The sequence below is a fragment of the Palaemon carinicauda genome, chromosome 45 (genome assembly GCF_036898095.1).
Source record: "Palaemon carinicauda isolate YSFRI2023 chromosome 45, ASM3689809v2, whole genome shotgun sequence".
Taxonomy (NCBI): Eukaryota; Metazoa; Arthropoda; class Malacostraca; order Decapoda; family Palaemonidae; genus Palaemon; species Palaemon carinicauda.
The window spans coordinates 18,761,552-18,833,640 of NC_090769.1; the positions used below are offsets into that span (position 1 = coordinate 18,761,552).

Below are 72,089 nucleotides of genomic sequence, written 5' to 3' on the forward strand. Positions count from 1 at the left end.
TATGATTAGAGTGGGGATGATTGTATTCATGAAATGCTCTCAGTCCCATCAAGCGGGTTTGGCATACACTTGAGCCACTCTAATCATAGTGGTACCATCCCTTTGTGGTAGGGTAGGGAGTGGACATTTGGTAAGCAGCTTTCACAGGTGTCATTGGTGGAGAAATTAATTCCAGGAAAGGCTAACGGTGTCTTCTTTGGAATTTCAGACAGTCTTAATTTTTTCTCTCCCTTAAACTATATTTTTTTCCATTGTTTTTTTTTTTCATTGTTATTATGACCCCTTCCCTCCCCCTGAAAAATAATTAATGAGTAAACTTAATATTCCCCGTACCCCTGGATCAAATGGCGAACCCCAGACACCGTTGACGACTTCTGCTTGTTTAAATAGGGAAAGCTCTGTTGACAACCTCGGCAATAAAAAGGATTCCTCCAACAATACTTTTTTGACCAGTGTTGTTAAAGACAATTTATCGGCACTGGTGGAAAATGATGCTTGTAATAACCGTAATACTTTACTCTCTGGTTCTGGCTCATTACCAGATCCAACAAAAAATCTGAAAATTCTCCACTTAAAAAACATACCAATTGGTTGTAGCTATGACATAATTCATGAAGCCTTCTGTAGATTTGGAGCAATCAAAGAAATTTTAATGGAGCTTAATGGTAGTAAAGGTTTTTGGGAAGCTTGGGTATCATTTTCAAGTTTTGAGATTGCTTTAGAAGCAAATAAAAATTTAGAGAGCATAAAAATTGACAATTGTTTGATTTCTGGGGCTTTATGTGATAAAGCACCAAGACACCTAGAGGTATATAAACCAGAAGAATGGATGGAAAAAGAAATAGAGCATAGACTTCCAGAAGTAAGAACCCCCAAGCCCCCAACATGGATAATTGCATCTGGAAAGATAGATAATTATAACTATTATAAGATGAGTAAATTTATACAAAAAAAAGTTGGTTTAATTAAAAGTAAGGATATTAGTAGATACGGTAAGCAATCTGTTTTGATTAATGCAAAATCAGATACTCAAGCTCACATGCTTTGTGGTATGAAGATTGCAGAAATTGATCCTATTAAGGATATTAAACCACATATGAGCTTCAGCTATGGTAAAGGAGTAGTTTTTGATAAAGATCTATATGAATTCTCAGAACCAGAAATTCTGGACATGTGCCCTGCTAATGTTTGGAAAGTAAGTAAGATTCCTCAAACAAGCATGGTAGTTTTAACATTTGAAACCCCTGTTATACCAGATCATATAATTATTGAGAATGAAAGAGTACGTGTTCGAGAATATAAACCTAGGCCTTTACAATGCTTTAATTGTTTCAAGTACGGTCACCCTTCCCGGTACTGCAATAATACGAAGATCTGTATTAACTGTTCTTTGTTAGAACATGGCCAATGCAACAGAGATACAACCTGTGCAAACTGTAAAGATAATCATAAACCAAATGATAAAAGATGTAGAGAATACAAGAATGAAGAAGCTGCAATCTTGAAAGCAAATGCTGAACATATAAGTGTAGGTTATGCAAAGCATTTACTCAATCGGCAACTTAATTTTGCTCCCGCGGTTAAGATGCCAACAAAAGATTATAATCCACTACCCCTTACTACCACAGGGGGACCAGTGGCAGCACCTGGCCCGTCAGGTGCATCTCCCTTAGTGGTAGTAGCCCAGCCATCTGGGTCAAGTGCTCAGGCTATAAAAGCCAGAGCACAAACCTCCAAAGAGGTCAATATGGTGTCCAACACACCAAAAGTATTGTCACCGATAGGAGCATCTCCCCTAGAGGTAGTAGCCCAGCCTTCTGGGTTAAGTGCTCGAACTGTTGAAGTTCTAGCACAATCCTCCAAGGAAGCCAATGTGGCTTCCACCACCTTAAATGTATTGTCTCAGGCAGAATCTCTACCTGATTTGATGGAGATTGGAAAACAAGATCTTCCAAAGAGGAAAAGGTCCCCATCATCCTCACCTTCATCTAAGTCAGGTAAGTGCCCTACTGCTCATGATCCTAAGGTTGACTCTTATAAAGATCCTAGAAAGAAAGAAAAGAAGAGTGGTGGCCTAGTACAGTAAAGCCTTCCATCTCCAGGCCTTACATGGCTTCATCTGAAAAGTCCCAAAAGACAAATGAGACAAAGAAAAATAATAACAAAAGATAATGTTTATCATCCAGTGGAATTGCAGAGGTCTAAGTACTAGCATTGAGCAAATAAAAACTTTAACCAGGGACTCAGACACGAAGGTAATTTGCCTACAGGAAACCAAGATCAGTGACAAACCATTTAATCCTGGACTCAATTATCATTTTTGTAGATCCCCTCCTTTGCAAGCTGCAAGAGCTCAAGGTGGTACAGGTTTTATTATTCACAAATCTGTAAAATTTGAAACAATCCCACTCAATACACCTCTACAGGCATGTGCAGTTAGAACTCATATCGGGAAAAAAATTACTTTATGCTCGCTATATATTGAACCATCCTTAGAACTTTTCCTCTTAGATCATGCTGGTAATCCAAGAAGGCTTAGACTTTCTGACCTCCAAGACTTGATCAATCAGCTTCCTGCCCCTTTTATTTTAATGGGTGATTTTAATGCAAAGCATACTTTATGGGGTGGAAATGTGTGCGATAGATGGGGTAATCTTGTTGAAGAATTAATCGACAACAATGATGTAATACTAATGAATGATGGTTCTCCAACTAGGTATGATGTATTCCACAACTCTACATCAGCCATTGATTTGTCAATCTGTTCCTCATCCATTCGATTGGACTACCTTTGGTCAGTAAATGAACACCTACATGGCAGTGACCATTGGCCAATAATGTTAAATTATGTCCATAATCTTCCTTCTCAGTGTCCACCAAAATGGAAGATAGATGAGGCAGACTGGGCAGCTTATGAAAACTGTTCACACACTGATAAAGAATATGATGAATTTACATCTCCAGTGCATGCCTATCAACATCTTGAAAATATTATTGATGATAATGCTAGCAAGTTTATACCTAAAACATGCGGTTTACCTCATCGCTCTGTAGTTCCTTGGTGGAGTAAAGAATGTGCCAACGCAAGAAAAGTGACCCGAACTTGCTTCAGAAGATACTTGAGGACAAACTATTTAGCAGATAGAATAGCATATCTCAGAGCCTGTGCCAAACAAAAAAGAATTTTTAAAACAGCAAAGAGAGCATCTTGGAAGAAATATATATCTAATATTAATACCAAAACTCCTTCAAAGGAAATATGGGACAAGATTAGAAAACTTCAAGGTAAATTCGTCCCTAAGCCTCTACCAATATTAAGGGAAAATAATAGATATATATCTGACCCCAAAGATGTAGCAGAGGTTCTTGCTAAGCACTTTGCTCATGTATCAAGTGCTGACAACTATTCCCCAGCATTTCAACAAATTAGAGCATCAACATCTGTTGTTCCTCCTGCTTCTTCAAATACTGAAGCTTTTAACCTGGCTTTTAGTATGGAGGAGATGCAAAATGCTATCTCCAGCTCTTCTTTAACTGCCCCAGGTGAGGATGGCATCCGGTATGAAATGATATCACATCTTCCAGTGGATACCAAGGAATTTTTATTAGAAACCTTTAATGGTCTATGGGCTTCCCATACATCTCCTGATTCCTGGCATACTTCAATTGTAATTCCAGGCCACAAGTCTGGTAAAGACCCAGAACTGCCATCTAGTTATAGGCCCATATCCTTGACCAGTTGCATATGCAAACTATTTGAGAGAATGATCAACAACAGACTTGTGTGGTATCTAGAATCAAAAAATCTTTTATCTAACAGACAGTTTGGTTTCAGGAAGAACCGAAGTACTCTGGACCCTTTGCTGATGTTATCAAGGGAAATTTCAAATGCTTTTTCTAACCAAAACCAGGTGGTGGGTGTCTTTTTTGACCTCGAAAAGGCATATGACACCACCTGGAGGGGTGGTATTTTAAAGCAATTGGCCTCGTGGGGTATAGGAGGACATATGTTCTCTTTTATTGAAGAATTTTTATCAAACCGCTCCATTAAAGTGAGAGTAGGGTCAGAACTATCTTCATCCTACATGCAAGAAGAAGGTGTCCCCCAAGGCAGCGTATTGAGTGTGACCTTGTTTGCTGTTGCAATTAATAGTCTCATTAGTCACATACCTCCTGGCATACAAGGATCACTATTTGTCGATGACTTTGCAATTTATTGTAGTGGATCATCTGCACTACAAGCATGCCAAAATCTTCAAATTGCAATAAATGCTGCTTCCGCATGGGCAAATTCTCGCGGATTCATGTTTTCTCCTCAGAAGACCAAAGCCATTCGCTTTACTCGTACTCGTAAAAGGGAAGAGATCCCCACCCTTTTCTTAAATGATTGTATTTTGCCATGTGAGGATAGTGTCAAGTTTCTTGGAGTCATTTTCGACAAGAAAATGACATTTGGTCCCCATATAAATGACCTATCTATCAGGGTTAAGAAGTCACTGAACATTCTGAAAGTGATATCACAATTTGATTGGGGTGCTGATAGAACAACTTTGCTTAGAATTTATACATCTTTGTGTCTGAGCAAGTTAGACTATGCATGCCAAATATATGGGTCAGCTACAAAGACTTTACTTGGAAAACTTGATATTGTTCACAATGCTGGGCTTCGCATCTGCACAGGTGCTTACAGAACATCTCCCATTGACAGTCTTTATGTTGATTCTGGCATACCTCCCCTTTCCATTCGCAGAGAGGAGTTGAGTTTGAGGTTTTTAGCTAGGTCCCTTGCTGTGAGAAACAATCCTAACTGTAAATATGTTAGGGCGCCTTTAGATCGGGCTCCTAACAGATCTAGAGTGCCTAAGCCTTTGGAAGTACAGCTGAAAAACGATGCTAGAGAAGTAGGCTTGTTAACAGCACAGATAGCAGAGGTAGGATATCCCAAGTCTCCTCCTTGGTGTAATCCACCTGTTAAAGTATGTTTTACGGCAGGAGGGAAAAATACCTTACCTAGTAGGGTAATGAAAAGTGAGTTTTTAAATCATGCTGCTCAACATCATGGGAAACATGTTTTTACAGATGGCTCCAAATTGGCTGCAGGAGTTGGAAGTGCAGCTGTGGTGGGGGATATTGTTATTAGAAGGAAACTCCCATCCTCTTGTTCAATTTTTACTGCTGAGCTGTACGCAATTATTCTCGCAGTCCAACATATTTTTAAAAATGGCAACCAAAATAGTTTTTATACAATTTTTACGGATTCCAATAGTGTTTTACTCTCATTAAAACAAATTATGCCAGGCCATCATCTAGTACAAGAGGTGCAGGACTGGTTAGTACTTCTGCAGTCTAGGAAGAGTATCAGTGTTCACTTCTGTTGGGTCCCTGCCCATGTTGGGGTGGATGGGAATGAACAAGTAGATAAGGCAGCAAAGGAAGCTTCAGGGCTAAGTAATCCATCCCCCTTGAGTATTCCTTACAAAGATCTTAAAAGTGAGATTCATCTTTACTGTAAAAATAAGTGGCAAGCTCGATGGTCTGAACTGACCACCAATACAAAATTGAAACAAATCCACCCATTGGTGGATAAATGGTCATCTTGTAATTCTACAAGTAGAAGGGATACCATTATTTTAACTAGGCTGCGTATTGGCCATACACATGCAACGCACAATTATTTAATGAAGAGTGGGGAAGGGAGACAGGCCCCTCTTTGTAATACCTGTCAAGTGACAATGGATGTTAAACACATTTTAGTCGATTGTCCTGTTTTTAATCTTCAGAGGAGGACACATTTACTCCAGGACAAACCTTTAAGAGATATACTGGGGGAAAACTGTAATACCCTGACCTTGAGAAAATTTGTACAAAGTATTGGGTTATATTATGAGCTATAATTGATTTTATTAATTTATTTATTTATTTTACCCTTTTAATCCCTATTTATTTCACATCTAGATTTTATTGTATGAAAGTGTTACGATTTGTATTAAAGGTTAAAATGATACTAAATGGTGTGATTGTACAGATATGATTGAATGATTTTCATTATATAGCGCTGAATGGCCTTTGATGCCCCAGTGCTTGGCTTAATGCCTAAATCCTATATTCAATTCAATTCAACAGCCTCGTAAGGCTCCCAAACAGGCACCGGCAGCTAAGAAAGTGGTGTCTAAGCCCCAGCCCTTTCCAGCCAAGGTCAAGAGGGGCGGTAAGTCCTCCAGGGGAGGCAAGACTTCTAGGGGTGGCGGCCGCGGCCGCAAGCCCTAGGGGTGGCAGTCCCCAATGCGTATCCACCTGTGGGGGGATGCCTTCAGCGTTGCGTCCGCAGGTGGCAACATCTCGGGGTTGGTGCTTGGACGGTCTCAGTGATCGGCCAAGGTTATCGCGTCCCGTTCACGTCATCTCAATCTCCCCTGACAGCGAATCCAGTGTCGTTGAGCTCCTATGCCATGGGATCGGCAAAGGGGCTGGCCCTTCAGGCCGAAGTCGAGACCATGTTCGAGAAGGGTGCTCTCCAGGAGGTCGTGGACGGCTCTCCAGGCTTCTTCAGTCGACTCTTTCTTGTAAAGAAGGCTACTGGAGGCTGGAGACCCGTCATCGATCTCTCGGCTCTGAACAGGTTTGTCAAACAAACCCGGTTCAGCATGGAGACAGCAGACACGGTCAGACTTGCGGTGAGACCACAAGACTTCATGTGTACACTGGATCTAAAGGATGCGTACTTCCAGATCCCAATCCATCCGTCTTCCAGGAAGTACCTGAGATTCTGCCTAGACAACAAGATCTACCAGTTCAAGGTGCTGTGTTTCGGTCTCTCCACAGCTCCTCAGGTGTTCACCAGAGTGTTCACCCTGATTTCGACTTGGGCGCACAGGAACGGCATTCGTCTCCTTCGTTACCTAGACGATTGGCTGATCCTAGCAGACTCGGAGTCGACCCTTCTTCGACACCGAGACAGGCTTCTAGATCTTTGACAGGATCTGGGGATCGTGGTAAACCTCGAGAAGTCCTCTCTGCAGCCGTCCCAACGACTGGTTTATCTAGGCATGCTAATAGACACCAATCTCCACAAAGCCTTTCCATCAGACGACCGGATAGCAAGGCTGAGGAGGGTGGCGGAACCTTTCCTCAGGCGAAAAGAACTCCCCGCCCAATCGTGGTTGCGTCTCTTGGGCCACCTATCCTCCCTGGCCCGTCTGGTTCCAAACAGCCGCCTCAGGATGAGATCCCTTCAATGGCGGCTCAAGTCCCGGTGGAATCAAGGATCCGATTCCCCGGACACTCTGATCCCAATGGGGTCTCTGGAACAGACGGACTTGCGGTGGTGGCTGGCCGACGAGAACCTGCGAAAGGGAGTGAGTCTTCTCGTCCTCCCCCCGGAATTGACTCTGTTTTCGGACGCGTCAAAAGAAGGGTGGGGGGCGCACGTTCTGAACCAGAGGGCCTCAGGCCTTTGGTCAGAATCAGAAAAGTGCCTACACATCAACCTGCTAGAATTGAAGGCCGTCTTTCTGGCCCTTCAACAGTTCCAACGGTTCCTGGCGGGTCACTCCGTGGTGGTGATGAGCGACAACACCACGGTAGTGGCTTATATCAACAAACAGGGAGGCACTTTTTCGCAACAGCTATCCCATCTTGCAGTAGAGACTCTGAGGTGGACCGAAACCCACTCGATAACACTATCAGCTCGCTTCATTCCTGGCAAGAGGAATGTGTTCGCCGACAGTCTGAGCAGGGCTGCGCAGATAGTGAGTACCGAGTGGTCTTTGGATCCTCAGATAGCCAACAAAGTCCTGACTTTGTGGGGTTCCCCGACGGTGGAATTGTTCGCGACAGCCTTGAACTTCAAGCTGCCCCTGTACTGCTCACCAGTCCCGGACCCCAAGGCACTCTGGCAAGCTGCTTTCCAGCAACGGTGGGACAACATCGACGTGTACGCCTTCCCACCATTCTGTCTGATGAGAAGGGTGCTCAACAGGACCAGACTATCGGTCAACTGTTCCATGACTCTAGTAGCTCCGCTATGGCATCACGCGTAATGGTTTCCGGACCTTCTGCAACTCCTGACGGAACTCCCAAGGGAGCTTCCTCCACGACACGAGCTTCTCAGACAACCCCACTCCGGTGTCCCTCACAGGGCCGTAGCCTCGCTTCGGCTTCACGCCTGGAGACTATCCAGCGTCTCCTCGCGGAGAGAGGCTTTTCGCAACAGGTTGCGGAGAGAATGTCTGGGCACCTGCGAAGGTCCTCTGAGGGAGTCTACCAAGCGAAGTGGAGAGTCTTTTGTGGTTGGTGTCGTGGAAGGGGTATCTCTCCACTCGATGCCACTATTCCAGCAATAGCGGACTTCCTTGTGTATCTGCGAGAAGAAATGCGCCTTTCTGTCTCGGCAGTGAAAGGCTATCGCTCAGCCTTAAGCTTGGCCTTCAGATTGAAGGGCGTGGATATTTCTTCATCGCTAGAACTCTCTTTACTCATACGTAGCTATGAGCTTACCTGCCCCCAGTCGGAAGTGAGACCCCCTCCTTGGAACGTGGTTCGAGTCCTTAGGTCTCTCAAGAGACCTCCCTTCGAGCCATTACGCCAGGCCTCCGATCGCCACCTGTCTTGGAAGACGGCTTTCCTACTCGCCTTGGCCTCGGCCAAGCGAGTTAGTGAACTTCATGGTCTCTCGTACGACATCGCCCATTCAAGGGGATGGGGGGAGGTAACGTTCAGGTTCGTCCCTGAGTTTGTGGCCAAGACTCAGAATCCTGGAGTGCCGGATCCTCGGTTCGACTCTTTCAGGATCGCGAGTCTCCGTTCTGTAACAAACGACCCAGACCAGCTGCTACTATGCCCAGTGAGGTGTCTGAGGTACTACTTGAAGAGAACGGCTGCAGTCCGTCCTCATGTGCGAGCTTTGTTTGTGAGCACAGGCAGGACAAAGAGGAGGGTCACCAGGAACACCATCTCTGCTTGGATTCGAAGGGTTATCCACCATGCCCTGAATCCTGACCCTCCTCCGTCACGTCGCCCTCGGGCCCACGATGTCAGGGGTATTGCTACATCCCTGGCCTTCAAGAAAAACTAATCTGTGACGCAGGTACTTCAAGCTGGGGTCGGGAAGCGTCAAACGACCTTCACAGCCCACTACCTGCAAGACGTGACCCACAGGAGCCTCGATACGTTCTCTATCGGCCCTGTGGTGGCTGCACAACAGCTGGTCTAACCTCAGGCTCCTTTTTGGACAAGTAGCAGTAGGTTGAGGGCGTTGTTACCCGGTCTTAGTCTGTGTGAATGAAAGAGTATGTCTGACCCTTACTTCTTTCTTCATTCTCCCCTCTCTTGGGGAAGCAGCATCCTGGTCCTCGCATAGCTGACCTCGACCTCTGCAGGTAACCCATGCTTCTTTGTGCTCCTAGTATTAAGCTTAATACTGTTACGTCTCCCATACCCTGACGAGGTGGTATGGGGAACGTCCTATCCTAGAATTCCTATCTGAAGGTCTCAAGGTCAACTTCATAGGACGAGTCACACTCTCCTCCTCGCACTACTTATGTAGGCCACTCGTTCCTAGCGATGCTAGGAACCTGTGAGGTACAGGGGCTCCCTCTCTCTAGTGCTGCTCACTAAGGGATCGAGCCCCCGGGCAAGCCGAAGTCAGTAAGGCTGGGGACTTTCCACCCTTCCTAAGGGGTAAGTCACCCTTTGTAAATAGCGTGGTTTGTATTTCGGTTACGGAACAAATGACAAATTCGAAGATAATTTGTATTTTTCCTAACCATACAAACCTTAGCTATTTACACATATGTGCCCGCCATCCCTGACCCCCAAGTCAAGTCCTACCTCTAAGTGAAGTGAAGCAAGTCACCGGTGTGTGGAGGGGGGAGGGGTAGCAAGCTACCCTTCCCCACCTCCCGCTAACTAGCGCGGGGGTAATTAACCCTCGTTAAAAACTATTGGCTCGTCATTTCAGCTGCGCTAAAAGTAAAACCCTTTGTAAATAGCTAAGGTTTGTATGGTTAGGAAAAATACAAATTATCTTCGAATTTGTCATATCTATGATTTTTCATGCTAATTGTAAAGAAACCATTCAGTAATAGATTTATTGAGCTTTAAGATAAGTATGTGTAGTTCGTAAAAGTAAAATTGCTCCTGAACATTTAATTGATATTAAGTATTGTTTTATATGCATCACACACTAAACATGATCACTTCAAAATTTGGGAATATATATATTTTAGCAATGTATCTCAGACACTTGAGACAAGTGGTTAATCACCGTAGATAACTCCTGGGAATATGATGACCTCATCAGGTGACAATTTTCCCAGGACTTAATAAATAAAAAGGGTGGTTAGCTCTCAAACAACAGTATTCTTGGTTATATCTGATTATTTGACTCGGGCCAGAATGACAACCTCGGTACTCTTCTTATGTAAGTAGCCTTTAAATTTCCTTTGTTGGCATATTAAGTTTTCATATAAAGCTACAGATCTTCATAGTTTAATTGATTTTATCTTAAAGGATGGGACTTATTTAGAAAGTAACTCAAGATGTGGTTTTGGCAAATTGCTATCAACCCTATTTAATCTCTTTTCACCACTGGCTTTTTAAATCGTCTTACAGGTTCAAGTTCAGAATTTAATCTGAAGGTTCTATAAAATACACATTCCTACAAACATACAGGACAGTACAGACAGTTCTCAGCTTACAAACATTCTCAGAGATACAAACAAATGTAACTGTAATCATAAATCTTGGATATTGTATCAGAAGTTCATAATGAAAAGAATATATAAATTAATGCAGTCTGCAAGACAATATTTGCAATATGAAATGGGACTATTTGTTGACTTTTGCAGCTGAAAATCTTAGGCATGTGAGTTAATTGAAACCTACCCTAGTCTAAAAAGGGATTTTGACGAAGGAAAAATCTATTTTTGGGGAGAGGCCTGTGACGCCCGGTGAAAAGGGTCCTTCTTTAACCTACCCTAGTCTAAAAAGGGATTTTGACGAAGGAAAAATCTATTTTTGGGGAGAGGCCTGTGACGCCCGGTGAAAAGGGTCCTTCTTTAACCTACCCTAGTCTAAAAAGGGATTTTGACGAAGGAAAAATCTATTTTTGGGGAGAGGCCTGTGACGCCCGGTGAAAAGGGTCCTTCTTTAACCTACCCTAGTCTAAAAAGGGATTTTGACGAAGGAAAAATCTATTTTTGGGGAGAGGCCTGTGACGCCCGGTGAAAAGGGTCCTTCTTTAACCTACCCTAGTCTAAAAAGGGATTTTGACGAAGGAAAAATCTATTTTTGGGGAGAGGCCTGTGACGCCCGGTGAAAAGGGTCCTTCTTTAACCTACCCTAGTCTAAAAAGGGATTTTGACGAAGGAAAAATCTATTTTTGGGGAGAGGCCTGTGACGCCCGGTGAAAAGGGTCCTTCTTTAACCTACCCTAGTCTAAAAAGGGATTTTGACGAAGGAAAAATCTATTTTTGGGGAGAGGCCTGTGACGCCCGGTGAAAAGGGTCCTTCTTTAACCTACCCTAGTCTAAAAAGGGATTTTGACGAAGGAAAAATCTATTTTTGGGGAGAGGCCTGTGACGCCCGGTGAAAAGGGTCCTTCTTTAACCTACCCTAGTCTAAAAAGGGATTTTGACGAAGGAAAAATCTATTTTTGGGGAGAGGCCTGTGACGCCCGGTGAAAAGGGTCCTTCTTTAACCTACCCTAGTCTAAAATTAGACTTGCAAACAACTTCTTGGAACCTATTACATTTGTATGTTGAGGAATTTCTGTATACTGAAATGTACAAATGCTCTATAAAATTCACTGATTGTTTCTGTATGTTGTACTTAAAAATGTCACATTTAAAATTTTAGTTCCCTAACTTGGATTGTTACTTTCTGTACTGCCAATGAAACCTTAAAAAAGAAATGGTTTCAGGAAGACCAATCAACATAATTCAAGAACATGATCTTTACTGTATGTAAATTGAAATTTTTCCTTCGAAATGTCTTTCCATTCAACACAGTATTTACTTTAATTGGCATAAATCTTTCAAGTTTTGACTAAATTAAGGAGAGTTTTGAAATATTATCTTGACTGCCTTTGCAGATTTTACTTTTAAATACTGTTGAATTATTGTATAGACCAGACCACTAGATTTATTCTTATGTATATTCCCCTAGAGTTCCAAGATTAATCCTTATATTCTAAATAGATACCTCACATAAAAACTCACTTTCTACAAAGAAATTAGACCCTGTGTTGTAAATTTAATATGGCACCTCAAGATCGCGTAGGCCTGGAACTATGCTAGTCGATTTTCTGCTGTTTGGGGCGAGATCTGATGATTTGCCCTAAAAGATTGCCCATTTACTTTCAAGAAGCCTAAGTTGACAAGCATGCAGACCGTTCACCTGTACTCCGGGCTTACCCTTGTGGATATCTCCCCCCTAAGCATTCTGTACATGCAGAGAAGAGGATGGAGCAGCTCAAGTTTCCCATTAACCTGTTTTAGCCGTAAATGAGGGGATTTTGAGGGCGAGCCCATGAAAATTATCTTTGACCTGAAGATGCGAGCATAACACTAACTTACCATATGAGTTAGAAGGTGCTACTGGTACCTTTCTCCCATTAGGTTATGTTTTATTTTAGATCACTGGCTGGCTTTAAACATTCAGACATATGTGCGTGTGGAACTGATTGATTTACTTGTTAGTTGAGATTAAGGAGCCATTTTGAAGATGTTTAAGTACATTAAGGTATATCCCTCAGAGTTAGTTTGAAATTATTACCTACTCTAGATATGTCATTGAAGGAGGTAAGTTAAATAAAGATGATGCTTATATAGCAAGGTGGGCTCCTTTTTTTAACATATCAAAGTGTAAAGATCCTCATTCTTAATTAAGCCCGTAGGCAGAGTTTAGAGTAAATTAACAACATATACTCCGCTACTCTATTTCCCGCTCTTTGCCAAGTTGTCTATAATTTAATTAACTGTCCACCACCTCGATAGGGTGTACTATTTTGGACCAAAAGTAGCATCTGAGCATTGTAGTGGTGCTGGTACTGACAAATCCAGTACTTAGAATTAATTATCTGGACGGAGAATCTGTGTCTGGTGTATTCAAACTATGATATCCGGAACATTTTTTTCTGATGTGCTGAGTCATGGCACTCGTATCCCTCATGGAAGATTTTCAATGTAAGGAGGCTTTCCCCAGAATTAATTTCTCACCCTTCAAATTTTCAACAATGACATACAGTAATTGTATGTGTGGTAGTATTATCATACAGATATACAGTAGGTGATAAGCAGTGTATGAAAGATTACAATAACACATGTACTATAAAAGGGGTTGGGCTATGATTTTTACTGCTAGTACTATATTATTATGGATTTATTGAGCCTTTCTGCTCATGGTGTGCACATGACTTGTGTCATCTAATACCATTTATGCATGAACTACTGTATTAGGTTTTAAAGTTATGTCTATATTTTCTCCAGGTCTCTTGGCGATTTTACCTATTAGTTCAGCTAAAACCGTCAATATAGCTGGAGGACAGGATGCTGTAAAAGGTATGTAGATAATGATTCAAATGTTAATACAAAGTAGTTTCTTAAAGTACAGTAACTGATGGCTGGAAAACACTCATTTTAAATTAAGCTATTGTACAGTGCTAGAAATATTATAAACATACTGTAATCCCTTTAGTTATGCTTAACCCTTTCACCCCAAAAGGACGTACTGGTACGTTTCACGAAACCCATCCCTTTACCCCCATGGACGTACCGGTACGTCCTTGCAAAAAATTGCTATTTATATATATATATTTTTTTTGTGCATATTTTTGATAATCTTTTCAGAAACTTCAGGCATTTTCCAAGAGAATGAGACCAACCTGACCTCTCTATGACAAAAATTAAGGCTGTTAGAGCAATTTAAATAAATTATATTGCAAATTGAAAAAAAAAAAAACCCTGGGGGTAAAGGGTTGGAAAGTTCCAAATACCCTGGGGGTAAAAAGGTTAATAGACCTAAAGGGCTTGTGAATACAGTCAAAGTGTAGGTATATAAGGAAACTATGCTACTGGGCTAGCCTAGGTTATACTTAGTGCAGGAAGAAAGGCCCAAAAGGGGAGGGCAATTGGTTTTAAATAGATTCCCCCCACTCGCACCACATCACATAACACAGGCCTGTCTCTCTGCTCTTTTTTTGCCTTTTCTTCCAAAAAGAACCTGTTCATGTTATAGATTACAGCCTCAGCTTGGCTATGAAGGTGGCCATATGGCGAGCTTGAAGTAAGGGAACAGTCCATCGCAAGAGTGTGTTAGTATCAGTGTGTGTAGCACCAATGTCTGCCATAGCATGGGAGGACCCTTGCTCATATGACATGTATAGGATGGGAAGGAAACTTGTATGGAAAACAAACCTTGAATTTTACCTCAGTGGTGGTGTAAAACAAAAGTTAAAATAGTTTTGGATACAATTTCAGCAATACACTCATTTATATACAGTACATTATATATGTAATATAGTGTGTGTGTGTATGTATGTGTGTTACAAGGAGTTACAAGGATTTTGGATGTCTCAAAGACTTTTTAGTCCATCTTTGGAGACTGGTAGAACGATTTACCGGTACTTCAAGCGCTTAAATATTTCTTATGATCTTGTCTAACTTATTCTTGAACATGTTTACTGTGTTACTGTTTACTACATCCACTGGAAGTCTAATCCAAGTATTTGCTATTTTGCATGTAAAAAAATTGCCACATTGAGTGGCGCTGTATCTTTTCAATTCCAGTTTGTATCTGTTACCTCTGGACTGATTTATGCTAAGCGTGAATAGATTGTTGTAATCAACATGTTATTCCTTTAATAATTTGAATGCCTCTATTAACTCTCCCCTTAGTCATCGAGTTTATTGATCAAATAAGTTCAATTGTTAATCCTTCGTCTGTATTCAAATTGCCTTAGTGTTGGAACTAGTTTGGTGGCCCTAGCTTGTACTGCTTCCAATAGGAATACTTGTGAGTGAGCGAGTTGTCGCATCTTCTTGTCAAGCGGTTCGAAAAGGTGGAAAATGAGGCCCCGCCCACAAAATTCAGGAGAAAACAGACTTTATTCGAACTATTCGACGAATGTGTTCGACAACCACCAACCACATACCCCGTTCACACGTTAGAGCATCACTTCAAAAACTTGCCTGTTCGATGAACCATTCGACTGAGTAAACCTGCCTTTAAGGAGGTGAAGTGGGTTTGGAGAAAGACAGCAAGCTGGTGATCTGTGGAGAAGTGACATAAATGAGGGGTCCATTCAAAACCAGGTGCCCTTACTTATCGGCCCCCTCTTGCTGCATAAGTACAGGTTACCCCAAAATCTTGGCATGGCAGGGTATGGCCTATGTAAACCTACACTGAAGTTTATACAAATGCATAGAATCCAAAGAAATTATAATCTTTTTTATATACAATTGTGTCTAGAGAACTACTGAGAATCTAATTGATGGTATGCACTAGGTTTTTTGTAGTCTCATTGCCTCCCTTCAGTGAGGATACGGGCAAGTATACTGCCCCGTAATTTGAAAGTGGGGACTCTGCAGATATGGGAAATGTGGATGCAGTGCTTTTGCCATTGCTGAACAGCATGTTAATGTAATGCAATTACAGTGCAATTCATATTTTAGCTACTTTTGGAAAATGGGGCTATTGTTCAATGGATTTGAATTACCTCAGCATTCCTGTTTCCAAGATTGTTGAACTAGAAATATGTTTAGATTGTAACTCTGAGAAGTATTTAATAGTACTGTATTATCATTTTTAAAAGCTAATCCGCAAATTTGATTTTTGTAATATATTACAGGTCAGTATCCTTGGCTTGTTAGCATTGAGGCAACCAACTTTGTTGAATCTTGGCCTTTATGTGCTGGTATTTTGATAACTGATGAATGGGTCCTCACAGCTGCTCACTGTTTGGACTCCGAAAAGCCAGAATGGCTGTGGGTAAGTGAATCTTGCTATGATTTTTGCCACAATTTTTTCACTCCTATCCATATTTAACATTCCAAAATCTTTCAAAACTTTTTATAACTAATCAGATCCTTTTCTATTATTTCTCTATTGTGTCTTATGACAGATTATGGTAAGCACATTGTTCCTACATGGATACAAACCCTCGTCCTATCATAAGAGTATTATTTCAGTGAAGGTGGAAACTACTGTTTAAAGGTGTTGGTAGTTACAGGCGGGTAGCGGGTAAGTTTGGCCCCCTTCTATCTCACTGAGTAGCCACTTTGACTTTAATCATCTAGGCTCACTGATGTACAACTTGGCTAATAACTCTTTTTTTCAGTGTGATTTGTTGTTATTGACTATGGAAAAACCACTTGGAGGCATGCGGTCCTGCCTTTTTGTTAATAGCCATAGGTGTGGAATGTTCATGAGTAGGAGCTTGGTGGATCCCATTTTATTGTGACCTTCTTTCAGAGGCACGGCTGTAAAGACTCGTCACCCTGCAAGAAATTTAAATCCTGGTCATCATCACAGTGGCTTGATTATGGCAAGAGAAGGAAAAAGAAGTCTTTAGATGCTTCTTCGAAGTTTGCCTTGAAGTCTGAGAGCTCCACTAAACCTCTCTCCTTTGTCTGGTACTCAGGCTTCCAAATCCTGTTACTACTCCGGTATACTTATTTCATCTGTCTGCGATCACTCACAGTACATTACCGTACAGTGATACCTCGGTACTCGACCATAATCCGTTCGAGATCCGTGTTCGACCTCCGATTTGTTCGAGTACCGAATTTTTTTTCCCCATAAGAAATAATGGTATATATTCTATTCCGTTCCCAAGCACTCGAACAGGCCCAAAATATTAATAAAACGTGTACCTAAACAACAATAATTATCTAAATGTGTATGAAATTGGTCAGAAAATCCTATAAAACAATTTTAAACCATTTACTGTACTAAAATAAAACAATTTTAAACCATTTTCTGTACTGTAGTGAACATACCTTTGAGCAGCGGTTCGATGGCATACAGGGATGGATGTGGAGAGGATGGAAGGGGGAGGTTACTGCTTGGAAGGAGAGTCCCCTTCCATGATGTGGCGGGGTAGTTCTCCTTCAGGAGTTGTTTCTCTCTCCAATGAAAGGGTGGGCAGATCTATTTCAGGGGTTTCTTCTCTTCTTTGTCTCTTCTTTGGAGGAGAAACAGGCTTTGATGTAGCAGCTTTCTTTTCTTTTGTGAAAAACTGGTCTATTGTTAATTGTTTCTTCCTCCTCTGCAGTATTCTTCGAAAATGATACATGACACTATCATTAAACATATGCACTGCCCGGTTTGCTACTGCAATTTCTGGGTGGTATTTTTCAGCAAAAGCCTGCACATCTGCCCACTTGGAACAAATTTCATTGATGAGAGAACTTGGAACATCCTCCCTTACCTCATCCTCTTCTGAAGATTCCTGCTCCACAATCAGATCCTGCTGCTGTTGTTGTTGCAGGTGCAACAATTCCTCCACAGTCAACTCGGTAGAATGGCTTTCTACAAGCTCATCAATATCATCCTTGTCGACCTCAAGCCCCAAACTCCTGCCCATGACAACAATTTCCTCAACGACATCAGTGTCATCAGAAATTACAGGGGTAGCAGTGCTTGGACCCGCCTCTGGTTGGAAACCTTCAAACTCCCTCTCTGTGACACATGATGGCCACAGCTTACGCCAGGCAGAGTTCAATGTCCTATAGGTCACACCTCGCCAAGCTTGGTCAATCATGTTAACAGAGTTGAGGATGCTGAAGTGTTCCTTCCAGAATTCCTTTAGGGTCAACTTCGTGTCACTGGTCACTTCAAAACACTTTCTGAAAAGGGCCTTGGTATAGAGTTTTTTGAAGTTTGAAATGACCTGTTGGTCCATGGGCTGGAGTATGGGAGTAGTATTGGGGGGCAAGAATTTGATTTTGATAAAGCTGTATTCTTCTTTCAAGTCATCCTCGAGACCTGGAGGATGTGCAGGAGCATTGTCCATAACCAGAAGACATTTCATTGGCAAGCTCTTTTCAATGAGGTAAGCCTTAACCTGGGGGGCAAACACTTCGTTTATCCACTCGGTAAAGAATTGTCTTGTGACCCAAGATTTAGTGTTCGAGCGCCACATAACTGGTAGTGCACTTTTACAAATATTATTTCGTTTGAACACCCGGGGGTTGTCCGAGTGGTACACTAACAAGGGTTTGATCTTGCAATCGCCACTTGCATTTGCACACAGCAACAATGTTAGCCTATCTTTCATTGGCTTGTGACCTGGCATCTTCGTCTCGTCCTTGGTAATGTACGTATTGGCTGGCATTTTCTTCCAAAATAACCCAGTCTCATCACAATTAAAGACTTGTTGTGCGATCAAATTTTGTTCATTTATGTACCGATCGAATTCCCCCACGTATTTATCGGCTGCAATTTGATCCGAACTAGCTGCCTCCCCATGCCTAGTAACACGATGAATACCTGTTCTATTACGAAACTTTTCAAACCAACCCCTGCTCGCTTTAAATGTAAATGAATCACTTTCACTGGTACTCGGACTTTTCTTCACTAATTCTTCATAGATATGCAACGCTTTTTCACAAATGAACGCTTCACTAACACTTTCCCCGGCCAACTGTTTTTCTTTAATAAATATTAAAAGCAACTTTTCCATCTCCTCAATCACTTGTGGCCTTTGCTTAGTTACCGCCGTAACTCCCGTTGCAACATTCGCCTTCTTAATCATTTCTTTATGCTTTAAAAACGTAGAAATGGTCGACTTCGCCATTCCGTATTCTACCGCTAAATCGGACACTCGTACACCATTCTCATATTTCGCTATAATTTCCTTCTTCAACTCGATCGTTGTTCGCACTGTTTTCCTCTTCTCCTTCCCCTTAACACTCATTACTTTCTTGGGACTCATTATGAAAGCTAAAAAAGCAATTAAAAGCACTGAAAATCACTAAATCACAACGAATGCTGATCGCGCGTTGTCTGAGTGACGCTCTCGAGAGAACTGATGCTTCCCGAACAAGCGAGAGTGGCCGAGATGGCGCGATCATCACAAAGCCCATGCGGTCGTCACGTGTTCGGCTGGTCGAGTACCGAATTTTTGGTCGAGCACCGCAGCAAAAATTTCTCGAAAATTTTGGTCGAACTCCGAATTGTTCGAGTATAGAGTCGTTCGACTACCGAGGTATCACTGTACATTCTTTTAAGCGTGTGCACTCTTCAACTCAAGACTAGGCATCAGATAATAAACAAGATTTTCCTCAGGAAGGCACTCAAAGGAACACACACTTCTATTCCAGCGCAAAAGCGATCAACTCTCAACTCTCGTCCTTATAGACGCGCAATAAATTGTACATGCACTCCTTTTGGTAGGAACTTGAAAGTTCTATGCATTTGCTTTCTCCTAATAGCACGAGCGAGTGCTCTCCTAGGAACACAAGCTCTCCTTTGCACTCCATGTACTCCATGTTAGGGGTCGATAGATCTGTTAGAGGACATATCGTAGATCACACACGTACGCAGTTGCCTTCAGAAGCTTCCTCGGCTGTTGGATGTTGCCCTTCTAGATGTGCACATTCACCTCTGTGTGCTCAGGCCTCAGACTAAGGTTATTCTCCTAGGGTTAAGTGCTTCTCTAGACGCACACCATCAGCAGTGCGTTCAAAATATAGACTAGGAAAATCTTCAGTTTGCGAGCACACCACTTATAGCACTCGCTCAACGAACCTGGCATATACAAACTCCCCAGACAGTGTACGATCTGTGGATCGCAGGCACTCCTCTTCATATGCACCCTGTGAGCAAACATGCTCTCCAAGTTGTAGGGATGTATCTCTTGATCAGAATCCCTCTTCCAGAACAGTTAACAAGCACACCTCTGCTCATATGCTTCATACAATAGAGCTACAATTGCTTTTTAGAACATACTCATCTGTGAGCAATGGCCTGACCAAACACACACCCTGGTAGTACCAAGCTGTCGTCTGCCAAGGAGTTTTTACATGGAAAGGAATGCTCTGCAATGCAACCTTATGCAACAGTGAGCACTTACCCTATAGGTAGAACATTTTATACAGAAAAAAAGAGGACTCATTGCCAAGAGCACATACTTTTCATGGCTTGTGATCCTTGAGGGAAGATCCCAAGACTTTGAGGCAACGGATTAGACTAACTGTGAAGTTCCCACATGATGGGTCATCATCAAGCATACACACACATCTTCATAAGGAGTCTCCATTATGTTCTTCATCGCCCGACATATCTTCAGCCCAGGCGCATAGAGAACTTGGATACCGAAATGAGCAAGTGGTCTCCCAGAAGAAGGTCCCTGTCTAAATGGAGGCTCCTAGATGGAACAGAGAGAAGAAGCTTAGATTCCCCACAATTTCGTAAGATTCAGCAGTGAAAGGTTACTGTTCAGCCTTGAGCCAAATCTTCTGGATGCAGTTCCTTGACTTCTTTGTCATGGGAACTTTGATTACTGATTTGGAGTTTTGAACAATCCTGCCATTTGAGAAAGCTCAGACCACCAGTTTGGGACATCACTAAAATCATCATCTCTTTGAAATTAGCTCCATATAAGCTCCATAGGTGGTACTCTATGGGAATCTTCCCCTAGACAGTTTTCTTGCTAGCCCTGGCCTTAGCTAAATGGGTTAGCGAAATCCACTGACTGTCATACTTTTTTTTCATACCGAGGGCTGGAAGAAAGTGTCTCTGCCCCACCCCTACCCCCACCGAGTTCATAGTGAAGACTTGAAAGTTAAAATTCTTCCATTCATGACCCTATGTTTGAGATCTTTTGTATTTTTTTTCCTCTGGGAAGTAACTAAAGAGTTTTAGACTAGTTGCTTCTTTGTCTTTTGAGGGCACTAAAACACTATCTGTAGCATGCATAACCTTTAGACCACAGCTTCAAAGCTGTTAATCAGTAAAAGGAGGTGTAAGTGTAAAGTCTCAAAGAATACCATCTTTATCTGGTATCAAAACATAAGAACACTAGAGCATCATGCAGCTAGTGACCTAATAGAACTGTCCCAAGCTCACACTCATGAAATAAGGGGAATAGGAGCTTCTTCAGCCTTCAAAAGAATCTTGTCAGTAGGGTAAGTTTTGGAGGCAGGAGTCTGGAATCACCAGACAACCTTTGTGGCCCATTACCTATGGAATTATACCCACTAGTCTTTCTCATCACATTCTCCCTGGGACCTGTGTTAGATGCTCAATAAGTAGTGTAGCATTCTAAGCTCCTCATAGGACAAGAAGCATCATGTCTAAATTAACTGTTGTGACATCATTCTCTGTTAAGAGTGAGAATGTCAGGCTTTTACCTTTTTTATTCTCCATCCTTGGGGTGCAGAACTTGCCATTTTATGTTGTTGTAATGGACACTGATGCAAATAAATTACCATACTGAGCATTATTCAATTTTGTTTAGAAATAGAAGGCAGGTCTCCTATCCCCCTAACAAGGGGAGGATGGATACCTATGTAAAACTATTACAGTAATTTGTTAGCTTTACATTTTGACAATATACGTTATCTCATTGTGGATAAAGGTTCCTAAATTGACAGTCGGCCTAACAGCAGAAGCCTAATCTATCACCTTTGAGTATACACTTTTAGGACAATAGGTGTGGATGGAAGTTGGTAGGCTACTCCTGCACCTTTTTAGGTACGAGTGTATCGACATACCAGGATTTTATACCAGCCAGTTTGGTTATATGAACTCCCTTCCTCCTAAGGATAAGTCTCCTATTAAATGACGAATGTTTGTATCAGTGTAGGAACAAGTCATAAATTTATATAATTTGTATTTTTCCTGACTAAACAAAACTAAGTCTTTTAACTCGACTAGTTTCCACATCTACCCGTAAATTTAACTCGCCTATTAGATAATATCCTGAGTAACTAATAAGTACAGTGATGTATTTACAGGTGGTGACAGGAGAACATGACAGAAAGGTTGAAGAAGGCACAGAACAGCGTATAACAGTTTCGTCTTTTGTGAAACATCCAGACTATACATAGTGAGTGAAACTACTTTTTATGTTCCCAACCATTTGTTTTTCATGCATATTTAGATATTTGTTTGTAAATATACAACTAAATGTGTGTCTATATGAATTGATAAAAACAAACTGGTTTGGGCCAACTGACTACGTCAAGATTTTCAGCTTTGTAATGTGGCTTGGCTGAACTGTTTGAGGATAATGGTGAAGTGCAGTACCCAGTCTATGTTTAGAATGTGTTTATGGTTTTATACAGTACAGTACCCATATCTGTATTGAAGATTTGTGGTCCTATAATTTTCATCAGTTTTCTGATATTTACAATAGGTCATTGTTGCTAACCCCATATTCAAGGATTGTTTGTAAATTTCTCTAGCATCTTGGTGAAATAAATTTAAACTTATTTACCCCCTAAATTTCCTGTATGGTCTTATTATTAGCTTTATATCATCTCCTCCTCCTCTGCCTATGAAGCAAAGGGCCTCGGTTAGATTTCGCCAGTCTTCTATCTTGCGCTTTTAAATCAATACTTCTCCATTCATCATCTACTTCTCACTTCATAGTCCTCAACCATGTTGGCTGGAGTCTTCCAACTCCTCTAGTGCCCTGTGGAGCCCAGTTTGACATACAGTACTGTTAAACGTAACTAAGAATGTTATCTATTCATAGCCATACTATAATTTGATATCAAAAGTTTGACATGGAACTTGGTACAATATTTTATATTCTTAGTAGAAATTCGGTATGAAACTGTTTCATAACTCTATGAATTACCCTATGTTCACTTATTTACTTTCTTATTCCACAGCTGGCTGACACCATATCAAAATGATGTGGCACTTATTCACTTGGGTACTCGTGCAGTTCTTGACACCTACACACACTTGGCACCTATTCCGGATAAAAGCATAGATGACATTGGAGGTAAGTTCTATTTAGAACTTTGTTGTATATCACTAAACTTTTTGCTACCCCACTTGTTTAGTTTATCTTGACCTATATTTATTATTTTTTCTTAAGTTGTATTAATACGGTAATCTAAATTTTGAGAGCTTGAGAAATTATAGCTCACATTTTCCCTCTACATTTTTAAACACTAGATTTTTGTCCCTAAGTGTAGGCCTACATTTATTCTAGTTCCTAAGAATATTTATATGTCTTAAATTTCTATTCGGGGAACATTTAAAGCAAGGTAATCTGAATTTTCTAGTGTTGAAGCTCATGGTAATTTCTTTGCAAGTATCTTTTATGCTACCTAATAGGAAGGAAAGCATTACCATTTGAAGAGTTGAGAAAAATTTTCTCAGATTGGCTGCAATCAATTAAAAACTCTTATGCGTCGCAGAATTCTTGCTAATCGTGTGTTGCCTTCATGTGAGTCTTAGTGCATGGTGGAAATTAAATCCTAACAAAACTCCAAGTACGATTTTAAGTTGGTCGAGGACAGTGGCTCCTCAACATCCAGATCTCTGCTTTAAAAATGTTTCTTTAACTTTGTGTGAGACTTTTAAAATTTAATGTATGATTCTTTATAGCAATAGACACTGAACTACATTAATTTGGTTAATTGTAGAGATTTTTGCTACTGAACCATGGTTGTTTTCCCTCGTGTAACTTTTCAGAAAAATACTCTTGCCATTCTAGGAATGTGTGAAGTTGCTGGATGGGGTAGCAAAGTAGATGGTGGTGAAGGAGCAAACATCCTCCAGTGGGCTCCTGTTCCACTCCTAGAAAATAAAATATGCGAAGAAGCGTATTCCTCGGTACCAGATCCGAATGCTTTGTGTGCTGGGGAAATTACAGGAGGTGTTGGCACCTGTGCTGTAAGTTTTTTACTTTGTTCAAAGTTGGAGCAAATGCTTTTTTGTTGACCAGGCGGACATGAATCTTTTTATAGTTTATTTATGACATATTTGTTTTTGATGTTAATAGTTTATATATGACATGTCTGTTTTGACGTTGTTACTTATTTTAGAATGATTGTTAATTTGTTCTCTTCATTTATTTATTTCCTTATTTCCTTTCCTCACTGGGCTATTTTTCCCTGTTGGAGCCCCTGGGCTTATAGCATCTTGCTTTTCCAACTAGGGTTGTAGCTTGGATAGTAATAATAATAATAATATCATTTTAATAATTACACTGAAAATATATGGGAAATTTTTTTTTTGTAATCAGCTTTTCAAAAGTTAATACAGTACTGTATTATATTAATATCAATTCATTTAGCCATGCTGTTGTCTTAGTAGTTGCATATAAGAACTTGAAGAATTATTAACCAATGTATCTGCTAGCTTCTGTGCAAAGATACGAAATGTTAGCTTTATTTTTTCAGATAACTTAATTCTACATCTTCTTAATACTTGATCCCAGATTTCATTAACAGGCACAAATTCAAAACATTCAAATGAAGTGAGAAATTTTTTGAAAGAATTAAGAGTGTAATGCCTATTTTATGCTCGTTCTTGCATAAACCTTAGAGTTATTGAAGATTCAAAAGTTTTAATACCGGGAAGAAAGGGGCTTTAGATAATTTACATTAATATGTACACTACTTTTTACTCGAGGAGTTCTTTAGAAGCAAGATATACTGCACTGCACAGCAGTAGCTCCGGTTACGGGTAACCTTGAATTCAGTACCAAGAGCATACAAATTTGAATTGGGGTTACAAGCATTGCATAGACCTGCAAGCAAAAATTTTGCTGTGTATGGGTATTTTTCGTGGACAAATACAGTACTAACAAGACAAGTGCATGATGCAGAGAAATCGGGCACAGTGCCCATATGCCACCTATGCAGTGTTCACATGATTTTTACAGCATTTTGTTTTGCATTAGCTTTCATCCCCTCCTTTCTTAGATCCTAGCTCTTCCACTCTCCAAGCAGCACTCTTACTGTATGGTGACAGTCTTTTAATCTGTTCTTTGTTGAGTTGTGATCACTATTGTTCATCATAAAGCCGTTTTGTGCTGCGTTGTAAAGTTAGCAGTACAGTATCGTAACGATGGTCCCCAAGATATTTAAGAAAGACACTAAAAAGGAGATGATTACCGTGGAAGTGAAAAAAAAGATTTTTCAATATTTAACTTAGCCGGTGATTATAATAGCTGCAACTCTGTTGCTCGACAGAAAACTCTAAGGTAAAACTCGCAAGCGATCGCTACACAGGTTGCGGGTGTGCCCAACAGCGCCATCTGTCGTCCAGATACCCAGTACTCAATGTAAACAAAGACTCAATTTTCTCTCTGTCGTGCTACCGACAAGACGTACTTACTCGCTGTTGCTAAACTGGATTTGTTTTCACAACTAATTGGTGAAGTACACTATTCTAGTTTTGAGCTTTCGCTGTGCAGGCTTTCTCTTCACAAATCCTTGAACTCTTTTTGATTACGGATTCTTTGTTGATGACTTTTTGATAGTTTTTGAATTCCCCTTTGACCAATTCAAAATGGCTGACCCTTCACAAGTCCCAAAATTTAGGAAGTGCAATACTAGGGACTGTTCAAGGCGTCTTCCGAAGGCCTCTATCGACCCTCACACTGTTTGTTCCAATTGTCGGGATAAAATCTGTCAATTGGAAGATCGATGTGAGGAGTGCGTTGGGCTTTCGGAATTCGATTTTATCGAATTCCAAAAGTATACACGTAGGCTAGAGAGAGATAGAGTTAGGAGAAGTTCCTCTCGTTCTATTGACATTTCCTCTCCTCATGCCCCACAACCTATTCCTTCCCCTGTAGTGGTTGCTCCTAATCCCCCTTCTGGCACTCAGGAACCTTCGATGGCTGATATGATGCGTGCCATCCAAGCTCTGGGTGAGAGAGTTGAGTCCCTGGCTAGTGACCGTAATCAGCTCATGGCGGATGTGAAGGAGCTGAAGTTTAAAAGTGCAGTGGGAAGTGTTAAAGTGAGTGATAGTGTTGTGGATAGTGTTGCGCTTGAGGGTTCGTCTGTTCGTGCCTGTCGTCCTCCTAGTCCGGGACCTCTTGCAAGCTCCCAAGTCCAGGGGAGAAGCAATGTCGTATGACAAATGGGTTCGAGAGGCTTTAATCAGCGAACAGACGTTCCCTCCGTGGTTTCGGGCGTATCTACCCAAGATCGCCCCTGCCTAACAAAGACGAGAGAGCCCATTTATACCTCGTCTTCGGAAGGTGTTTCTCGCAAGAAACCATGGACCAAGGTCTCACGACCGTTAAAGCGCGAGTCGGTCCCTTCCGCACAAGTCCAACGGCCCAGCTGTAGCCACTGGGTCAGTTCGGACTCGCTGCAGTCATCCGATGACTGCTCACCTCCTAAGAGAGGCAAAGCGGTACCGCTTCAGACAGTTACACCGTCTGTCGCCGCACCTGCTCCTGTAGACCCTAAGTGGTCTTTACTGGAAGACATGCAGTCTCAACTAACGTCGCTTATGCAGGACTTTCGTGCGGAGAAGGTTGCTGCCGCACCAGCTAGTGCAGCTCCTTGCCTACAACCACCCACACGATCGGTTGTGCGTCCTGGGGACGCTGAGGTAACCTTCTCACGCACTCCAGTTGAGAGAGTTCCGCCACCCATGCGTTCCAGTGTGATCTGCCAGCCGCATGTTGACGTTCAGCGACGCACGGAGGTATCCGTTGACGTTCGTGAGGTTCAACAACCGTCAGAGTTGTTTTGTTTTGACGCGGTGCGTCAACCTCCGCAACCCAGTGTGGTTGCCACTGCTCACCCACATCAGTCTAGACAGTCTGGAGTAGACGCTGTGCGTCCCCGCGCTGCTATGGTTGTTGCCAGCTCACAGACTGGGCAGCAGTTCCATGACGTTGCGTCCGGCTCAGTCACGCATGCACCCGTGCGACCGGACTCAGCTAACCAGCCGTTACCCACTCCGTTGCCGCTCCCTCATCAGTTCTCGGATGAGGGACTTTCTGATGATGATGGTGCTGCACACGTAGATGAACCGCATTCAGAACTGGACGAGCCTAAGTCTACGCAACCCTCTTTGGACTTTAGGAAAGTTTTGGCCCTGTTCAAAGAGATGTTTCCGGACCAGTTTGTGTCTGTGGCTCCGCGTTCTCCTCCGTCAGAGTTTGTGTTAGGCATGCCGTCAACCACTCCTGCCTTTACTAGACTCGTCCTCGCACGCTCGTCCAAGAGAGCTTTGCGGGTGATAGGAGAATGGCTGCAGTCCAAAAAGAGTTTAGGGAAGACAGCTTTTACGTTTCCCCCTGCTAGACTCTCTTCTAGATCGAGCGTCTGGTATGCCACGGGAGAAGTTCTCGGCTTGGGAGTTCCTGCCTCTGCCCAGGGCGACTTCTCAAGTCTTGTAGACTCTCCCCGCCGCCTAGCCATGAGACGCTCGAAAATATGTTGGTCATCTTCGGACCTGGACCACCTTTTGAAAGGTATCTTTAGAGCCTTCGAGGTTTTTAACTTCCTAGACTGGTGTCTAGGAGCTCTAAGCAGAAAGATCTCTCCGATGGAGAAGGAGACTTCCTTGCTCATTATGTCCTGCATGGACAAGGCCGTACGTGATGGGTCTAATGAGCTTGCTGCATCTTTTGTGTCCGGAGTCCTTAAGAAGCGTGAAAACCTATGCTCATTCCTTTCAGCTGGAGTTACACCATGCCAGAGATCCGAACTTCTGTTTGCTCCTCTTTCCAAGTGTCTTTTTCCAGAGGACCTGATTAAGGAAATTGCCGCTTCTTTGATACAGAAGGATACTCACGATCTTGTTGCGTCCTCTGCTTGCAAAGCCACCCCTTTGCCTACCTTGTCAGCTAGACCAAGGATGGACACTCCACGTTCCGTTTTATCCCGCCCTTTCGTGGCAGAGCCTCCAGCAGAGGAGGTGCTCGTGCCGAAGGGAGACGTGGAAAGAAGAAAGGAACCAAGTCCTTTAAGGGCAGAGTCTGACTGCCAGCTTCTTCAGACAGCTGTGGGAGCCAGACTCAAGAACTTCTGGCAGACCTGGGAAAAGAGAGGCGCAGATGCACAATCTGTGAAGTTGCTCAGAGAGGGGTACAAGATCCCGTTTATACGAAAACCCCCTCTAGCAACGTCTCCCATCGATCTCTCTCCCAGGTACAGAGAGGAAGACAAGAGACGAGCATTGAAACAGGAAGTGTCTCTCTTACTAGAGAAGGGAGCGGTAGTCAAAGTCCTGGACCATCAAACCCCGGGATTCCACAACCGTCTCTTCTTGGTGTCAAAGAAGACAGGAGGGTGGAGGCCGGTGCTAGACGTCAGTGCGCTGAATGTCTTTGTCACAAAGCAGACGTTCTCCATGGAGACCACAAAGTCGGTTCTAGCAGCGGTCAGAAGGGAAGACTGGATGGTCTCGTTAGACCTAAGGGACGCCTACTTCCACGTCCCCATCCACCCGGACTCCCAACCTTTTCTGAGATTCGTTTTCGAAAAGGTTGTCTACCAGTTTCAAGCCCTGTGCTTTGGCCTAAGCACAGCTCCTCTTGTGTTTACGAGGCTGATGAGGAATGTAGCCAAATTCCTTCATTTAGCGGACATCCGAGCCTCCTTCTATTTGGACGACTGGCTTCTCAGAGCTTCTTCCAGTCGTCGCTGTCTGAAGGATCTAAAGTGGACTCTAGATCTGACCAAGGAATTGGGTCTCCTTGTCAATATGGAAAAGTCTCAAGTGGTCCCATCCCAAACTATTGTGTATTTAGGGATGGAGATTCACAGTCTAGCTTTTCGGGCTTTTCCGTCGGCCCCCAGAACAAGCCAAGCCCAGTTATGCATCCAGAACATGCTGAAGAAGGAACGATGTTCAGTCAGGAAGTGGATGAGTCTGATAGGGACGCTATCATCCCTGAAACAGTTCGTGTCATTAGGAAGACTACACCTCCGTCCTCTTCAATATCACCTAGCATTTCACTGGAAAAAGGACAAGACGCTAGAAGCGGTCTCGATCCCCATTTCCGAGAAGATGAAGTCTTGCCTGACATGGTGGAAGGAGAGTATCAGCCTCAGAGAGGGTCTGCCCCTGGCTGTTCAGACTCCCAACCACGTTCTCTTCTCGGACGCATCGGACGTAGGCTGGGGTGCAACATTAGACGGTCGGGAATGCTCGGGAAAATGGAACTCGAGTCAAAGGACAATGCATATCAACTGCAAGGAGCTACTGGCAGTACATCTGGCCTTGAAAAGCTTCAGGTCTCTCCTTCAAGGCAAAGTGGTGGAGGTGAACTCGGACAACACCACTGCTTTGGCGTACATCTCCAAGCAAGGAGGGACCCACTCACTGACGTTGTACGAGATAGCAAGGGACCTCCTCACCTGGTCAAAAGGTCTAAACATATCACTAGTAACGAGGTTCATCCAAGGCAACTTGAATGTCATGGCAGATTGTCTCAGTCGGAAGGGACAAATAATTCCAACAGAATGGACCCTCCACAAGGATGTATGCAAGAGACTTTGGGCCACCTGGGGCCAACCAACCATAGATCTCTTTGCAACCTCGATGACCAAGAGGCTCCCAATATATTGCTCACCAATCCCGGACCCAGCAGCAGTTCATATAGATGCCTTTCTCCTAGATTGGTCACATCTAGATCTATATGCATTCCCTCCGTTCAAGATTGTCAACAAGGTACTGCAGAAGTTCGCCTCTCACGAAGGGACAAGGTTGACGCTAGTTGCTCCCCTCTGGCCCGCGAGAGAATGGTTCACCGAGGTACTTCGATGGCTAGTAGACGTTCCCAGAACTCTTCCTCTAAGGGTGGACCTTCTACGTCAGCCACACGTAAAGAAGGTACACCAAGGCCTCCACGCTCTTCGTCTGACTGCCTTCAGACTATCGAAAGACTCTCGAGAGCTAGAGGCTTTTCGAAGGAGGCAGCCAGAGTGATTGGTAGAGCAAGGAGAACATCCACCCTTAGAGTCTACCAATCGAAGTGGGAAGTCTTCCGAAACTGGTGCAAGTCAGTATCTGTATCCTCGACCAGTACCTCTGTAACTCAAATAGCTGACTTCCTCTTATACCTGAGGAAAGAACGATCTCTTTCAGCTCCCACTATCAAGGGTTACAGAAGCATGTTGGCATCAGTCTTCCGTCACAGAGGCTTAGATCTTTCCAACAATAAAGATCTACAGGACCTCCTTAAGTCTTTTGAGACCACGAAGGAGCGTCGTTTGGTTACACCTGGTTGGAATTTAGACGTGGTACTAAGATTCCTCATGTCAGACAGGTTTGAGCCGCTACAATCAGCCTCCCTGAAAGATCTCACCTTAAAGACTTTTCCTGGTATGCTTAGCCACAGCTAAAAGAGTCAGTAAGATTCATGCCTTCAGCAAGAACATCGGATTTTCATCTGAAACGGCTACATGTTCTCTACAACTTGGTTTTCTAGCCAAAAACGAGGTGCCTTCTCGACCTTGGCCAAAATCGTTCGATATTCCAAGCTTATCGAATATGGTTGGAAATGAACTAGAAAGAGTCTTATGCCCTGTGAGAGCTCTTAAGTTCTATTTAAAACGAACTAAACCTTCACGAGGCCCGTCTGAAGCTTTATGGTGTTCAGTTAAGAAACCATCTTTGCCTATGTCAAAGAATGCTTTATCCTATTTTATCAGACTGTTAATACGAGAAGCTCATTCCCATCTGAGTGAGGAAGACCAAGCTTTGCTGAAGGTAAGGACACACGAAGTTAGAGCTGTCGCAACTTCCGTGGCCTTTAAACAAAATAGATCTCTGCGAAGTATAATGGATGCAACCTATTGGAGAAGCAAGTCAGTGTTCGCGTCTTTTTATCTTAAGGATGTCCAGTCTCTTTACGAGGACTGCTACACTCTGGGACCATTCGTAGCAGCGAGTGCAGTAGTGGGTGAGGGCTCAACCACTACAATTCCCTAATTCCATAACCTTTTTAATCTTTCTCTTGAAATGTTTTTATTGTTGTTTTTGGGTTGTCCGGAAGGCTAAGAAGCCTTTCGCATCCTGGTTGATTTGGCGGGTGGTCAAAGTCATTTCTTGAGAAGCGCCTAGATTAGGGGTTTTGATGAGGTCCTGTGGTATGGGTTGCAACCCTTGATACTTCAGATCCTAGGGGTCGATCAGCATCCTAAGAGGATCGCGAGGCTCCGTAAGGAAGACGTACTTAAAAAGGCAGAGTAATTGTTCAAGTCGACTTCCTTACCAGGTACCTATTTATTTTGTTTTTGTTATTTTTGATAACTTCTAAAATGAAATAAAAACTCTTAGCTCATAATAATGTAAACATATATTGCTGGTCTCTACCCACCCCCCGGGTGTGAATCAGCTATTATAATCACCGGCTAAGTTAAATATTGAAAAATGTTATTTTGATAATAAAATAAATTTTTGAATATACTTACCCGGTGATTATAAATTAAAGGACCCTCCCTTCCTCCCCAATAGAGACGCAGTGGAACGAGGAGAAAATTGAGTCTTTGTTTACATTGAGTACTGGGTATCTGGACGACAGATGGCGCTGTTGGGCACACCCGCAACCTGTGTAGCGATCGCTGGCGAGTTTTACCTTAGAGTTTTCTGTCGAGCAACAGAGTTGCAGCTATTATAATCACCGGGTAAGTATATTCAAAAATTTATTTTATTATCAAAATAACATATTTAGAAGCATGAACTAGGTATAGATGTGGCGAAAATATGTACAGTACAGTAATCATACATCTGTGATTTGTACAATCTGAAGGAAAAAAAAAAGATATCAAATCCGTTTGTTGCAAAAAAAAAGCAGCGGACATTGACGAAACAATGGCCACATGTTCTTCGTAATGTTGATCGCTTGCTACTTGTCTGGATTAATGGGCAGCAGTTAGCAGGAGGTACAATTTCTGAAAACATTATTTGTGAAAGAACAGAGGTATTGTATGCTGACATTATGAAAAAGTTGAAAGTTGCCATGTATATCAGTAAAGAAATAAAGAGTAACATTTAAGGGTGTGGTTGAGAATTTCAAGAGAAGAACTGGCATCCATAGTGCTGTGTGACATAATGAGGCTGTGAGCTCAGACATCAAGGCAGCAGAGGCATTCATTACCGAATTTAAAAGGCTCATGGATTCTGATCCATTCTTACCACAACAAGACTTTAATTCTAACAACATCTGTCTTTTTTTGGGAAGATGCCTAGGAGGATATTCATTACATTATTATTATTATTATTATTATTACCATCCAAGCTACAACCCTAATTGGAAAAGCAAGATGCTATAAGCCCAGGGGCTCCAACAGGGAAAAATAGCCCAGTGAGGAAAGGAAAAAAGGAAATAAATAAATGAAGAGAACAAATTAACAATAAATCATTCTAAAATAAGTAACAACGTCAAAACAGACATGTCATATATAAACTATTAACAACATCAAAAACAAATATGTCATAAATAAACTATAAAAAGACTCGTGTCCGCCTGGTCAATAAAAAAGCATTTGCTCCAACTTTGAACTTTTGAAGGCAATTTCCAGTCATAAGAACATTAAAGATTTGAACGTTGCTGTTCTGTGCTAATGTCAGCAAGGATTGTAAAATTTAACCGCTCTTGGTGTATCTCTCAGGGAATCCTTGAGCCACAGAAGTGCAAGATGCAGAATCGACTAAATGCCGTGTGGAGGTCAAACACAAAGGCTTGTATGACATGCATTATTGTTTGTGAAAGGTTTTCGGTCCAGAAGTCAAAATGTCTTTTGGAGAAGAACCTTCTACTCCAAGTCTTGTTACTTATGGACAGTGCTCCTACCCATCCTCCAGGCCATGCAAGAGACCTAATGAAGGAGCTCAAATTCCTCAAAATAGTTTCTGCTGCCAAACACCTCAGCAATACTTCAACTCATGGATCAGCATGTGATCTCAAATTTTAAGAGGCTTTGTATGAAAGCAATGTTCCAGTGATGCTTTGAAGTCACCTAAGGGACTTTTTTAAAGAGCATTTCCTTTTTATCAATTGCCTTAAAATGATTGACAAAGCTCCCTTGATTCTGCTTGGAAGAAACTGAATGCATTTCTGAATGGGATTTTGAGGGATTTGAACCCTTGCAGGAGGCAGTAGTCAATAAGACAGTGTCCTTAGGAAAGACAATGTGGTTGGAGGTGAACAAGAACTACATCAGTAATCTTCTTGAGGGACATAATGAGCAGATAACTACTAAGGCACTGATGGAGGGTCAGCAACAAGAAGTTGTGGAGGATATTTCATATGAGAAGGATGAGGGACAGACGGATAAATTCTCGCTTCAAGTGAAGTAAGGGAGATGTTAAAAGTACAGTATGGGAAATTCTGCAAAATTTTGTAGAAGCATGTCAGCTTCATAAGCTTTGGCAGGGCAAGCAGTGAATCTATTTACTAAAAATGGGATATTGTTATGGTTAGCAGGCTATGGTGGGGTTATAGCACACTTACTTGCTATCGGGTTAACGACCCTGATGTCTAACCAACAACTAACTGGTCCAGGGGCAATAAGATAACTACTCATAACCCCTGGTTTGATTCTGGGCAATTGGACCCAGCAAGCAATATGTACTTAAGGTAAGATTTCTTTTTATGAGCATTGAATTACTGTACTAGATCATTGAGGACCCTGATGAGATTATGAAAAGTTAATACAGTACTGGATAAGCAAATTATAAAAATTTTTCTTTTGTAAAGAAAACTTATAAAAAATCAAGTATTCCTTCTAATCATCTGTGAGTCATTGACATTAGGCGAATGAAAAAAGTCAATGTTGAAAGTAATACATGCGTATGCATCTACAAATACAATGACAATATTTACTGTATATAAAAAAGAAAAAAAATGTTAACCCATTTTTTTATATCACAAATGCTTTTGTAGAAAAAGCACCTGGAATCCACATTTACTCACTCGGTGGTGCATACCACTTCGTTGTTCTACAATAAAAATAGACAATAGACAATACATTAGTTCTGAATCTGGAAGATATGAAGCAAACCCTAAGCACGGGTTATCATCATATACAGAAAAGAATATGCTGCATTTACTTTTTGCATGAGCACAGTTTTGTCTATACAGTATCTCTAAGAAATGGAAAACCATGTTTTATCTTTGTTTCCTAATAATGAATCATAGAGTGGACAACAACTTTTCCACAAACATGACACAAATAAAGTGGCTTTTTAGTCATATGCATTATAGTATAATTTGCCTCTGCAAGGGAGCAGTCTTTTGGTTAGTGGCTTTTGCAGACTACAGTATCATTCTAACACTTTGACTCCTTTGATTCCATTATGGATGTCCAAGTTTCTGATCGCAATGCCTCAAAAGTAACATATAACAGGTTGTGCTTCCTTATTGTTTTCTCCATTACACATCGACTGTAGTTGCTGTTTCTGGTTCCTAATTGATAGTGTTCAAAACACTAAAAAAGATTAGCCAGTTCATCAACTAGTGTCAAATGGCTCCTTACAGGGTGTAGGGCATTGCACAAGCCTGAAATGAATCATAATAAACTAGTGCCGATATGATAAATTTTTAGTCGTGGCTGAAAGTAGGACTACCTGTGCAGACATAAATATTTTTCAAGGAAGTATAAAAGAGGTTTGTTACATTTTCATCCTAAATAAATGCTGTATCAAGTGGGTTTTTATTTTCTCCACTTTGACCCAGAAAATCTTACGTATATGACAAAAGAAAAGGACTAAAAGGAAAAAGAATTCTGAAAGCAATAACAGCGATTGCTAGAAAATAGTTTTTCCCATTGTTATTCGGGACTATGTGTGCTGTGGTTTAACTAAGCTTCTAACACTAGCATAAGACTAATCAATAGTAAGCCACAATTTTTAATTTTTTTTAATGAATATTTGACCCCCCCCTTTTTTTTGGACAATGTCAGGAACGTCTCTTGACTGACAATACTACGGACATCCATCAGTCGCCAAAGTTAAATTAATACTGTACTGCATTTCAAATCTGACTAAGTCCTGCAGTTTAATTATGTAAAAATGTTTGAAAATTCTTGGATTTCGGTATTTTAGTATTAAATATGTACTCAGGAAAATGAGTTTATTGCATTTATTACATACATTTTTTTTTATAGTACAGTACTGTATAGTATATCGATTATAGATATTTTTATTTTTTTTGTATCCCTAGAATTGCCATTTTACTTGTAAACATCACAATACAGTATAGTATGTTTGAATTTATATGTGGTAAGATACTATATAGCACTTTTTTTAAGTGCATCTCTGTCTTGTCTTTTAGTGTTGTATAATTACAGGCTTCTTTCACTATTGATATTTAATTCCACCTCACACTTGGAACCGAGTAATGTAATTTATTCTTGAAATACCTGTTGGTGAAAAAGTGTGACAATTTTAATGATGAGACTGTGATTTGTGTGGCGTTTAATCATGTTAATGCAATCATAATATTTTTCAGAGGTTCTCAGTAGGTAAAATCAGGTGCTTCCTTGTGATTGGTCACTTCAATCCATTACTTTTACACATAGTTGCCCACCTTCCAACCCTTATATTCCTTTGTAATTGTTTCTGATATTCAGTGATTAAATGGGCCAATGATGAACCATACACCAGTTATTAGTAGTTATTCTGAGCTTCCAAAATGCAGTGTTAAAATTGACCAGATGCTCAAACAAACTATGAAAATGTTACTGTTTTGCAATTTTTTAATTGCATCTTTTTGACTAACAATTTTATTTAATGATAATTTTTTTCTATATTTAGTATAATTTATTAATTTAATTATTCTTGTCCTTTTAGTTCTATAATTTCTGTACCTTCTCTTTATAATCTAGTGTACTGTAACCTTTATCATATACAAACAGATTTTAATCACAATTGTTATGGTAGAGTATTTTGCGTCGTGTATTTCATAAATGAAAACGATTCCATGTTATGAAAGTTTTACATATGGTTTGCTAAATACTTAAGATCTCTTCATTCAATTGACAGGGTGATAATGGTGGAGGCCTATTGTGTTGGTCTGAAAAAGCTGGAGGAAAAGTCATCGGAGGCGTAATGTCGTGGCGAGAAGGATGTGCTTTACCAAGAAAACCTGCATGCTATATGAATGTAGCTAAATATATAGACTGGATTATGTCTGTGATCAATCCTTAATTCCAGTTTTTAAAGATTCTGGAATATAAATGTATTTTGATAGTTAGTCTTTGAAGATACGGCCCAAATTCCATAAATTGAATACTGGTTTACTAGAAAAAGAAATATACATACAGGATCAGTTTAATTTTTGGCAGAGGAATAAAAAAATGGAGGTATTTATAAAGTTCTTTCCAATTAACTAATGGTGAAGGTCCGTATTATTCTAAAAATTTTCTCTATAAACCTTACTTTTACTGTATTTGTTTATTTGTAGCAGGAGTATACTAACCACTAACTACATAATAAATACTTTGCTCACAAACGATCATGAGTTTGCATTTTCTTTTAGTCTGTGATATCAATTTTTTCGTTCTATGCTCGACACAAACGCCCATTAATATGCTGCCAAGTACCGTATTTGATGGCCTATAAGACGCACGGACATATAAGACGCAACCTCATTTCAGAAGGTCATATTTAGTTTTAAGTATTTAAGCATATATTGTTAAAACAGCCTAGCCCGTGCTTAAGACAACGTCAAGATAAGACCAGGTCAAAAATTAAAGTCAAATTTGAATGAATTTTGGTTATACTGTATATACAGTATTAGATGATTGGTGAATTACAAAAACTTCAGTACATAGGCTATCTTTTGTTGTATACTTAAAAATTCAAAATAGATTAAATAAAGACATTTTTATATCATGCATTTGCTAGCACACATGAAACGGAGACCACTGCTTTTTTTTACGTTCCATCACCGATTGTAACGAACAAGCGAATGCATGTACACATCTGTGTATAAGTTAGCTTTTGCGGCAACAGATATCTTGCCAAGTATTGATTATGTAATAATAATGTTATTAACTTCACTTTACTTACTATATCCTTAATGATTCTAAATAAATAAAATAAGAGCAATTTTATATTGTTTTTCTTGAAAAACGCTGCTTAAAACAGAAGTTTGATTTGTTTACGTTTCATCGCCGATCATAACAAACTAACAAATGCATTTACACATGCAAATGATCACTAACAATACTAGGAGCTTTTAGTAAAGATGTTTTTACAAATATTTAACTTGCCATATCCCTAAAAATTTCTTCACATCGCGTAAGAGGAACACCATTTTATTTGCGTTTAATCAACAATAACAAAATACCGTTAATGACAGTATGATGTGACTGATGGTGCTTGATTGGAGAAAGTTAGAATAATTTGAATCATGGTGGATTTTTAATGAGAAATAAATATGCTAATCTAAATTTGATTACTACCCTTATCAACGACACCATTAAAATTATCGAAGGTTATGGAAAGAGAAAGTTGATAGATTGCTGAGAGCGCAACCATAACTCTGTTTACGTTTTGTCACTGATGTTTATAAACAAAAGTCACAGCATTCCAGTTTAAATTGCTTTCATTTTAACCCTTTTACCCCCAGGCTCTTTGGAAATTTCCAACCCTTAACCCCCAAGGGGTTATTTTTTTCCCAGCACATTTTGCAGTATATTTTTTTCTAAATTGCTCTAACAGGCTTAATTTTTGTCATTGAGAGGTCAGGTTGGTCTCATTCTCTTGGAAAATGCCTGAATTTTCTAAAAAAAATTATAGCATTTTTTTTGCAAGGACGTACCGGTACATCCATGGGGGTAAAGGGATGGGTTTTGTAAAACGTACCAGTACGTCCTTTGGGGGTAAAAGGGTTAATGAATTCATTTTTAAAGTATCGATAACAATACAATAATACCAGCAATAAAGATAAAATAAGGATGCATGGAGTTTAGGACAGGTAAAAGTACTGAGCGTAAGCTGGGTTAGATTAGCTTAGGCCTACGGTAAGTCTCAAACTTTACCTACGATGTACAAGGTGCAGGGCAAATTTTTGGGGCCAAAATTTTGGGAAAAAAGTGCGTCCTATAGGCTGCCAAATATGGTATTTACATATCTAAACTCTATTATTAAGTAGTAGTTTGAAGTCTAAGATTTTTCTCTTCACTTATGGCTAGCCGGTAGGGAGTTAAAAGTAGGAGACTAAAAGGAATCCACGGGGAAAAACAAAAATAACCACCAGACCAATAAGATACTTTAATTAACCTTCATATTAGCATTTACAGCCTGCCTTGTAAGTGACACATCTCTTTGGGGGCCAATAAATTAAAGTTGTTGAAGAATTTATGAGAAATTTCACAGTACAGTACATGGATTTTCATGATTGTTAACTAACTTTAACTTTTAAATACAGTAGAGTGTTTATTTATTCAGGAGAACATTGACAGAGACAAGGGACAGTGGTAATGCCCTACAGAGTGACCATATATACATATTAGTGTCCATGCCCCCTTTCCACCCAAGCTATGACCATGGAGGGCCAGGCAATGGCTGCTGATGATTTGGCAGGTAGGCCTATACGCTCTACAAAACTCCCCATCGTTAGCCCACAATGATGGTGAGGTTGCAGACACTACAGGAAACTATAGAGCTTTAAGTGGGTCTTAAACCCCAGTCCAGCAGATTGATCAGCCTGAACGTTTCCAATGGGCTACCACAAGCCTTATGTTCTTTGCCGAGGTAACAATAACATGAAACACCCACAAATTCCATAGGTATTTGTGCAACAATGTGTGAATCAGACCTAAGCCTAATGTAGGAGTTTCTCACTGTTTAAGGCATACAAGTCCGCTATACTGGTGCATATGAAAGATGCTACTGTAACAAATAAGACATGAAACTTTTTATGGCTAATATTGAACTTCCGGTGTTAGGCGTATCATTAAAAATGTTGAAGGAGTGCGATAGATCCTAGTTGCAATGACTTACAAATCGTGGCTCCCAGAGATCCCTTGCAAGTAAAAGAAGTAAAAGGAGAAGTGTATTTTCAACATTAGAATGACATTATTTATCAAGTAGTGTTTTACTGCCAGCAAAGACATACAGTATCTCCCCCAGCATAATTTATAACATTGTAAACCTGACACCAGGCCCATCTAGTGGGACAATAATGCACCTACCTGTATCTTTTTCTGCTCCAGAGCTACCAAAAAGGGAGGCAGGAGCCATGTCTGCATTCAAGTCCTACTCCTGGCTGAACCATTGGTTAGGGGCAGTATCCTACTTTGCAAGGTCAGAAAACGACGCAGTAATTGTGAAGTTTGCCAGGCATATGACTCAGGGATTTTCTAAATCTGAGGAATGCTAATCTCAGATAATCCCCCCCCCCCATTAGAAATAGCAATGGAGAAATGTGAGAAGACTAGCCAGACATCCTTCCTAAGAAGAGATGCAGCATCCAGACTCTCTTCTCCCTTTCAGCAAATGCCAAGACCATTCCCCTATAAGCAAACTCCTCAGTGCTGTCTGTTACCAGAGTTTGATAACATTCAGCATTACAAAAGACAGCTGGAACATTCGACCTCCTTAAGCCGCAGAGGGCATCCCTCCACCCATAGGAACCGAGGATGCCGAGGCACCTATTAGGGACGGCAGATCCCACGACTTACTACCTGTAGAGGGATCTGCAACGTTTGGACAAGGTGGCAGTTCTTTGGGGCAGATCCCTGGGCCATAGAAGTTCTTTGCCCTCCACTAAACCCAGATTCCGATGACCCCATCGTTGTATTTGATGGGGTCTCGGAAAGATCTCCTTCTAGATGATGGCTTAGTCTCCCAAGTTTCTTCAGCAACCTCTTCCTATTGGAGAAAGGGACAGGAGGTTGGAGACCTGTCATAGACCTTTCCCGCTTGAACCAGCGTCTTCTCCAAACTTGGTTCAGGCCAGAGTATTTCCATCTACAGACAGGGTCCAGCAATTAAAACTGATCGCAACCCCTTTTCTCGAGAAAGAGTTCCCTCCAGCTCAGTCACCTACCCTCCCTAGAGAAACTGGTACCCTTTGGGAGGATATATTTCAACTTGGTACAATGGGCACTAAAAAGCCAGTGGTTGCAATTATCTGATCCCCATCAGCTCTCTTGAAGATCCCTCAAGATGTGAAAACAGATCTCTCATGGAGACTAAAAGAGTAGAACCTTTTAGCCAGGTCATCCCTTCAGGTTTTAACTCCAGACTTCCTACTTTTTTAGATACTTCTTGCCAAGGATGGGGAGCCCTTCTAAAGGAGAATCAAGTCTTGGGAACATGGTCACTGGAAGACAAGTCGTTACCCATACGCAACCTGGAATTAAGGCAGCGTACCTAGTGTTACGCCACTTTACAGACTATCGACTCGGTAGAGTTAATGATCAACAACACAACCATAGTGACTTGTATCAAGAAGCAGGGGGTTTTGGTTTTTTGGTTTCCCACTTCCTCTGGCAGTTGGAAGTAGGGATGTAATACTTAGGCACAAGTGAACACCGTTCATCTCTGTTTGATTCATCCAAGGGAATAAGAATGGAATAGCAGACTAGGAATGATAGCTGATTAAGTGGTCTTTGAATCCTCTAATAGCAAAGAGTCTGTCAGGTTCTGAACAAAATCAGGATGTCACAGAACCTGAAAGTAATGCTAGTTGCGGTAAGTTGGCCACAAGTGGACTGATACCCGGACCTTCTAGAATCTAGATCTTGTAGGAGTTTCAAGAGAACTTCCAGATTGGCCAAACCTTCTGTGTCAGCCTTGTGTAGAAATTTTTTATGAAGCAGCTCACTGCCTGTCTCTTCATGGCTGGAGGTTATCTAGCACCACTTCTGAAAGCCAGACTTTTCGAGACCAACTGCGGAACAACTTTCAAGATACCTCCGTAATTTTTCAGCAGCAGTCTATCATGCAGTGGTCACTTTTCTGAGATTGGTGTCATAGAAGGAACATTGCTTTGTTCAAAGCCACTATATCACTGATTGCAGACTTTTCAGTTTTTCTAGGGAAGGAGAAACTTTTCTATCACAGCATTAAAGGTTATTGCTGTCTTGAGCCAGGTCTTTAGACTGAAGGGAATTGACCCCTCCTCCTCGTGGGAACTCTTGGCTTTGATCAGAAGTTGTGAACAATCTTGCTTACTTCAGGAACTCAAACACTCACCCGGGAGTGTATTAAAGTTTCATTTATACCAGAATTCATAGCTAAGACTTAAAATCCATCAATTAGTGATAACCGATTTGACTCCTTGAAGATTTCAGCAATCAAGAAGGTAATTGATGCTGTGGACTGTTTGTTACTTTGTCCTGTAAGGGCAGTCCACTTTTATCTAAAGAAGACTACTCGTTTTTGTCTTAAAATCCTAAAATTGTTTATAAGAAGATGGGAATAACCAAGAACACCATTTCTTTCTAGTTACGAGAAACTATTATGACAGCATAAAAATCTTTGGGAGAAGCATCAACTGGACCCCCTCCTAAGGCTCGTGATATGTGTTCCGCAAAAAACACTTGTTGACACAGGTGCTTAGTACTGGTGTCTGGAAAAGGCAGACCACCTTCACTGCCCATTACTTAAAAGATTGTACTTACAGATATTTGGACATTCTCTTCAGATCCAGTGGTAGCTGCTCAACAGATAGTTTGATACCTATGCCCTTGCAAGATACTTATCAATATGTCCCATCATCAGTTATTTTCATCATGATTGTGGTACGAGAGAAAAATTAATGGTGTTTTCCTTCCCCCCTTTGCATCTTCTCTTCCTTGGGAATATTTGTGCTGGTGACCACTTATGAAGGTAAGAATACCACTGATACTGTATATATTTATAATTATAAAAATTGTTCTTGCAAAAACTCAAACTTTTCAAGTTGTGGCTCTAACACTTGCCTCAAGTTCATTTGAGGCTTACATAATCACCTTGCCTCTCATCAGAGTTGGTCATGATAGTAAATTTTTCCTTTTGGGTCAAGGGTCAGTCAGATACTAACATTGTCATTTTGAGACTTCCTTCCACGTAAGGAAGACTCCCACATAAACAAAAGGGTTTGTATTGTCATATGAAGAAATTAAAATTTTCTTAAAGTAATGTATTTTTTTCAATATTAAACTTACCCGATGATCATATAGCTGCATCCCTGCTGCCCGACAGAAAAAACCTACGGGCGGAATACGCCAGCGATCGCTATACAGGTGGGGGTGTACATCAACAGCGCCATCTGTCAAGTAGGTACTCAAGTACTCGATGTCAACAAAGAACCAATTTTCCCTCTGTCGTGCCACTGGCAAGACCTACTAAATACGCCGTCCCTAACTGGATTTGTTTTCACAACGATTTGGTGAAGTACACTATTCCAGTTTTGAGCTTTCGCTATGCAGGGGTTTTATCTTCATTTCAAAACTTGAACTCGTTTTGGATAGATTTAATTTTGGTGACGAAGAGAGTATGGACTCTCTTTCACTTTTAAATGGCCGACCCTTCCCTTAGACGGAAGTGTGTTTAGGTTTTTGGTAATTTTGCTTAACAAGTTATATTTTATATCTCTCCACCTTTATAGGCCTCTTCGATTAACTTTCCATTTATAAACTTATAAAAATTAATTTTTATGTTTGTTTATATGCGACCTTTCCTAATAGTAGGCGGTCCTTACTTGGAACCGAAGTTAATTAACATTGAGCCCGTCATATCGTATTTAACCTTTTAAGAATTTAATACTTTTTTAATTTTAATGTTTTATGAAAGAATTTCTTTGATAGTCTCGTACTGTTTTCAAAGTTGAACTAACGTTTAGTTTTTTAGTCTCCGCAGTTGTTGACGTTCAGAACGTTCAACATGCGCTCTATCGTTACGATAGAGAGAGAGTGTATCACGGTTTCACGTTGCAGTAAGAGTAAACCGATTCTAGCGTTTCGTTCATTCTTTCTTAGCTTAAATGGTTTAAATTCTAAATAAAGGAACTTTTTATTTGGGAAACCTTTCAGTTTTTTCCTTTAGCAAATAACATGTTTTAACGATATATAATTGGGCTCTTCTCTCAGGTACTAAGTCAAGAAAGAAGATAGAGAGAGATAGAGACGGAGGGAGAGAGAGGAGAATTAACGTTTCGTTCAAGCGGGTAACGTTGTTCTCGTTTTTTACTCTTCTCCCTAGTCGCTGTAGGGGAAGAAGGTAAAACGTTTCTAGAGTTTTATTCTTGTTCCCAGGCTTTATGCGGTGAGAGATTGTAAACGTAGTTTATTTGATCTAGTGTTTAGTCTCTTTTCCAGCCACTGAATTCGTTTTTTACTCTTCTCCCTAGTCGCTGTAGGGGAAGAAGGTAAAACGTTTCTAGAGTTTTATTCTTGTTCCCAGGCTTTATGCGGTGAGAGATTGTAAACGTAGTTTATTTGATCTAGTGTTTAGTCTCTTTTCCAGCCACTGAATTCTTTATCTTTATTTATGTTTTTCTGTTGCATTGTAAAACTGTTTTCGCAATTACTACCTTTTAATGAAGGATAGGATTGCGTGTTTCAGGTAGAAATCAGTTAAAGTTTCGATTTCAGTGAAATAAGTGCAAACAGAAAATCAAAAGTGATAAAGTGATATGCGCAAAGTGTTACAGTGTTGCGTCCGAGGGTTCGTCTGTTCGTGCCAGTTGTTCACCTAGTCCGGGACCTCTTACAAGCTCCCAAGCCCAGGGGAGAAGTAATGTCGAACGACTTATGGGTTCCACAGGCCTTGATCGACGAACAGACGTTTTTCCCTCTGTGGTTTCGGGCGTATCTACACACGTTGCCGACGTGAGATCGCCCCACCCACACAAAGACGAGAGAGCCCATTTATTCCTCGTCTGCGGAAGAGGTTTCTCGTAGAAACCATGGACCAAATCTTGCAGTTTTTAAGTGCAAGTCGGTCCCTTCCGCGCAAGTCCAACGGCCTAGGTGTAGCCACTGGGTCAGTTCGGACTCGCTGCAGTCATCCGACGACTGCACGCCTCCCAAGAGAGGCAAGGTGGTACCGCAACAGGCAGTAACTCCGTCTGTTGCCGCACCAGCTGTTTTAGACCCTCAGTCACAACGGACAGTAGCTCCGTTTGTTGCCGTTTTTTGTAGACCCTAAGTGGTCTTTACTGCAGTCTATGCAGACTCAGTTAGCTGCGGTTATGCAGGAGTTTCGTGCGGAGAAGGTTTACACTGCTCTCGTTAGCCTACAACCTGCCACGGTTGTGCGCCCAGCTCACGCTGAGGCTGCCTGCTCCCACACTCCGGCTGCAGAGAGCTCCACCTCCGATGCGCAATCGACCCTGCCAGACGCATGTTAACGTTAGCCGACGTGCGGCTCCCTCCGTTAACATGCGTGAGCTACCGCATCAGCAGTGGGAAGGTGGAGTCAAGCTGCCGTGTTTTGACGCGATGCTTTAGTTTCCGCAACCCACGGCAGTCCCCACCACGCACCACCACTCCGCTTTGGTTGTTGCCTGCTCCCACACTCCGACTGCGGAGAAGGTTGACGATGCACCCGTTTGCCTACAACCTGCCACGGTTGTGCGCCCAGCATGGCTGCCTGCTCCCACCCTCTTGTTGTGAGAGCTCCTCCACCCATGCGCAGTCGACCCTGCCAGACGCATGCTGACTCCCACAGACACACGGAGCACTCCGTTGCCGTGCGTGAGCTACCACAAGCTGCCGTGTTTTGACACGGTGTGTCAGCCTCCGCAACCCACTGTGGTTACCGCCACTCGCCCGCAGCAGACTAGTCAGTCAGGAGTTGAGGCTTCCCCACACAGCTTTGGTTGTTGCCAGCTCACAGACTGTCAGTTGCCTTCTGGTCTGCTACTAATGCACCAGTGCTGTATGTCCTCACGCACCTGTTGTGGTTGACAGTTCAGTTTTTGACAGTTCACAGACTGTCAAGCAGTTACATAACGTTGCCTTCTGGTCTGCTGCTTATGCACCAGTGAGACCCTCACTGAGATAACCTAGCTTTTCTCGGACATGGTTCCTGTAGATGAGAAAGTGCTGTTCTCCCTCCTTCTGATATTCCTTTGAGGACTCTGTCATTTGGAGAGGAGCCTTAAGCTGCTTAGCCTCCTATGGACTTTAATTAAAGCATAACAATGCTTCCAGGGATGGTAAATGGTTCCGCTTCAGTCGCTAACCCCGTCTGTTGCCACACCTGCTCCCATAGACCCTAATGGGCTTTGTTGCAAGACATGCAGTCCAAGCTTGTGTCCTTGATAGAGGATTTTTTACGGAGAAGAACCTTCTAGCCAACAACCTTCCTACCGGTTGGTTGTACGCCCTGTTGACGCTGAGGTATCCTACTCACGTCCGCCAGTTGAGATGGTTCCTCCACCGGTGCGACCTAGTGTGGGTTGCCAGTCGCACGTTGACGTTAAGCGACTCTCGGAGGTGGTTGTGGACGTTCAGTGTGTCACTAGGAAGACGTTCAACAACCAGCAGAGGTGACTTGTTGTGACGCAATGCGGCAACCTCAGCAACCCGGTAGGGGGTTGACTGCACAACCCAGACAGTCTAGACAGTTTCGGGTTGACGCTGTACTTCCTCGCGTCCCCATGGTTGACAGTTCACAGACTGTGCAGCAGTACCATGATCATGTGTCCGGCTCCGTCACGCATCCACCAGTGCGACCGGATTCAGCGAGTCAGACGTTGCCCACTCCGTTGCCGTTTCCTCATCAGTTTCGGATGAGGAACCCTCTGATGAGGACATTGCTGAACAAGACTATCAACCCCCAGCCCTGCTATCCATCCAGAAGATGCTGAAGAAGGAACACTGCCCTGTCAGGCTGTGGATGAGTCTAGTTAGGACACTGTCATCCGGGGTTCAATTTGTGTCACTTGGAAGACTACACCTCCGTCCTCTTCTGTATCATCTAGCTTTTCACTGGAAAAGGACAAGACGCTAGAAGCGGTCTCGATCCCGGTTTCCGGAAAGATAAAGTCTGGTCTGACTTGGTGAAAGGACTTTATCAACCTTTGAAAGGGTCTTCCCCTGACTGTTCAGACTCCCAACCACGTTCTCTTCTCGGACGCATCGGACGTAGGCTGGGGTGCGACATTAGGCGGTAGGGAATGCTCGGGATTATGGAACTCGAGTCAAAGGACAATACATTTCAACTGCAAGAAGCTTCTGGCAGTACGTCTGACCTGGAAAAGCTTCAGGTCTCTCCTTCAAGGCAAAGTGGTGGAGGTGAACACGGTCAACACCCTGCTTTGACGTACATCTCCAAGCAAGGAGGGACCTACTCTCTGACATGGTACGAGTTCGCAAGAGACCTCCTCTCCTGTTCAACAGGTCTAGACTTTTCACTAGTAACGAGGTTCATCCAAGGCAACTTGAATGTCATAGCAGTTTGTCTCAGTAGGAAGGGACAAATAATTCCAACATATTGGACCCTCCACAAGGATGTATGCAAGAGACTTTGGGCCACCTGGGGCCAGCCAACCATAGATCTCTTCGCAACCTCGATGACCAAGAGGCTCCCAATACTTTGCTCACCTATCCCGGACCCAGCAGTAGTTCATATAGATGCCTTTCTACTAGATTGGTCTCATCTAGATCTATATGCATTCCCTCCGTTCTAGATTGTCAACAAGGTACTGCAGAAGTTCGCCTCTCACGAAGGGACAAAGTTGACGCTAGTTGCTTCCCCCTGGCCCGCGAGAGAATAACTCACCGAGGTACTTCGATGGCTAGTAGACGTTCCCAGAACACTTCCCCTAAGGGTGGACCTGCTACGTCTGCCACGCGTAAAGAAGGTACTCCAAGGCCTCCACGCTCTTCGTCTGACTGCCTTCAGAATATCGAAAGACTCTCGAGAACTAGAGGTTTTTCGAAGGAGGCAACCAGAGCGATTGCTAGAGCAAGGAGAACATCCACCCTTAGAGTCTACCAATCGAAGTGGGAAATCTTCCGAAACTGGTGCAAGTCAGTATCCGTATCCTCGACCAGTACCTCTGTAACTCAAATAGCTGACTTCCTATTATACCTGAGGAAAGAACGATCTCTTTCAGCTCCCACTATCAAGGGTTACAGAAGCATGTTGGCATCAGTCTTCCGTCACAGAGGCTTAGATCTTTCCAACAATAAAGATCTACAGGACCTCCTTAAGTCTTTTGAGACCACGAAGGAGCGTCGTTTGGTTACACCTGGTTGGAATTTAGACGTGGTTCTAAGATTCCTTATGGCAGACAGGTTCGAACCACTTCAATCAGCCTCCCTGAAAGATCTCATCTTTAAGACTCTTTTCCTGATATGCTTAACCTCAGCTAAAAGAGTCAGTGAGATTCATGCCTTCAGCAAGAACATCGGATTCTCATCCGAAACGGCTACATGTTCTACAACTTGGTTTTCTAGCCAAACACGAGCTGCCTTCTCGGCCTTGACCAATATCGTTCGATATTCCAAACTTATCGTATGGTTGGAAATGAACTAGAAAGAGTATTATGTCCTGTAAGAGCTCTTAAGTTCTATTTTAAAAACCTTTACGAGGCCCGTCTGAAGCTTTATGGTGTTCAGTTAAGAATCCATCTTTGCCTCTGCAGAGAATTCTTTATCCTATTTTATCAGACTGTTAATACGAGAAGCTCATTCCCTTCTGAATGAGGAAGACCAAGCTTGGCTGAAGGTAATGACACACGAAGTTAGAGCTGTCACAACTTCCGTGGCCTTTAAACAAAATAGATCTCTGCAAAGTATATTCGACGCAACCTATTGGAAAAGCAAATCAGTGTTCGCGTCTTTTATCTTAAGAATGTCCAGTCTCTTTACGAGAACTGCTACACTCTGGGACCATTCGTAGCAACGAGTGCAGTAGTGGTGGGGGCTCCACCACTACAATTCCCTAATTCCAGAACCTTTTTAATCTTTCTCTTGAAATATTTTTGGGTTGTCCGGAAGGCTAAGAAGCCTTTCGCATCCTACTTGATTTGGCGGGTGGTCAAAATCATTTCTTGAGAAGCGCCTAGATTAGAGGTTTTGATGAGGCCCTTTAGTATGGGTTGCAACCCTTCATACTTCAGCTCCTAGGAGTCGCTCAGCATCCTATGAGGATCGCGAGGCTCAGTAAGGAAGACGTACTTAAAAAGGCAGAGTAATTGTTCAAGTCGTCTTCCTTACCAGGTACTTATTTATTTTATGCTTGTTATTTTGAATAACTGCTAAAATGAAATACGGAATACTTAGCTCATAATAATGTCAACATGTAATGCTGGTCTCTACCCACCCCCCTGGGTGTGAATCAGCTATATGATCATCAGGTAAGTTTAATATTGAAAAATGTTATTTTCCTTAGTAAAATAAATTTTTGAATATACTTACCCGATGATCATAAATTAAAGGACCCACCCTTCCTCCCCAATAGAGACCCAGGGGACAGAGGAGAAAATTGGTTCTTTGTTGACATCGAGTACTTGAGTACCTACTTGACAGATGGCGCTGTTGATGTACACCCCCACCTGTATAGCGATCGCTGGCGTATTCCGCCCGTAGGTTTTTTCTGTCGGGCAGCAGGGATGCAGCTATATGATCATCGGGTAAGTATATTCAAAAATTTATTTTACTAAGGAAAATAACATTTTGTAACTATACAAACCCGAGTCATTTATTCATATTTTCCACCTCATCCACCCCACTTCAGTCTTTACCAAGACTTAAAGTGAGGAGTAAGCCGCAGACTCCGACAGTTTTACCCAGCTCAAGTGAGAACAGAGGTGAACTATACAATATTGCCTGACCCACAAGACTTCTCAAATTTTTGGTCGTAGAAAAACAGCATTAGAGTATACTCCATATATAAATGATTCTGGTTTGTATAGCTAGGAAAAATACAAATTAATTTAAAGATGTGTTTTGTTTCTTATTCTATTGTCTAAAAAATGTAAATGTTCTTCAATATATGAGTAGACAAACAATGATATTTCTGGGCTCGAACCTGTGCCGCCCAGTGAATAAGCTCCATTTAGCACTTATTCTTAGGTAATTTACTGCTAAATATACCAGAGAAAAAATGTAAAGGAGTGCTAGGTTAACTAGCTCGCTCACCTATTGGTGTCGGTATAAAATTGGGCGTATAATCCAGAGGTCCCGCACTATTTAGATTCATCCACGACAAAGATCCCAATAGAGGAGAGCCGTTCAACCTCACTCGGCACCACCAACTCTGCATCCGCTCAGAACTCAACTCCTTTTAGCACGCCTGTGTTGTAACCCGCTTTTTTGTTGTGCTCTCGTATTTCGCTCATTTTCCACTGGATTATGGCTTCTTCGTCGGTTTCCCAGGAGACACCGTCTAAGTTAAGTACCAAGCTATGTTTTGCTGTGTTTTGAGCAATCTAGATCGTTTAATATTTAAATTATAGGAGTTTATTCTCTTCGTTCATTTCGATCTTGCTTGATTCCGCTTACAGTTGGTACTCCTGTTTTGAGAGCTTTTAGTTTCACTCGCGGTGTTACTATGTGTATTATTTTTATTATTAATTAAATGTTATTTGTTTTTGTGAATATTCATTATTTAGCGTTTAGAACCCTCGTGGTTCATTTTTAGGGCCGATATCAGTTACGTATCGTTATGGCTTGCCGACCTTCGTTACTAGGCGGCAAATTTATTTTATAAGTCATCAGGTGTGTCCTTTGTGATTTATTTATTATGTTGCATGCTTTGCCCTAAAATTTTTATGTGTATATTTATATAAGTTTTCAACGCTATTACTATTATAATGAATATTTGTGCTATTACTCCGTTTGATCTGTCTGGTTGGGGATCGTCAGTTGGTAGCCCTGCTGCTCCGTATCACGTTATCCTCCCCCAAGCTCCCCCTCTCACTAGGTGGGCGGCTAGGCTTCTCTCCCCCCTCCCCTAGGGGACCGTGGCCTTCCCTCCTTTAGAGGGGGTAGTTCAGTGTGTATGGACTTTGTCCTCCGGGTGTCCCGGCGGGTTCGTCTGTCTAGACGGGTTGGCCACCGGTCAAGAGTTGGATCCCGGTGCACCCTGTTTTATATTCACTTATCACACTTTTATTATGTTATACGAAACCCTCCGGGTTCGGTTGGCGGTTCTTATCTACAGTTCCGCCCCCCTATTAATTTATAACAGTTCCTATGATTATATATGATTATATATGACAGATTACTATCTCGGAGTTCCTATATGAATTGGTTTATGGATATACGTTTATTTCCCGGCCCAGGGCTTAACCTCGCTCCGGGAAATCAGACACTATGTGTCTTAATCCTTTGTTGCATTTTATACTCCCGGCTCGACCGGAATGGATAGCTATACTCTAGTCTTAAGTTAGACTTATGTTTAGGCCCGGGTCCTCCGGACCTGCCCCTACTTAAGAGTATTACAATTAAGCTCTAGTCTTCAGTTAGACTTATGTTAGGCCCGGGTCCTCCGGACCCGCCCCTACTTAAGAGTATTACAATTAAGCTCTAGTCTTAAGTTAGACTTATGTTAGGCCCGGGTCCTCCGGACCCGCCCCTACTTAAGAGAATTACAGTTTCTCATATACTATTCTTTTTATAGATGGTGCATTGTCAGACGACGGCCTGTGCGGCTGTTCTGCATCAGCCTTGTGGGCACACCGTATGTCGGTCTCACGCCCTCTGCGGGGTTCAGCTGGAGGACATCGTGGTCTGGCACCCTGACAACTGCATGGTCTGTTTTGACCTCATCACCACCCTTGGATCTGACTCGGTGAGTCCTGTTGGCTATGTTGTCTTTTTATCTATCTTACCTTTTTTGGTATACATACACTATTTAGTAAGATTTCTATGGTCTTGAAGGACCACTATGAGTCTGCCTTTTTATAATTCCCACTATTATTTCAGGCATCCCCGGAGCAAAAGTCTGCGGCTCGGGCCACACTGAAAGTGTGGGTTGGTGGTTTTGCCCGGAACGTGAAATCCAAGCAGCCTTACGTCCTATCTGAAGACTATTGTGCCATGGTCTATCCTAACGCCAAGTCTTCAGCCGCTGTGGCTAGGCATGTTGCAGCTCCCATCATTGCCCACATTGATGCCACCATAACGGGGTTTATTGATCAAGATCAAGATCAAGATCCGTCGGATGCCCCCGGAGATCTGGAAGACAATGTTGCTTCCATGAACCTGGACGTCGAACCCATGTTATTGGATGATCCGGACGCAGGTAGGGTGGTAAGTGAGGCAGGTGTTACCGGCGCTGAGATTCCTATCCTCAGCCCCGCTCTTTCTTCTTCTTCTGATCGCTCTTCCTTTCATGGTTTTTCTGGGGACCGTGATTCGTCTCAACGATCACACCCGGTTCCCCCCAAGAATAAGTCTACATCTAGAACCTTACCTAAAGCTCGTAAGCCTCACAAGGCTTCCCATAGTTCTAAGCTGAATACAAACCCGTCATCTAAGGCTTCCGGCTCCTCCTCTAAGTCTCACGACCCAGGAGTACAATCCGCCACTCCTGCTCCTAGCCCGGGCCTTTCCGAATCAGCCATGCTTCGCATTGTGTCGGAGATGCAAGCTAAGTTGGTGTCGGAAATGCAGGCCAAGATGGACACGATGTTCTCTAACATCGGTCAGAGACTTGGGGCATTAGAGCAAGGGGCTCCGGAGCGAGTCCAAAGCTCTCTCATCCCGGATGCCTCTAAGCTCCCGCCGTTTACCAAGAATAATCCTTGGCGCATGGCTCTTCATTCTCCGTTCTCAGACGGAATGTTAACTTTGGAAGGTCTTGGCACTCGTCCTCTAGAGGACTTTGAATTCTTTCCTCCTGGTCTGGCATTTCCATTTCATGGTTATGCCAGGCTTACCGAGGAAGCTCTGGTTCGGCTAGATAAGGTCCCCAAAGAGACCGTCATCTTCCCAAAAGAGCAAGCCCAATCTGTTTGGGCTAGGTTCTTGAGCGACATCGGTTGCACCAACACCATGTTAACGCCGTATAAGAGTTCCTTCACAATGTTTTTAATGGATAAAAACACCGTGACTCCATGTGTTAATAAGGTAGCAGAGCTTGCTTTCCAATATGCTCTGGAGGAGAAGCCCTTGCCTCCCATCCGAGAGGTGGATCCGATCTCCCTCCTTCTTCCTTCTGGCATTGAGTGTTGGGACAACGTCCATACCACTTTTACCTCTGGCAAGCTATCAGCGGACTGTGCCTCAGTCTTGTTTAGTGAGCGGCTTCCCCGTCTCCCGGAATCCCTCATTAAACAGGAGTATGATTCCCGCCTACGTGTTGGCCGAACTCTGAACTTGGCCACATCCACGGAGTCGATAGCCTTGACTTATGATACTGAGAGTATCTTTAAGTCTCTCAATAAGGCTACGTTGCAGTCATTATACTACGACCTTTATGACTTCGCTACTGCTAAACGTAGGTGTCGCAAACACGTCCTGGCTGAGGCGACCATTAGGCACGAGCCTAATAAGCTTATCCGGTCCTCCTGCTGGGGTTCAAATCTCTTCCCTGAAGATCTTGTAGAGGAAGTCTTGGCAGAGGCCACTAGAGTCAATCAGAGCCTTAAAGCCCGTTGGGGTTTGACTCCTAAACGGAAATATGACCCCGCAAATTACCAAGCCCGGGGTAGGAAGAAGCTCCGCCCGTATACCTCCACCCAGTTCAGGCAACAGCAGAGTAGTTCGTCCAATTTCCGACTGCCTCTTCCTCCATCTCCCGTTGCTCCTGCACAGCCTTCCACTTCTCAGGCTCCTTCGGACGACTATGTCACCGTTCTGCTCCCTAAGAGCCAGCTTTCCGGTGCCTCCACCACTTCTCCTGCCTTTAACCAGTCTTATGAGGCTCATAGCTCTTCCCAGAGTTATAACAGAGGTAGAGGCTACCATCGTGGTTCTAACCAGAACAGAGGTAGAGGAAGAGTCTTTCGTAAGGGAAAGAACTTCCGAGGCGGACGCGGAGGCAACTCCTCAAACCAATACTGAGGTGCAGCAGGTAGGGGGGAGGCTTTATGCCTTCCGCAACAAATGGAGATTCAGTCCCTGGGCTTTCAGTATCATCTCCAAGGGACTGGGATGGAGTTGGATTCAAGGACCTCCACCTCCGAACAGATTTCATCAACATTCCACTCCGGACCTAGTCGAATTTGTCCAGGACCTGTTACAAAAGAACGCCATACAAGAAACGAAACACCTGAAGTTTCAGGGTCGGCTGTTCAGTGTCCCGAAGAAGGATTCGGACAAGAGAAGAGTGATGCTAGACCTATCCCTTCTCAACTTGTCCATTCAATGCGACAAGTTTCGAATGCTTACCGTCTCGCAGGTGCGGACCTTACTTCCCCGTGGGGCCGTCACCACCTCTATCGATCTTACAGACGCCTATTATCACGTCCCGATAGCGAGACACTTCCGTCCGTATCTAGGCTTCCGCCTAGGGGACAAAAATTACTCCTTCAAGGTGATGCCCTTTGGGCTCAACATCGCCCCAAGGATCTTCACAAAGTTAGCAGAAGTTGCTGTTCAGGAACTCAGAAATCAAGGGATTCAAGTAGTAGCCTATCTGGACGACTGGCTCATTTGGTCAGACACCTCCCAAAATTGCCTAAAAGCCACTCACAGAGTCATCCAGTACCTTCAATCTCTAGGCTTCCAGATCAACTTCAAGAAGTCCGGTCTTCTTCCGAAATCAAAGTTCCAATGGCTCGGCCTGCAATGGGATCTTATATCTCATACTCTGTGTCTTCCCAAACCCAAGAGGTTAGAGATTGCAATGAACACCAAACGCTTTCTCAAAGACAAAGTAAGTTCCAGACGACTCCAAGAGAGGATCCTAGGGTCCCTTCAATTTGCTTCAGTGACGGATCTACTTCTGAAGGCAAAATTGAAAGATATCAATCGTGTCTGGCGTTCGAGGGCGAACCGGAAGCTCCGGGACAGGAAAGTCCGCCTTCCTCCCATTCTCCGGGAAAGACTTCTACCTTGGACAAGGGCCAACAATCTGTCAAAGTCAGTTCCCCTTCGATTTCCGCCTCCGAAGTTAATCATTCACACGGACGCATCCCTATCAGGTTGGGGAGGCTATTCTCAGCTCAGGAAAGTTCAAAGTCTTTGGTCTCCCTTATTCCGCCAACTTCACATCAATGTGCTGGAGGCCATGGCAGTTCTTCTAACCCTGAAACGTCTCGCTCCACCCAAGAGACAACACCTTCGCCTGGTTCTCGACAGCGAAGTGGTGGTCCGCTGCCTCAACAGAGGCGGATCAAAATCAGGGCCTCTGAACCATGTTCTAGTAGCCATATTCTCCCTAGCAGCCTCGAACCGTTGGCATCTTTCAGCCGTCCACCTGGCGGGAGTCCGGAACGTAGTGGCGGACGCCCTGTCCCGGACCTCCCCTCTAGAATCGGAATGGTCACTCGATCTAAAGTCATTCCGGTGGATTCTCTCTCGGGTTCCGGGTCTCCAAGTGGATCTCTTCGCCACGGAGTCCAACCACAAGTTGAGAGTATATGTGGCTCCCAATCTAGACCCTCAGGCCTACGCCACAGACGCTATGTCACAGAATTGGGACATCTGGGAAAGGATTTATCTCTTTCCCCCGGTGAATCTTTTACTGAAAGTCCTAGACAAGCTGAGATCCTTCAAGGGACGAGTAGCCTTGGTCGCACCCAACTGGCCCAAGAGCAATTGGTATCCTCTCCTGCGAGAGTTGAGACTACATCCTCACCCGATACCCAATCCGGTTCTGTCTCAGATAGTACAAACACGCGTTGTGTATGCTTTCTCAAACATTCAGAGCACCCTAACTTTATGGACTTCATGAAGTTTGCGGCCATGCATGGGGCCAATATCGATCCTCAAAACACCCTGTTCCTAGAATCAGATAAACGGGATTCCACCATCCGCCAATATGATTCTGCGGTTAAAAAGTTGGCTAAATTTTTGATAGACTCAGACGTACACTGTATGAACTTGAACCTTACAGTCACTTTCTTTAGAACTTTATTAGAATCAGGTCTGGCAGCCAATACTATCACCACTATTAAATCTGCCTTGAAAAAGATATTCCTAGTGGGTTTTAACATAGACTTAACCGACTCTGTGTTAGCTTCTATTCCGAAAGCCTGTGCCAGACTGAAACCGGTTACTCGTCCTACCCCGGTTACCTGGTTCCTTAATGATGTACTCAAATTGGCTTCTGATACCATTAACAGTTCTTGTGATTACATTCCCCTTCTCAGGAAAACACTTTTCCTGGTGAGATTGGCTTCCGGGGCAAGAATTTCTGAACTGGCAGCTTTGTCAAGAGACCCGGGTCATATTGAGTTCCTTCCTTCGGGAGAGGTCCTTCTTTCACCTAACAAATTCTTTTTAGCTAAGAACGAAGACCCTCAGAACAGATGGTCCTCCTGGAAAATTGTTCCCCTCACGCAAGATCCGTCTCTGTGCCCTGTTACTACTCTTAGGTCTTATTTATCCCGGACCTCCTCTAACTCCTCGGGGCCTCTATTCGTTAGAGAACAAGGCGGTACCATTACCATTAAAGGGATCAGGCAACAAATTTTGTATTTTATTAAACAAGTTAGCCCTGACTCTTTTCCTCTTGCACATGATATCAGAGCGGTTGCTACTTCGGTGAACTTTTTTCACCACATGAATTTTACGGATCTTTCCAGGTATACAGGGTGGAAGTCACCCTCAGTGTTCAAGAAACACTACCTTAAACATTTGGAAGCCCTTAAATTTCCTACAGTAGCTGCAGGGAGCGTAGTTACCCCCAGGTAACTCATATGTTAATTCCTTGTTATTTTATCTCTCCCCCTTACCTGCCTCATTTATACCCTATTTGTATTCGTTGGTTTCGCACCTGATTACTATTATTATATTTGTTAATTTTTGACTCCTGAGTATCTGTATATATCATCACTCACGGCATTATTATACCTTACCTTATTTGTCAGTTGTTCCACCAAGTGGATTATGTTCCTCTTAAGATACCCTTATAATTGTTTTGTGGCACTCATCTCTGATTAAAGCATCCTGTATTTCCCTTACGCTTATGTTTTTTCCTTTATTTTGCAAGTTTGGTGACATTTCTCTTGTATAGATTCACTGGGCGGCACAGGTTCGAGCCCAGAAAAGGGATTTTGACGTAGGAAAAATCTATTTCTGGGCGAGGGACCTGTGCCGCCCAGTGAACCCTCCCAGCTCCTCTCCCTTGGAGTCCCCAAACTTTGGGTGCTAAGGAGTTGGGTTCTGAGCGGATGCAGAGTTGGTGGTGCCGAGTGAGGTTGAACGGCTCTCCTCTATTGGGATCTTTGTCGTGGATGAATCTAAATAGTGCGGGACCTCTGGATTATACGCCCAATTTTATACCGACACCAATAGGTGAGCGAGCTAGTTAACCTAGCACTCCTTTACATTTTTTCTCTGGTATATTTAGCAGTAAATTACCTAAGAATAAGTGCTAAATGGAGCTTATTCACTGGGCGGCACAGGTCCCTCGCCCAGAAATAGATTTTTCCTACGTCAAAATCCCTTTTTTTGGATTCTGATATGATTTTTTTTTAAATCGTAAGAAAATAAAATGTAAAATCAATTTCAGTATAGAACATACAAATCTATATGCCTAATGGTAGTTGAAAAGTTTTACATGAATAATTAACTCTACTGGATGCTTATGTTGCCAGTCCCCAATACTGTACTTTCAAATAGTAATTTTATAATAATGAGTTACTGTAGTTATTTTGTAAAACAAATTTTCATAGCTTATTATTTCTATTCTATTCTTATCCATTACAGTATTTGTAAAATATTCTTTCAGTGAATGCTGGACTTCAAAAAAATGAAAATCAGTACACTTTCCACTGGTGTGAGGTTATGATCCGTAACCATCTTTAGATTGCCTATCGTCGCTGCTTTGTGAAAGTTTTCCAGACAGATTTTTAAGATGCAATCAGTGATTTGAATTAATATTTGACTTAACTGACAGACAGGGCTTTGCTAGTGTGCCCTTGTTAGGTACTTTGCAGTGTTTATTATCTTTGATTCATGTAATCTTTAGTTGTCTCTTTCTTCTGGCTGTTAAAACATTCAGGGTAAACTTTCCTTCATGGAATCACATATCTTCACTCAATGTGTGTTGCAGAATAGATCTAAGGTGTGTTGATGTTTTTGGTTAAGTATAAGAATAGGATAGAGGTTTATCTGATATGCTTAAAGACATTTTAATGATAACCATGAGGATAGAGTAATGATTTTCTATTAAGTTTAGGAATGAGATACCCTTTCAAATAGCAACTTTTCATAATTTTGGCTTTCGATCAGTGCTTGTTCTCTCGATTTCTCCTAACACCTGCAACCCAAATGGCAACTTTTTATAAATTTTGCTTTCAGTCGGTGCTCCTTCTCTCAATTTCTCTTAACACCTGCAACCCTCCTGTAATTCCTTTAGAGTGAATTTTCTGTAGGACATTTATATGTTAAAGAAAATATTTCCATTATTTAGGTGACCCATGTGCGAGTGTACTCGGTCCTTCATATGCTGTTACCCAAGTTGGTTCATCAGCCAACAGAGGTGAGAGCCTGGCAAAAGCAGCAGGCCCATGGATTCTTACTACCTCACTCTCCTTGGGTACAATGCCAATTTAGGGATCATTCGTGCCCGTTCATATTGATTCTTTATGTAGCCTCTTTGTTTTGAGGGCAATTTCTAACGTGCTATTACACAAGCGTTTTCGGATTAATCATAGTTTTCCTTGCTTGAACGCTAGTTTGGCAATTCAACATTAGTTATAATTGTTCACATTTCAATTAAAAGTGCGCTATTCACTACATCACATGAAGTTAGTCAGAATTGCTCCTTGATGGTATTGATAAGCACCAGACATTTTGTGCTGACATTATATTAACTCTAGGTTAGTTGGTGTGGTAAGAGTGTGAGATGTGTTAGCTCCTCCTCTGAGGAATCCAGTGTAACAGTTGACAGCTTTAGATTGATTAGATGTATTGTACAAACAATTGTGGAAGTATCATGGAAGTTACTGTATACTACCTTACCACAGCTGCCCCCTCAGTATTCAAGAAACCTGCAGCTATTACTTAAACCATTTTGTAGACTTCATATGGATGGTAAGGAACAAATGCTGTTTTCTACCCTATTTAAGCTTTTCTACCGTTTATTGCCTTGTGTCGATAATGAGCCCCACCGCTTATTTAGCTCTGCTGCAGTGCAACCAACCAAGGTTTTTTTTTTTTAGTCCCTTAGGCTAAGGTTCTTGCCCTTATTTTAATGTATTTATCTGCTTTTCAGTGCCTGCTCCTGTCACCACTTCTTCACCCATTCAAGTACATATTTCCAAGGAGACTAACTTGGGAGACACAAGTTAAGTAATTATTGTGTTAACCTTTTTTTTTATTTTCTTTATTCACCAGGAAGTTTTATGATACTATAGACATCTGAATAATGGCTATTTAAACTTATAAATCGTTTTACATACTTAAGCTTCTGCTGATGCTTCTTTCATTTACTTGGAAATTGTCAGTTTCCATGAAGTTGAGTGAAAAAGGGTTTGGCATTTGGTGTGTGCCTTTTACAATGCACCAATAACAGCATTAATATTGTTAACATTTCCATTTTTGCCTTTGGTCTCTTTACCACTTTAAAAAAAAATTTTGTTGGCAAGGTTTATAAATCTAGAACTGCAATTCAGGTCTCATTAAACTGTTATAAATAAGGATCCATTAAGCAGATAAATTAATTTATTTCCCAAATCAAAGTGTTATGGATAGAATAAGATTCTTCAAGAGTTCAAGTGTTATGGATAGAATAAGATTCTTCAAGAGTTCAAAACATTTATTGTTTTGATGTATCCCAAGAATCCCAGGCAAACTGTCAGTATTCCAAATTACAATATTATATATAAATTATAAGCTTGGTCTAAATTTGTGCAGCACTAAGATGGTTTTAAGAAAATATCAATGTTATTGCAAAAACATTTCATCATTCAATATTCCTACCTAAAGTACTCATAAACTTTTGCAAAAATATATTAAGGCTACAAAAAGCTTAACAAAAGTATTTAATTTTCTAAAACCGAGCATCTAAAAAATCTACATGGCAAATCTTAAATAAAGTATTCTCATGTTGAGTAAGGCAAGGATATTGTCAAGAAAATAGTACAGGTATATCAAACATATTCTCAAAATATATAAGGTTTGCTGAAAATTTATTTTACATTTTGCCAACTGTTTCAATTCCCAGAATAGCAAAACATTTTTCCATCACAACAGCGACTGCTTCGCAAAGGACGAGCCTGCCATGATTGATTTTAACAATTTTCCCAGTTTGGTCCTTCTCAACACAGTAACAAGTGTCATAAAACTCTGTAAACACCGATGAGACCTGTAAAGAAAGGAAAACTAAAAGTAGTAAGAAAAAATCAGTTAATACATTATACATCGCAGATTTCAAAATAACTTTTTCAACATTGTATACACTTATGACTGTATTAGTATACTAACAACGAGAGAGAGATTGAAAGCATCATACAATTAAAGAGAGAACATTTCATTCCAAACATCAGTAATTATCAATTCTTGATAAGCTAATAAGCTATTCCATTTACATTTGCACTCTTTGATGATAGAAAGTATGAGAAATTTGTCATGATTTTCTTTTCAAGAAAGAGATTTGTGAAGATTTTGCTAAAGGTCCCAATGATATCTATTCAAAGAGAAAAAATTTATATTCATGGAAAACATTATTTTAAAAATTGCTTTTGCAAAACTAATTGCTTTAACTGTCATGCTCTTACTGTGTGGGTTGCATGGGCTTGTCTTTCAATTCCACCAGCAATTGGTGTAAAACCAAAGTAAACAAGCAAATAAATTTTCTTCTTACTGAGAATATGATGAACATGTATATATATTCAGAAACCCATTGCTATCTTCCAATGGATGGTAGGTAGGTAGGTGTTACAAGAAGTTACAAGGATTTTGAGACAAAGACTTTCTAGTCCATCCGGAGAGACTTCATTTACTCTTTAGTAGAGCGATTTACTTTAAGCATTTAGTGACTACTTATGATCTTGTCTAACTTATTCTTGAACTCATTTACTTGTTACTGTTTAATACATCTGCTGGAAGTCTATTCAAAGTATTTGCTATTTTGTATGTAAAGAAATTGCCTCATTGAGTGATGTATCTTTTCAATTCCAGTTTGTATCTTATCTCTGGACTGATTTGTGCCAAGCGTGAGTATTTTGTTGTAATCTACATTTGTTATTCCTTCATGAATTTTGAATGGTTCAATTAACTGTCCCCTTAGTCCTCGAGTTTGTAGATCAAATAAGTTCAAATCTTCCATCCTCTGTCTATATCCAAATTGCCTTAGTGTTGGAACTGGTTTGATAACCCTAGCTTGTACTGCTTCCAGTCTATCTATATCCTTCTGAATACTTGAAGCCCAGAATTGGAATCCATATTCTAGATGAGTTTTAATTGTGATGTGTACAGCTGTGGTAGTGTATTTGTTTCTGTATTTGAATTTCTAGTCTCTTCAAGTAGCCTATTAGATTCTGTGCTTTCTTTTCAGCTTTCATGCTGTTTGGTGAACTTCAAATCCTTGCTGATAATAATACTGACATCTTCTCCCTACTCCACATTTTCTATTTCATTACCCAGCAGTGAGTAATCTGACTGTGGGTTACTACAACCTATGTGCATGACTTTACCTTTCCCACAGTTGAATGGCATTTGTTATTTTCATGACCTGAAAGTAGTTTCATGTCCTTAGTTCACAAGGTGTCCATGTTCAGAATGGAGAACTTGCTTCTGGCCATCAAAGAAAATCCTGTCTCTTAAGGCAGGGGTATCGGAGCATTTTGTTTTTCCCTAGACTTTGAGAGATAAGTTTGTGACAGTTGGTGAAGGAGGGCTCCAAACATCCACGGACTTGGGGAGGTGGGTTCGCAAAAGTTCAGGTACAACCTTCACAGATCCAGCTTTCATAATAAAAGAATATAATCATCACAGGAAATAAAGCCTCCTGTGTTAGGATCCCAAGGAAGGAAAACCCTGCCCACGACGTGACGTATGCGCTGGAGATCGTCGGAGGAGGTTGTAGAAGGAAAAAATTCGGCAGGGATGACCAACGGGTCGCCATACCCCATTTCAGCTGCCGAGACATCGAGGGCGTCTTTAGGAGTGGTCCTTAGTCCCAGGAGGACCCAGGGAAGCTGAGTAAACCAGTTGCAATCCTTGTAGCGGGACATCAAAGCTGCTTTGAGGGTGCGATGAAAACGTTCAACCATTCCATTGGCAGCGGGGTTGTAGGCCGTTGTCTGATGTAGGGTGATGCCCAGGAGGTTCGCTAATGACGTTCACAATTGAGAGGTGAAAGTGGTTCCCCTGTCAGAAGTAATATGCTCAGGGATACCGAATCTTGAAATCCATCCAGAGAGTAAGGCAGATGTACATGAGGCGGACGTTGCAGTTTCCATGGGAATGGCTTCAGGCCAACGAGTGGAGCGGTCGATGACGGTAAATTAAATAGGTAACGATGTCCTTGTGATGTGGGTAGGGGGCCTACAACGTCGACGTGAATGTGTGCGAAACGACGCTGAGGTTGAGGAAAGGTGCCCACTCCTGAATCCGTGTGTCGATGTACTTTGGAAGTTTGGCAAGAAGTAGAGGCACGGACCCAGTCCTTAGCATCCTTAGAAATGCCGTGCCAAATGAACTTTGTCTTCAGCAGCTGTGCAGTAGAACGGCACGAGGGATGTGAAAGGCCGTGGATGAGATCAAACACCTGTCGGCGCATGGGAGCAGGAATCCAAGGTCGCGGTCTACCAGTACTGACGTCACAGAGGAGGGTGGTGTTGGAGTCTTCGAGGGGAAAATCCTCCCAACGGAGGGACGTGCAGGATGTCCTACAAGCTTGATACTCTGGATCCTGTCGTTGGGCTTCAGCCAGGGCGTTGTAATCCAATCCCAGTTGAACGGCAGCAACGTGTTTCTTGACGGGGCATCGGCAACGGGATTTATTTTCCCAGGGACGTATTGGAGGGTGCAATTGTATTCAGCGACGGCGGAGAGATGTCGGCGTTGACGGGCGGACCAGGCGTCAGACTGTCGAGTGAAGGCGTGTTCCAGAGGCATGTGGTCTGTGCGAATGACGAAGGGCGTACCTTCTAAGAAATGGCGAAAGTGACGGACAGCCAAGTGCACCGCCAGCAATTCTCAATCGAAGGTAGAATAACCCATTTCTGCCTTGGACAGTTTTCTGCTGAAGAAGGCCAATGGGCGGGGCGGGGCGAGCCTTTGACCACCTGCTCGAGTACTGCACCAATAGCAACGTCGCTGGCATCGGTGGAGAGAAGGAGAGGGGCATGTGGGATAGGAAAAGTGAGAGCCGCAGCAGTTGATAAGGCCTTCTTTGCATTGCAGAAGGCTGCATCTTGAAGGGGACCCCACTTCAGGTCCTTTGGCTTGCCCTTGAGGGAGGCGTAGAGGGGAGCAAGAGTGGCTGCAATGGCTGGCAGAAAACGGTGAGAATTCCTGCAGAGCTTTGACGCTCGACGGCGCGGGGAAATTCTGAACGGCTGCTACCTTCTCAGGGAGGGGATGGACTCTTTCAGGAGTGATATGGTGCCCTAAGAACGACACTTCGTTGGCGCTAAAGGTACACTTGTCGTACCGGACTACAAGGCCGTTTTGTTGCAGGCGGTCAGGCGGTCGAGCACGATGCGCAGGTGACGGAGGTGTTCCTCTTTTGAGGAGGAGAACACAAGTATGTCGTCCACATAACATACACAGAAAGGGAGGTCCCCTAAGATGCCATCCATGAGACGTTGAAATGTTGCCCCAGCATTACGAAGGCCAAAACAGGAGTAATTGAAGGTGTATGTACCAAACGGAGTGGTGATGGCAATCTTGGGGATGTCTTCTGGGTTCATAGGCACCTGATAATACCCCTTCAAGAGGTCGAGCGTAGAGAAAACCTTCGCTTTTTGCAGGTAGGAGGTTACATCGGCAATGTTTGGAAGGGGGTAGTGATCCAGTTCTGTTTGCATGTTCAGGCGCCTGTAATCCCCGCACGGACGGAGGGCGCCGTCTTTCTTCAGAACAATGTGTAAGGGTGACGACCATGGGCTGGAGGCCTTTTGGCAAATGCCCATTTTCTCCATTTCGGCGAACGTCTGTTTGGCAGCTGCCAATCGTTCCGGTGCCAGACGTCTGAATTTTGCGAAGACTGGGGGTCCCGTCGTCTTGATATGGTGATAAATACCGTGCTTGGCAGGAACCGTGGGCGTTTGGCGAAGTTCTGGACGGAAAACTTCCGAGTATGACGTGAGGAGGTGGGCGTAGGCATCCGTGGGTGCGCTGATGTGGAGAGCGAGGTTAGAGGGGGCGGGTTGAAGAGGTGTCGACAAGTACGAGTCTGCGTTGACCAATCGTCGGTGGGCGACATCGACCAGAAGGTGGAAATGAGAGAGGAAATCCGCACCGAGGATTGGCATTGTGACGTCAGCAACGAGAAACTTCCAATTGAATTTACCATTTCCGAATGATAATGTGAGGTTCTCGTAACCGTAGGTGGGTATCGCAGATCCGTTGGCAGCTACCAAGCGGACGTCGGCAGATGTAGACAGACTACGTTGTGCCTTGAAGAGTTTCCTTGGCAAAAGAGAACGACAAGCACCCGTGTCTACCAAAAATCGCACGCCCGTTCCTACATCCTGTAAAAAGAACAGATTAGAAACATGGGAGGCCACCGCCACAAGCGATGGCCTGCTTACACGTTTTTTGTCCACTGACAATCTGTGGCACATTTCTTCACGGTTGCCCTGAATCTGAAGTGGTAGTAGCAAAACTGCGGCGGATGGGAGGTAGTAAATGGCTGTAGAAGTCGTTCGTTGGGGCGCGAGCGATTGGTGGGCGGCTGTGTCGCCGCTTCGGCACGTCACGGGGTAGGCGTGTACGTCCTACGCGTACAGGTTCAGGTAAACGGCGTATCCAAAGGGCACGGAGTAGGTTCACCTCACGAGGAGAGCCGTCTGCGGCAGGTTGAAGGCGAGCGATACTGGTCATTTCCCTGAGGGCAAGCGAAGCCCTTTGGTCCCCCAACGGTTGTTGCGAGAGCTGAAAAAGCTTTGCTATACGGGCGGCTGGCGACGGCGAGTACTGCTGCAGAAGGTATGATTTGAGGGCGTCATACGCTATTGGGGTGTCTCCTTGTTCACAAAGCCAGTCGGATATTTCTGGGAAGGTGTCCTCGGGTATCGCCACGAGAACATAATCCGCTTTGGTGGTTGAGCGAGTCACGCCCCTGATACGAAAGTGGACTTCAGCGCGTTGAGACCAAGCAAACGCCTCTCCGGTGGCGAACGGTGAAAGTTTCATTGGGCCGGCCGCGGCGCCAACTGATGTAGTCTCCGTCATAGTACCAACGATGGAGGGGCGAGGGAGGTGGGGGTGGAAGGCAGTGGGAGCGAGTCGACTTCCAGGGTCACCAATGTGACGGCGCCGAGTAAGGGTGTGAACTCAAAGGCAGATTGGAAACGACTGAGTTATATTATTGTGGAACACTCTCCTTATATACAAAACCTCAAGGCAACAGGACATTACAAGTTCACAAGACAGACAATATCACAGAGGAAAAACCAGACATTAATTTTCATGTTCGTTTTAGTGCGAGGGAAGAGCGAAGATACAAGCATAATATATACAAAAGGAATTATGTACAATTGTGTGAAACACGGTTGGTACAGAACCTTCATAAAGGCTATAGGAGCCATTTTGAAGATTGTCAAACGTTTCTCATCCAAAGGGCATGATCTTGGGAATCTCTTCATACTCAAATTAATCATTAATCCAGTAGGGGTTCCCTATGACCACTACGGCCCTCATGCTGATGAGTTCTTCCCTGGGTGGGAAGATGTGTCAAGCAAACTCATTGCAACTGGTCTAAGAGTGATCCTCTTTACTCTGAATGAAAGCATCTTCGGACTCGTCATGAGGAGTACTATGCCCGTTGATCTTTCTTAATCTCAGTTGGGAAAGGTGTCCATCTGACTCCCTTGCCTCTTCTGATCTTTTTTTCTGAGATGAGGGCGGAGGACATTGGTCACTACCATAGTACTGGCGGAAATTTTTTTAACGAGCAGTTTAGCACGATAAATGATTCATGGTAGGGTTATCATTCAAGGCCAAGCTTTATTAGGAGGTATGGAGGATATAGCTCTCCTAGTCCTTTCCTGGATAGGTAGTAGGTTGGCCAAGGCACCAGCCACCCATTGAGATACTACCGCTAAAAGTTATTGGGTCCTTTGACTGGCCATACAGTACTACATTAAATCAATCTCTCTAGTTACGGCTCATTTCATCTTTGCAGACACATACACAGAATAGTCTGGCCTATTCTTTACACATTCTCCTCTTTCCTCATACACTAGACAACACTGAAATTACCAAATAATTCTTCTCTCAAGTGGTTAACTACTGCAAAATTCAGTGGGTAAATCCCCCCCCCCCCCCCCCCCCGATATAAGAGGCCAAAATTTGGAGACCCCTCACAGCTCAAAAAGAAAAGCAATACCCGCATAACACCAAAAGTAGGATAAAAATGGAAAAGCTATTTGGGGTATGTATAAGTTTGTTGCACAACCAGTTGGAAATGAAAAACTCAAACAGTAGGAGCAGTGGGATTGTGAACCAGTAACCTGTTTTGGTGGAAGCAATGCTTGGTTGGGGACTGCCACAGAAAGTAGGACTATAAAAATCTAATTTCAAATTTAGCAGTAGAAGCAGTCTCCTTTAGTTGGGCAACAGCAATCAACTTCAGGTAGACTCTAACATAAGTAAGTTTACAATCCACAGTGTATACCATGTTAGTATTGTATATTTTCCTATGATTTTTGTGATTATATAATTATAATACAGCAATACCTCTAACAGAAAGCTTAAAATTGGCATGTATCCTAAGTGACACAATTGAGGGCAAATACAATAGGTCTATAATGCTTATGGCTGTGCTCTTGAAGAGTGTGCAGTTGTCAATGAGACTGTAATTTGAGAGTAATATAAGTTATTAACATTTAACTTACCTCATATAGAAATTCACAAAGTGGGTGTATATATAAATCTTCTGTAATCTTCACCAAGACATCAGGAAGTTTGAGAAGTGTACGCGCCAGTTTCCACTCCTTTTCATGTTCAAGTAAAACTGGTTCTTTTCGAGCTTCTGATATAATGTTCTCTCTTTTCACTCCAGCTGTCAAGAAAAATATATAATTTTGATAATAAAATATGTTACTTAATAGTCGCTTAATGTTCATACTGATTCATCTCTACAAGCTCAGTTTGACATTTACCCTTAAATTTTGAAGAAAAAAAAAATTTCCTTGTAACATAACGAGACAAACTATAGTCCATTTCTTTTATCGAGGCATATTTGCACCGACTCGCAGGGGTGCCCTTTTAGCTGGGAAAAGTTTCCTGATCGCTGATTGGTTAGAATGATCTTGTCCAACCAATCAGCGACCAGGAAACTTTTCCCAGCTAAAAGGGCACCCCTGCGAGTCGGTGCAAATATGCCTCGATAAAAAAAATGGACTATAGCATTTAATGGCAGACGCAAAGTACTAGGGCCTACCCGTTATTTCAGTTTCAAGGTCAAACTACAGTATTCCCTATCCTCTTGGCAACACAAGTCAGTGGACAACAAGGCTCAACTGTATATAAGTCAACAATGTACTGGAGGGGAGGAGAGATAGGTGAACCATGATATGGCGAGGGATTATTGTATTCACTCTGCAAAAGACAACTAATACCTCAGCTCGTTATTAAATTTGGCTTGCTCTCCTCGGCCTTCATGAAAATCTAATGTCCGTTATTGTTTACGATGCTGTACTCACGACGACAATTTAAAACAGTTCTTTCCCTGTTCAAAAAACAAATTCAAGGAAAAAACCTAAAATACAAATACACTTATCACAATCTGAAAGAAGGATATGTCTTAATTTATTTATAACAGGGCTCTTATATGCAAGAATACTAACAAATCCACCAGGGAAGCCAATAAAACTAAAAAAAACACTTTAAAATTCTGCCAATTTAAGTGATTCAAAAACACTTCATACTTGATTACCTACAGATTCTTTAGTCAACCATCTTGCAAAACCTAAATTTAAATATTTTCATGTATAAGGTGCAATGATGGGGTCAATTCATATCCAAGACAATATCATGCAATTGACAAGTTTTATACAAATCAGCACGTCTGCTTCATAGAAGGCTCAAGGACTAAATGGCGACTGAAATTGTAGTTTTTTTTATGAATCCGAGACAATAATATATCCATTCTTATTCACTATTAAGTTGAGAATAAAGGGATATAAACAGTCTCTGAAGTAACTACTTCCACAGATTTAGAACAATGAGAAACTTCCAAACTCTGTAAGTGGCTTTCAAATCTACTGCACAGTAAACTTTCAGAACCATAGCTAAAAGAAGCAATTTTAACATGTACCCAACTTAGGAAGTTAGGTTAGTTTTGGCAACATTTTAATAAAATGTTTACACAACCATATTATCAACAAAAACAGGGATATGTATGGGGAGGAAAGGGGGAATGGGTGCTTTATTGCAAGGAGTGTCTGGTGTGAGAGCCTACTCCCGAGGTGAACTAATGGTTTACTTAAGCAGTGGAGGTATAGTACTCCACGCACTTTTTTTTCAATCCTTTTGCGGGAGATTCGTAAACCTAAGGCTTAGGACCGGCACCAAGTTGAGGCTGGCTTGCCCCCCCCCCCCCCCCCCATGGCTATTTTTTTGTATGGATATAAGTATGTATTTTTCTTTAATTTTGGTTTGTTTATTCATGAAATTATGAATAATTTTGGTTTGTTTATTCATGAAATTATGAATAATTTTGGTTTGTTTAATCATGAAATTATGAATCTATGTTCTTAATAGGTTGGGGAATTGCAGGCGATAAACCTGGCCATTTTGTCATGTGGATATAAATATGTATTTTTCTTCAATTTTGGTTTGTTTATTCATGAAATTATGCATCTGTTCTTAATAGATAGGGAAATTGCATTATATTGATAATTATTGGATGAATTTTATCAAAATTTGACTTCCTGCCTTTGGTTTACGAATCTCCAGCATTTTTTTTTAATAATCTCCAGCAAAAGTTTCAGGTAGGGTTGACCACTCTGCTAAGGTTGTGTCATTATCATTATCATCCCACCTATAATCAACTAGCCTTGTCTTCCCTGGCTTTTCCCCTGAACTAAGTGCAAGTTTTCTTTTGTGCTTTGAACTGTTAACTTGATCATCAACCACTGAAACATTTTTCCATGAGAGGTACGTGAGTGAAACGCACTCGAGTTTCCTTTCGTGCTTTGAACTGTTAACTTGATAAGCAACTATGGAAACATTTTTTTCTGAGAGTTAAAGTGAGTGGAATAAATGCACTTATCACAATGGTTACTTGAATCGCAGTACTGCCCCAAAAATGACATGTGACACACTACAGTATATAGTAATTACTAACAAAACCAAGGTAAAACATCTTAATGTGCGATAATAAGCAAAGAATCTGAAGATATTTGAACACAACCAACATGAATGAGAAACTGAGAAGACAAATACACTGGCACATCAGTTACCACAGTCTCTCCTTGTATTTATTGAAGGGAAGGAAAATGGGAAATTTAAAAAAAAAATTCAAATGCTACAAATATATGTTGATTGAACCGAGCCTCTAGAAAAGAAGCAATATGAATGTAAGGGGATGATCGTAGAAATAATATTCTTTGCAGTACAGAATATTTTCAAAATAAAAATGCAGTAAGCGATATATACTTACAATAATTAACTTACTACACCAAATGATTAAAATAAAAATATAATGGCTACAAAGTTTTCTAAATCTCACCTGTACGGGCAATGGAACGTATTCTTGTAAGCGCATATAGCAAATAGGCAGCTGTGTTACCTCGAAAATCTAACATTCGATCAAATGAGAATATATAGTCCCGTGACCTGAAAAAAATTTAGCTATTAATAGACACCATGGCAAAAACCAAACAAGAAATTGGATAATAATAATTTATAACTATTGTATTTCAAAAGATGTTTAGTTCAAGGTTTCAGATTAATTGAATATATGGCAATGAAAAATTCAAATACTATTTGTAAACCAATATTCATAGGGTCAACTAAGATAAAATTCTCTACATTCTGTGAAAAGCCCATCACTATTTTTATCTTTTCACAAAAAATAAATTGTAATAAAAAATCAACCCATGCCACAAATCCTACTAGAGATTTGTTTACGAAAATGTCTCACTATCAATGATTTGTAAAATCATCTGGGATATTACATTTATACAGCTCAATCATGATTTTTATGTACAACAAGTGTTAGCCAACCATATCAGTAGAATGTATAAAAAGCTAAACTTGAGTAACTATAGTACTTTTAATCTGTCCACACAAAATGATAAAATAATGGGTGACACTAAAGAAATGGTAGAATAAAGAAAAAAATCTTATAACCTGTCGTGTGAAAGATCAGCATATTTGATGCATCCATATGCAACAGCATCACGTGCTTTTATGAACTCTTCTGATGATAATACTTTATCACGCTCCTTCTCTTTTAATTTTTCTTCTGACCGCTGGCATCCCTCATCCAATAAATCAACCAGTCTCACTGTGTCTCCTATGATAAAACAAAAAAGAAAACAAAGCTTTCAGTTAATACATTATATAAAAAAAATGACAAAAATAATGCATACACTGGTATAACGCATCAAATCAAAACTATCATTTTAAATCCTATTACAGCACAATTGCTTTGTGTGTAAATTAAACCTGGAGTGCATCACTTTGAGAACAAAATTTAAATTTTCGACTATTATTATTACAGTAATATAATTAATTTATTGGCAAAGCTACAACCCTGGTTGGATATGCAGAATGCTACAAGCTCAAGGGCTCCAACAGGAAAAGTAGCCCCTTGAGGAAAGAGCAAATAAAATCACAAATTTTACAAGTAATTTGTATTTTTCCTAACTATACAAACCTGAGTCCTTTAATACGCCGAGTAGCCACTTTGACCTTCAATTAGGGCTTGCAGGTTGGTTGAGGTGGAAAGTGAAACTTAAAGGACTCGGGTTTGAATAGTTAAAAAAATACAAATTACTTTTAAAATTTGTGATTTATTCCTCCTCGAATAAAACCTCTCATCCTTTAATAGGAGACTCATCCTTAGGGGAGAGGAAGCCCAAATAACCACACTGACTAGTTTAAATTCCCAGGATGTCAATATATTCAGGACCTGATACACTTGCAGATGTGTTGGTTCCTGCCACCTCTAATCACTTGAGAGTAGATTTTCATAGGTTGGGCTAGGTTTCTGTCTGTTGATAGATGGTCAATGAAAAACCTATATCCTTGGAAGGATATGTGACAATTTATGCCAAACTAGTTATAATGTAGCCTACATTTTGTCCATCCTTCCCCTGTAATAAGAATGGGGGGGGGGGTGATACTTCTATAACAGACTTGTACAGAACAGCAGCTCAATATAGAAGCTCAACAGCATTATCGGCTGATCCAGCAAAAAACCAGATTGACTGCTGTACCGCAAGAGAGGAAAAGGGGAAGTCACTTCATCCCTAATCCTTGACTAACATTGTGAACTTTAACTTAGATGAGATTTTCCTTGTCGTGTAGGGAGCTAAGTAAGCTACATAACCTTGTGAGCAGGTACCTCATGTCAAAATGAAGACATATCTAAGACTATGGGTATACTTGCATGGATAGTGCGATGTGAAGGTTGCCTGGCAATTCCTGACTCCAGCCTTTTGCACCTGTGCTACTAACTGGTTCTTCCAGAAAGCTAGGGTAGATCCGCTATTCTAGTTTTAAGGGATTGCATCTAGGATGGTCCCCTTATGGAAACACATATCTGATTGTTCCTATGGAGCCAAAATGAAACAGCATTTCAGGATCTCTCATTCCTTTTGTATTGAAGGAAGATGTCTCCCTTTTAGAACATGAAAGCACATATTCTTTCCCTTATAGTCTCCTGTGTAAGGAGGAGAGGAAGAAGGACTGAAGGCATGGCTGCTTGGATTCTATACCCTTACCACGAACCGCTGAATCAAGAAGATGGAGATCAGAAGATCTTCTATCTTTCAAAATTGCTAGTGACAGGAAAATATATGCAGTTTTCCTGCCAACTTAACTGGGGCTAACCAGAGTTCGAACAGGCACAATTAAGAGCCCTGAGGACTCGTAGAAACGCTTCAAATAGATTTAAATCTTACTAGGTAAAGACTCTTGACTACCCTGACTGCTCAGAGGTTTAGTTGATTCTCTTGAAGAGTCCAGGTCTGAATACAAGATCAACACTTAGATCGGGGACCGAGTAGTATCTTTACTGCGGAAATTGGGAGCTTTCCTGATAAAGGAAGAAAGATAAACCACTCACTAGGATACCATTCAACTTGTGGCTGCTAAAGAGGGATCAGGGTCTTTCTGAATCACGATGTGTCCTACAGAATGTTGAGTAATTGGAGAGACAGGGAAATAGGCGCAAGGCAGAAAGGTGGCAATATCTAGGACTTGCAAGGGATAGGTGATGGCAGGCAAAATTTGTTTAAAGAGCTCAAGGTTTGTATTGTTAGGAAAAATACAGATCTAAATCTCATGAGATTGGGATCTGACGCTTTTCCGTAGGTCACCCAGCGCTCCCAGGAGGACAGGTGTCCTCATCAGACGGAGCAACTGATGAGATGGTAGAAAATCTAGAAGAAAGAAGGGGCTTACCATCTTCCTCAGTCTTTCTCATCTGCTCTCAGAAGGAAAGACTTTACAAGTCTGATGTTTAGAATCCTTCCTTGGTGAAGGGATGGCTTCTCGAGATTTTAACAGCAATCCTCAGGTCGAGACAACTCCAAAGAAGACTTACTTGGTGTTGGAGTAAGATGACCCTGAGTCTGTTATAATTAGCCAGTTGTCCAAGAGACTTGACAGACGAATATCACTCCTGTGACATCAAGAAGGTGCGACCAAGTCGAAAACCATACCTCGAGAGCACGCCTGTGTGCTACCGCTGTCATGAGTGCTAGCGTTGATGAGGTAGCGCTAGTTCTTACCCTGGATAAAAAGCCTAGCATGTGACATTTAAATGAGCCGACTTGAAAA

The 72,089-nt window shown here is 42.0% G+C and overlaps 2 protein-coding genes across 3 annotated transcripts in view; one reads left to right on the forward strand and one right to left on the reverse strand.

The window, feature by feature from the left end:
- The first annotated feature begins 10,337 nt into the window (after positions 1–10,337).
- Positions 10,338–36,403, forward strand: LOC137634950 (trypsin-1-like). The gene is made up of 7 exons (XM_068367517.1): positions 10,338–10,420; positions 13,488–13,559; positions 15,848–15,987; positions 21,960–22,051; positions 22,842–22,957; positions 23,678–23,856; positions 35,932–36,403. The coding sequence occupies exons 1-7, from the start codon at positions 10,396–10,398 to the stop codon at positions 36,094–36,096; spliced, it is 789 nt and encodes a 262-aa protein (XP_068223618.1). The 5' UTR covers positions 10,338–10,395; the 3' UTR covers positions 36,097–36,403.
- A 22,292-nt stretch (positions 36,404–58,695) lies between these two features.
- LOC137634811 (arginine--tRNA ligase, cytoplasmic-like) overlaps positions 58,696–72,089 on the reverse strand; it is a 77,168-nt gene continuing 63,774 nt past the window's right edge. For both annotated transcript variants that reach the window (XM_068367360.1, XM_068367362.1), the window contains exons 11-14: positions 69,432–69,597; positions 68,809–68,915; positions 65,969–66,135; positions 58,696–59,265 (exon numbers count right to left, since the gene is read on the reverse strand). In XM_068367360.1, the coding sequence (XP_068223461.1) occupies positions 59,095–59,265; positions 65,969–66,135; positions 68,809–68,915; positions 69,432–69,597 (611 nt within the window). In that variant the 3' untranslated portion in view covers positions 58,696–59,094. The remainder of the gene's footprint in view (positions 59,266–65,968; positions 66,136–68,808; positions 68,916–69,431; positions 69,598–72,089) is intronic.

What these genes read in the sequence shown, in the direction of transcription:
- LOC137634950 (XM_068367517.1), top strand. Translation starts at nt 10,396, where the DNA reads ATGACAACCTCGGTACTCTTCTTAT. An exon ending in AAAAGCCAGAATGGCTGTGG is followed by an intron (nt 15,988 to 21,959) that starts GTAAGTGAATCT and finishes ATGTATTTACAG; the next exon opens with GTGGTGACAGGAGAACATGA. An exon ending in AAGCATAGATGACATTGGAG is followed by an intron (nt 22,958 to 23,677) that starts GTAAGTTCTATT and finishes TTGCCATTCTAG; the next exon opens with GAATGTGTGAAGTTGCTGGA.